Source organism: Pocillopora damicornis, chromosome 12 (assembly GCF_964200805.1).
Source record: "Pocillopora damicornis chromosome 12, jaPocDami1.2, whole genome shotgun sequence".
Taxonomy (NCBI): domain Eukaryota; kingdom Metazoa; phylum Cnidaria; class Anthozoa; order Scleractinia; family Pocilloporidae; genus Pocillopora; species Pocillopora damicornis.
In genome coordinates, this window is record NC_142681.1 from 14,997,655 (window position 1) to 15,060,491 (window position 62,837).

Below are 62,837 nucleotides of genomic sequence, written 5' to 3' on the forward strand. Positions count from 1 at the left end.
AAAACAGATTTGTGGTCATCTATTTCCGAGGTTTAAATAATTTGGGTCAACAACTACGGGAATGAATTAAGCTAGTTGTTGGAGCCTACTTCTGAATAGAAATTATAATTACCTTACCTTCTCACATTTTTTATCTTTCGTCCATATTCGCCCTCCCACGCATGCATTTTGACCGCGCGGATCCCGGAAACTACTTGATTCATTAGGGAGATTCGCTCATCGGATACTGTAGCTGTGCGCGAGTGCAACTTAGCATTAGCATAAGACAAGACGGCAAAGTATGGCATGAGAACACACATGAGGAACACACCCGTAACAGCCTGCCAACCAATCAAATTGTAGATAAGGAATATTGCCCCTGCATAAGCAGGGACTGTGAAAACGGCTGAGGAAAAAAACGTGACTGTCTCTTCTTCCATTTTTTTAACATCATTGGATATCAGATCGAATAAGCGTCCTGCAGTAAATCTATGTAACGTCTGCTTACTGAGTAGAAGCGTCTGAAAGAAAGTACAGGTTAGACATTAAAGACGAAGTAAGTTCCAAAAACCATCTAAGCTTAATCTCCTGCATATAGATATCCATGAATGCGTTTCGAAACGAGAGTAACCAAACCTCTACCAAATTATCTTTAAATGGGTAAAAAGAGGGACAACTCAGGCGCCATCTTGAGTCTTGTTCAGAAGCGCGGCCGTATACGTTATGGTATCTGTAGCCTACGTAACTGCAGGCTAAATAACTGTTTGTTTCTTCGATTCTTTTGTTGGTGAGCAGAATTGCTTGCTCTCGCAGAAGCAGCCACCAGTGACGATGTTTAATATCCCTCTCCTTCTAGGTCTCCATGGCATAAGCCAGTTGCAGTCGATCAGATTTCTAGAAAAAATCATTCTATATCGGATAGATACTTGTGTTCAAGTTTGTTCGGCTTAATTTGGGGTGTTCGTGCCTACCTTGTGGTACACCAGTCCCCTCAGGGCACTTCCTATTTTGATCCCCAATATTTCACATCTGTAGTCTCGCTGGTGCATACCAAGACCACAGATCAAACCATTGAGACACATAGCTAATGCGCAGGCGTAGGGCCGATGAGTATTCTCTACCTCAGTTGACATTAGCTCAGAAACAAGATACCCGAGAAACAGTGGAAAGAGAAGGCGAGTAGTTGTGCACAATATATTCCCCATCAAAATGATGATAACATCTTTGGCAGAAAGCATATCAAACACGCTTTTCCAAAGTTTGGGCCTTATCCCATTCATCTTGCAATGATGTTTCTCGCTCTCCCAGATCTTCTGAAGCTTTTCGGTGACAAAACGGCCAGAGTTCTCGTCTGACAAGGGTAAAAAGTCATTTTGATCCAAAGGTCTTTGACTGCCCTTTTTAAGGACTTCGTTCATCCAACGAAAAAAAAGTGAAGATACAAAACTGACTTTTTCATCTTTATCACCAGAGATTTTCATGTAACCGCTTTTTGGTGCCATCACTTGAGACCTACAAAATACATAGCCATTATTAGCATGTTAAACGCAATGCCCAAATGTCTGTGCATGTTGTTCCAGGATTTCAGAACCAACTTGCCCTCTAAGAGTTGTAAACTTACATAAAATCCAATAATAGCTTAAAACAAAATGGTAAATAACCGTCATTGAATTAGCTTTGTGCTCGAAGAGTGTCGAGTTTTCCTTTCTCTACTTTTTATGAACGTTTAATTTTCTTGGCATAGTTTGCGCGGCAGCGGTTGCTACTCTTGTTTTTGTTTAAAATTTTGCGCGGGATATTTGCGCGCGGCCGGCTAAAATTGATCCCCTTGCTTGGGTGAGCCTGTTGAGTTCCAGGCTCCCTCTAGATAGAAACCAAATAACAACAGAACATTATCTTGCAATTATTTGAAGAAGCGACGTGCAACCAACTTTTCATTTGGAATGGAGTTTCCACTATTTTTCGCTATTTCGCTTTCCTTCTTGTCTCCCATAAGCAAGAACTTGTCGCATACATGACAAACTATTACTCATAAAAATAAATCAAATTTTTTTTACTTTCATTTCACGTCTACTGAGGCGAAAAATAAAATTTCATAAGCGAGAAAACGTCATTTTTTTCTCAAGCTGAAAATCGCATAATATTGTAAAATTGGATACCTATCGAAGTCGATTGCGTGAGAGGTCTTGAATGAATTTGTCAGTGTCTCACGAAATGAAACAGTCGAAATTCTGGAGCCAACAAAGCGCGGTCTGCACGGTCTGGACAGTCTGTACGGTCTATACGGTCTGCACGGTCTGCGCGGTCCGCACAGTTTGCAGTCTGCAGTCTGCGTTTTGCGTAACATCTCCTGTGAGCTAGCCCACTCAATCAATGCTTTTAGCTAGACGATACATTTAAAAAATGTCAACACAGCGCTGTTATCGGCTTTGTAATTACAATCTATATGGATGGAATCGTACTGACAATTTCGTGTGAAAAGTATTACGTTTACAAGTGGTTGTGCGATAACAATATGAGGAAGCTGCAACTCTGTGTAGCTTACCTTGCAACTTTGTCTCATTATACGGGAATTCACCAAGACACCGCTAATATTGCCGTTCCTTGCTATTTGCAAGCCATATCTATTGCACGAGCGAATAGGTTTTGAGAGATTTCTAAATATACAAAAAATTTCACTAGTCGATGTTCCTGTATAATAAGACAGATGTCGTATTTTGAAACGAGAGGATCACAAAATTTCCCTAGAGCCCTCTCTTCACCACGCTGAGTGAAAGGGGACTTGTTTTGAAAGTTTTGAAATGCATTTTCAAATAGATTTCAAGACTCTGGGGACAGAAAACAAGTTGAAAACGGACTAACTTCCCTGCAGCCGGACACGGTCTCCAGAAACGTAAGTACTAAAATGGAATGACCTACCTAAAACCACTTACAACCGCATAAAACCACCTACAGCTAACTAAAACAACTTAAAAACCACCTACAATCAATGATTTTTGAAAATACTTGAGCCTGCGACCCTCTTGAGACATTGACTGGTCAGCATCCGCCTTCTATTAAGGAAAAGCGCCCCTTTCTAGAAGCTTTTTTCGCGCGTCAAAAAAAAGACTAACCGAAACCGGAAAACGCGCATGAAAAGCCTATCGCACCCAGAGTAAACCAAGAACTAAAATCGGAATAGTTATAGTAAAATAGTATTTGAAAGGTAGTTTTAGGTGGTTTCAGGTGCTTTTAGGTGGTGTTAGGTGTTGTAGGTGGTTTTGATGGATCTAGGTCTTTCCATGTTTTAATAACGACCTCTCAAGAAGACGAAATGCCCAGAAGTCCGAATTTTTCACAAAATTTCCACCGAAATATCAGATGATTGCTTAGAATTGTTAAGCGATTCAAAAAATTAACTTGCTCTTTTAGTGGACAAATTCCTCGAGCTTGTAATGTTGCTGGGTTGTCGACACTTCTGATCAGACTGCCGGGCACGGTCACGTAAACGCTAAATGCCCGGCAGTCAGAAATTTTCTCCACAGCGCCACTAAATGTTTTCTTGAAACCTCTAAAGAGAATCAGAGTGTTTGTTTATAAAAGCCATGCGATTTCAAAAATTCCCCGGGCTAATGAAAAAACTGACATCAATGCTCTTTCAATTTTTTGGCGGTTTAACGAAGCTTTTGGTGAAAACATGATCAAGGTCCGTTCAAATCTGTCTGCCGCCGTTGACGACCGTTGTAGTGTGAGCGTAAAACATTCGTTTCTCTTTTTACTTGGCTAGAAATAATTTGGAAAACGTTGTCTGGAAATTTCTTCCAATGAAGAATAGACCGCAGCATGACTTTAATTAATAGTTCATATCGAAATTTTCGACTTCAGTTGTTATCTGAATAGTCCCGCGCCATAGATTCTTTCGTTCTAATGAGTTTGACAAATCATTCGTTAAAAGTCTGAAGTCCTACTCAAAGTTTTCTAAGAGTATAGTAAACTGGACCTTAATTTCAATCGCACTAAACTTGACTTGCACTGATTCTGGACTCCCTCGCATAAAAATAATTTAAAACAAAAATGTTCCTCAAAAGTGACATAAGCCTCTAGACGTATCACTGCTTTCCGTGGGAGCGATTATAACTCACCCTCCGCCTTTCCTAAGGTTTCCCTGTCATACCGTAGATATCATTGTACTCCCTTTTGCTGGGATGCACTTTGAGAGTGAAGTTTGGACTTGACACCGTGCGGGCGTCCGTATAAATGAAACACCTCACCCCTGGTGTTATATTACGCAACCTCATCAAAATTTCCCACTATCTACTAGGTGTTCCGTTGACCTCTATCAGACGTTGAAAAAAGAAGACCTCGAAAACACTGACTTCGAAAACGTAGTCTATGTATTACTCGAAAAGCCCTAAGGCCCTTGGTGCTGCTCCTGTGCTAACAATTTTCTTTGTGTTTTTCCCTCTTTCTGTTTTTCCAATACTTTCATGCGAGCCGTTGGATGGGCAAATGTCGCAGACAGTGACTTAATTTTAAAGAGTGCTGGTTTTCGCTATTGATGGGAACCTGCAAAACAAGACAACAATTTCCCGTGCGTATTTGTCAACAAAATTGTCACAAAAATGCCTCAAAAGGATAAAAATGTTATTCTGAACGTGGTTTCAGGTGGTTTTAGGTGGTTTTAGATGGATGGAGGTTCCATGTTTTGATAACGACCTCTCAAGAAGACGTGATGTTCGGCAGTCAGAATTTCTCACAGAATTTCCACCGAAATTAAGGTTCTTTCAAACTTCGTAGGAATATCAGATGATTGCTTAGAATTGTTAAGCGATTCCAAAAATTATCTTGCTCTTTTGGTGGACAAATTCTTCGAGGTTGTAATATTGTTCGGTTGTCGACGCTTCTAAATGCCCGGCAGTCAGAAATCTTCTCCACAGTGCCACTTAATGGTTCCTTGAAACCTCTTAACAGTATCAGAGCGTTTTTTTAGAAATGTCATGCGATTCCAAAAATTTACTTGGTTTTTTAGTAGACAAATTCTCCGAGCTAGTGAAAAAACTAACATCAATGCTCTTTCAATTTTTTGGCGGTTTAACTAAGCTCTTGGTAATTACATGATCAAGGTCCATTCAAATCTGTCTGCCGCCGTTGACGACCGTTGTAGTGTGAGCGGTAAACATTCGTTCCTTTTTTTTTTTTGGCTAGAAATAATTTGGAAATGTCGTCTGGAAATTTCTTCCAATGAAGAATGGACCGCAGCAGGACTTTAATTAATAGTTCATATTCAAATTTTCGACTTTAGTTTTATATAAATAGTTCTTCGTCATAGATTCTTTTGTTTTAATAAGTTTGACAAATCATTCATTAAAAGTCTGAAGTCCTACTCAAAGTTCTCTGAGAGTATAGTAAACTGGACCTTAATTTCAATCGCACTAAACTTGACTTGCACTGATTCTGGACTCCCCCGCACAAAAATAATTTAAAACAAAAATGTTCCTCAAAAGTGACATAAGCCTCTAGACGTATCACTGCTTTCCGTGGGAGCGATTATAACTCACCCTCCGCTTTTCCTAAGGTTTCCCCGTCATACCGTAGATATCATTGTACTCCCTTTTGCTGGGATGCACTCTGTGAGTGAAGTGTATTCAATTTATAAGCACAGAAACCAAGCACTTTGAGACCCGTAACTTTAAGCGCTAATTCATCCCTTTGATAAATGAGTGCGACGATAATTTTCATCATGACGAGGGCTCTTCACTAAACCAAATGTTGATGATGATAAACTTATCATGTTATCTGTTCATGAAACAGGCATCAAAATGCAGCTTGTATACATCCGTAAAACCTTGGCGCAGTAAATTCGCAATTTAAGATACAGTGTTAATCCAGTATTTAGTGGTTACCCACGGGGAATAGCGGGTTTACCGCTCGAAACAGGTTTACCGCTTTAAAACGACAAAAAACGCCATGTTTTGTCATAATAGACCACTTTTTTTACAAAAACTCGCTCAAAAGTTCTACTAACATTGACTCTGGGAGATAAACGTGGATTTAAAAGTAGTATTCTGAAGGTGAAGGCGCTGTCGTCGACAAAATAACGCAAATTAATGGTGAAATGATCACTATAAATTATTTCGTGGTTCAACACTCAAGCATAGTTTGCTTGAGTGTTGGGAACTGTATGATACTTTAATTATTCTTAATTTGATTGACATTTATGAGTGATTTTCTTCGCTCTGACGAAGGGCTAAAACTCAAAACGTTACTTTAGAATCTCTTTCAGACAGCCAGTAAGTAAAAACATGGCTTACCGTTGATGAGGATACGTAAAGCTTTGCTCTTCAACCTTGCCTTTTACATAAAGGTTCGCTTGCCGGCCATTGCGGCGACATTGGTTTGAGGAAATGAAGAGGAACGATGCTACAGAAAACTCCGTTAGGAAAATAATGGATATCAAACTCTTACAGAATAAGCTTCAGATTCAACGTGCTCGTGCTCAGTTGTCAGGACAACTAAATGTGTGACACAAAGCTCGGGGTATAGCAGATAAGTTAGTGGAGTTTATATGAAATAATTCATATTTGTACTGCGGTTGTAGATGAAAGTGGAAATGAGATCATCGCAGTAAATTTTCCAATTTAAGCAATTGGAAAGAAGAAGCCCTGATTTTTTTTTCAGGCTTCTTCTTTCCAATTGCTTAAATTGGAAAATTTACTGCGATGATCTCATTTCCACTTTCATCTACAACCGCAGTACAAATATGAATTATTTTATATAAACTCCACATCATTTCACTGCAAGGGAAGATATGAACTCAATAAATTGACCTCGCTCCCAATGTGTGGCTTCATAGCTCAGTTGGTAGAGCATCGCACCGGTATCGCGGAGGTCACGGGTTCGAATCCCGTTGAAGCCCTGATTTTTTTCAGGCTTCTTCTTTCCAATTGCTTAAATTGGAAAATTTACTGCGATGATCTCATTTCCACTTTCATCTACAACCGCAGTACAAATATGAATTATTTCATATAAACTCCACATCATTTCACTGCAAGGGAAGATATGAACTCAATAAATTGACCTCGCTCCCAATGTGTGGCTTCATAGCTCAGTTGGTAGAGCATCGCACCGGTATCGCGGAGGTCACGGGTTCGAATCCCGTTGAAGCCCTGATTTTTTTTCAGGCTTCTTCTTTCCAATTGCTTAAATTGGAAAATTTACTGCGATGATCTCATTTCCACTTTCAGATAAGTTAGTGTTAACAACTGAGTTGAAAACGTATCGAGTCGCTTTGACGAAGGGCTAACGCTCGAAACGTCAGCTTTTTTACCCTTTACGGTGGCTAATTTACGTTTTCAACTCAGTTGTTAACACTAAATTACCTAATAGATGTGAGGCTGTGTAAGCAAATAATTAGCAACATGCGTTTTGAGCGGGAAATCAAAATAGTTGAGCTTGTATTTGAACAGTAATTCTCAGTATTTTGCAACTTTTAATTAGCTCGCAAAGCAACACACCGGCAGAACTAAAGCTTTATCAACCGCAGGAAATTGTTATAATTTAAGTTTGTGGAGAAAAGGTTTCCAGAAAACAGACTAAAAAGGGTTCATCAACAAAGAGAAGCGAACTACGAAGGATCCGAGAAAGAAGAGGAGGTAAGTCGTGTCTTATCTGGGTTTTCTCTTGCGCTAAGGCCCAGAAAAATTCAAACCTTGTTTTTCCCAATCTTCGTTTGATACTAGCTTCATTGTATAATTCAAATCCCGTTTCGGTAAAACAATGACTTTTACATCCACCGCTGTAAAACCCTCGCGTCGGTTCATCGCTCGAATAACAATTCAAAGTGTTTGCATTCTTTAAATTATTTCTTGTCCTACCTTTTGTAATGTTTAATACAGTCGTGGTCTTTAGGGAAGATAAGTTATCTTAAGGATAATTTCTTTCCTGGAAAGTTTTAAAATGATAGCGAACGGCGTGAGCAAGTTTCTATCGTTCTCTCTTCAGGTTTACATTATTCGTTTAAAGAATTCGCGCTCAGTCTGTTAAAAATTTTTTGTTTTACCCTAAGAACGAAGTAATAGTCTTTCCCAAAATTGAAATAATGAACGAGATTGAGTCAGCGATGTTCATGATTCTCATGTGAGAACCCGTCAAACATCTGAGAACTAAATTACCGAGCGCAAATATGTGGTGCAAACAAACTTACGATTAAAATGGAGTTAATCCTACTGCAGGAGGAGTGAATTTCATTGTTTGCTCATGGTACTTTTCAGTGCGATGTATTCATGCTTTCTACTCGATTTGTTCAAATTTCAAGAAATGGTTTGTCTCACAAAACATGGCGCCACTTTATCTTCGCGCAACATCTCAAGGCTTACTTAATGCTCGGGTTATGATGAACATGCTTGCGATACGATAATTTTTTCCTAATGCTGGAAACTGAAGAATCAATCTCTGAAATTGATAGTCATCACATTTTTCAAGAAGCGTCCGAGTTGTGATCATGTAATTAAACGGGGTCCTGGCAATTCGAACTCACAAGCACGCAGGTAAGCACATGGTTAGCGTAAATAATTGTTATTTACAGTTGTCGAATTCGAGTTTTTGAGATTCCGTTTCTGTAACCTTCATGGATATTTTCTGTTGAATTCCTTGAGGTACAATCTCCGAATTTCATACGTGATTATGAACGATAAGTTCGTATCGGCATCATAATTTTAGGGAGTTTTGTTCACACATTATCAGTTTACAATCCGTTAACCATTTCCAAACCTGCTTGGATATTTGCTTTTGAATTAATTGAGTCACACTCTCGGAATTTCATCAGTAATTAGGAAAGACAGATCCGTTTATGTAGCGCAAGTGAAGCGCATTTTTAAATTTCCATAAGATTTTGGCAAACTATATATGCTTAATTTCGTAAAAAAGGTTGCCGTTATTCATCGTGGTGAATAACAATAAAAGCTAATTTTTACCGTTTGTCTCACGATGTAGTCACGTGTGATGTAGATCGCGACGTTTCGACTGCTACTGATACTGCTAGTCTTCTTCAGGCGATGAGGTCGACTGGTCATGCGTGATCTTATAAAGCATGATGCTCTGCTGTGATTAGCTGTTTTTTTCAACTGCTCTGATTGGTGCATTTCGGACCTTGCTGTTTCACTCAATGATTTGCTCCCTCCGCGGTCCGCTGTCCCACGGCTCTCTTGTTGTTGTGTTTTTTGATCGTGGGCATCCACGCTTCTGGAATTTCTATTCCACTATCCCTGTTGATGCTGTCAGGATGAAGTCTTACATCAATTACCTCTTTGACCCTGCGCATGTAGTAATAAGGGTCACGATCCAGAAACTTTATTTCGTTCTAGAGTGGCTTGTGTCCGGTGTTGTGGGCATGCTCTGAAACGGCGGAGGTCTCGGTACGGGCGAGTCGGATGTCTCGATCGTGCTCCTTAATTCTGTCTTGCAAACTACGCCATCTGTGTTAGCCGGGTCTACAGCGTCTTTTGGTCGTACTAGCTGAGATCTTAGCGTAGTCTCCGACTTGAAAACAGCGCGTACGCCTTGTTGTTGTAAGCAACGGCGAAGCTGTTCGGACAGACCTTTGACATAAGGTAAAACCGCAGTAGCTTTGAACTCGTTGGCTTGTTCGGCACTGTTGTTTGGTTTCCCTGTTTTGGTAAGTTTCTGCAAGAAAGAAAAAAGGATAATCATTAGAAACCAGAACAGATGACAGATGTTTTTTTCTCCTGGGAGATGACAAGACGTTTGGCGCGCTCGTAAAGGCACTTAACAATACCGCGTTTTACTGATTGAGGGTGGTGTGAATCATACGCTAAGTATTGATCGGTGTGCGTGGCCTTCCTGTGTACGCTGGCGGTGAGGCGGCCGTCACGTTCTCTTAGAACTTCGGTGTCTGGGAAGGCGAGTTTTTTGTCATTCTCTGTCTCCATGGTGAAGCGGACGGAAGGCTGCTGGTTGTTTAGATGCTGTAAGAAGTCATACACGTTTCCGCGATTCAAGATGGTAAAGGTATCGTCCACGTAGCCTGGCTACACGTGGATACAGGCGGCTGTGTCACCGGTTGATACACCGTATATTGACGAAACTAACTGGGTTATTAATTTATCTTCTAGGTCCCTTAGCGATGCCGAGAAAGCCCTACTGAAGAAAGGACTGAACTTCGCCGTAACTCCTGCGAATATTCCTGCCACAGAGATCATCGCCAAGGTCGAAGCAGCCGTAAGACAACTCGACGCCGAACAAGCAGATACTGTCAGAAGAGCTGTTAACGGAACTCTTCAACAGGCAGAACCACCAGGGCTAACATCACGAAAGAGATGCGAGATGCACTTAAAAGCCTGAAAGAAGACGAGTCCATCATGGTTCTCCTAGTAGACAAAGGGCGCGCTAGCGTAGTCATGGATACCGACACCTACCGAGCTAAGATGTCTACGCTTATTGAGAACGGACCGTACCAGCTCCTCAATAAAGATCCGACAGACTGTCTGACCTGCAAGTTGTCAGAAAAGCTGCTTACCTTGAAGCGAAGCGGGTATCTATCAGACGCCGTTTGCAACAAGATCAGACCCCTACACAAACAGCCACCTAGAATCAACGGTTTACTGAAGATTCATAAGGCTGATGTACCGCTAAGACCTATTGTGTCGTGCCTAAACACCTTTGCATATGATTTATCCTCTTGCCTAGCCAACATCTTGTCTTCTTTAACAGGAAACTCAGAGCATACGGTAACCAATTCAGCTCGCTTCGTATCCATCTTCAGCAATGAGACGACCCTAGACAACGAGATCATGGTATCTTTCGACGTAGAGTCGCTGTTTACCAACGTTCCTATCGACGCCGCTGTACAAGCTGCACTGCAGAAACTCGAGAATGGCCCTTGCCTTGCAGACCGCACCACGCTAACGCCTGCACCGATCGCTGACCTTTTGACCCTCGTACTGAGATCCAACTACTTCCAGTATAACGGATTGATTTACGAGCAAAAAGAAGGCGCCATCATGGGGAGTCCGGTTTCCGCTGTTTTCATCCTTGTAAAGAGATATTACACATTTCTTAAACTAAAATCTGAATCATGACGGCAACTTAATTTTAATGAGTTTGAAACTTCATTGTACATAAAAACACTTTACTAGAGGGTGTTACATTTATTTGCTGTCTTCCTGGTACATATGATTACAGAACCCTTTAACTTTCAAGATTTCATGAATAATTCTCTTTACTGTCTGCCATACAATTTATGTGATTAAGAAAGATTTTTTTTCGTCTTGTCACGAGCGTGGGACAAAGAAGAAATTCTGAGTCCCCATGAGGAATCGAACCTCAGACTTTCGGATCTGCGCTCCCGTGCCCTACCACTGAGCCACAGAGACTCTACGGTGAGAAAGGTCTATTACGAAGTTCATATGGCACGCGTCCTGCATACTGCTAGGATCAGCAATGCCCATAGCATACTGTTTTTAGATAGAAATAGTAGAGACGGTAAGTTATGAGCTCAGTAAAGAATTAAGAAAGATGTTTTTTCGTCTTGTCACAAGCGTGGGACAAAGAAACAATTCTGAGTCCCCATGAGGAAATTGGGGGTGCGGCTTATCTGATCTAATGCCTGGTTACTAAGCTTCGACTGTTGCGCCCATGTTCTTGTTGTAATGCAAAATTCTATGGAAAAACTGTGTTGAATGAAGAAATTCTTATCAACAAATACCAGAAAAAGATCAATCATATGTCAAAGTTGGTAGAAACGACGTTCATTATATTGAATTGCTAAAATTGTGGGTAAAACTTGAAGTGTTTTCCGTTGCAATGTTGAAAGTGAGTTCACGTTCGATGAACAGTGGATGAAGAAGACTTCTTAAGACTCGACTTTGGATTTCTTTTGACTTCTTCTAAAATACTTTTTTTCCAAAATTTGAGCAGCTAAATTCAGGGTGCGGCTTATCTGCGGGTGCGGCTTATCTGCGGGGCTTTACGGTAATTAGATTTTGGATTCTACATTCAAACTGGGTGAGATTATGTCATGCTTCATTATGGTTTGTTTACATGGAAAGGTAATTGTTATTATGGCTTCACAGATGTTTTGATTTCCGTCGCAATTAACATTCGTAACAAAGTTTTATTTAACATAGAATGTTTTAAGAACTTCTTCCTATCTCTTCAATACCATTTATTATTTCTGGAGCACAATTCAAGGAAGCAGATTATTCAAAAATATATAACTGTTAATTCAGGTAATTATTTGATTATGTCAGTAACATTTGATGTTTCCACATGTAACAGGATGATCAAGCTGACGATAGGCTCCAAAAGGAGTGAACTCCATTGTGACAATTAGGTGACTAATTTGGAAACTTGAGCACTTGATAAACACGTCCTTGGCTTGCAATTCTGATGATTACAGTTTGCTGAGGTAATTGAAATGTCAGTCCCCACGCAGGAACTTTCTTGACCTGTACAGTCATATGCTATGAGATAACTTTAGAAAAATGCATTTGTGTCAGTAGACACAAATTAACGATTTCCAGTAAGCATGAACATTTGAGAGAAGTTATGGTGGTAATCGACCCTTTCTTTGCTATGATGCATAGGGCGTGATGATTGTAAAGTATATCTTTTAGCTTTCAAACTTTCAACTTTGTATTAATTGTAACTGTTTGCCATATATATTTCTCTGTTCCTTAAGCCCTCGAAGTTGAAGCAAGTGATAACCTGACTTCTTTTGTTTGGAATTGTATGATTACATAATTTTGCTGTGTAAGTTACCACTTTGTAACATGTAATATTATTATTTAGATTGCATTAAATACTCTTGCTCAAGCTTTTATTAATGCATTCTGTTTCTTTCCAATGCTCATACCCAAACTAAACACTAATATAAGGAATTGGTCACACGATATGTGAGTTTTAAATGGTGGAAATCTGGAGAAGCAAGGATCCTCCTTTAATTAGGACTGAAATTAATGGGGGCCCTGTTATTTTGATTCATGTTTTTACTTTGACCTGCCTCCTCCCCTGTAATGTTTAGGGCACATAGATAAAGAGAACATTTTTTGTATTTTAATGCATGGAAGTTAAATTAATTGGCGTCCACATAATGCACAAAGCAAGAATATGTACGCCTCAGCTTTATAGGTTAAAAAATAAAAACAAAAGGGCTGTGCACACCCTATCTTACTTTTTAGCCCCCTCTGGATATTTATTCAAATAACATAGTCACTATCGGTTTCATTCACTCTCACTTTCCACTGAGCTTGTGGAAAGATGATAACCTCAGTATTTCTTTGAATGAAAGAAGGAAAGCCTGCCCTCTTATTACAGATAGTTCTTTTGTGCATTATCAGTACAAACCCGGTCTAATTTGTACACGAAGGTGATTGTTCTAGGTAGGTTAACCTTATCAATTGGTTGTGAAAATTTCTTGAACCTGTCGTCCTATTACTTTTTTTTTATTCAATTTTACCTCACTAACCTAACCTAAATAAATAGAAACTTGAAATTTATTTGTTATGCTTTTGAGGTGTGCATCAAAATTTCGAAGGCTCAAACACGAGTTGAAAATTACTTCTCTTTTCAATTTTCTACGCTGAACAGAGGAGGCTGAAACGTTAGGGAAAAACGATGGGGTAAGCAGTCATACCTGGCAACTTCAAGAGAAGATATAAGAGAAGCCCGTACGATTCAGCCGTGGTGTTTTACTGACTCACTGTCCTCACTCTTCAATCGACCAATCGTCTTAACGCAAAGCAGTTTACCGTCGTTTCTTTCGATTTTGGCTCAATTTCCCAAACCGAAGTTTTAAGTCACGCTCAATAGAATATAATTTCGACTGATGGTGACATCATACACTTCATCTGAAGAAGAAAACATTCCCTAATCTTCGAAAATTTGCTCAAAACATCAGGAATGACAACGAAGGTCCTAAGCTGTTTGAAGATACCGCTGACTAGCATGCGTGTTGATCGCCTTGCAAGTTGTGAGAACATCATCCCCATGTTCCAGACGTCGTCAATGGTTCCCCCGTCCCCAACCCCCGGACTGGTCCCTATTTTCCCTGGAAGAAACTCTTCTACAGCCAGTGCTAAGGAGTTTTATTACAGTTTTTACTCAGAATAATGAAGGGCTGGAAAATAAATTGACGAGAGCTCCGCTTTTAGGCTTGGCTAAATCTATATATTAGAATTATTATTTATCTTATATGGACTTTAAAAAATCTGTGCCGCATCACGTAGACCTGCATCTCCTCTCATTCTTTCCACTTGTCCGATAAGATCTTAATTTTTCCCTAACGTGAATGCTGACATGCTCATCCGAGGAGATCTAAATTTATACCCAAAGTGAATGTTAACATGACAACCTGTTACTCTCTGATATCGGACCCTAAATCTGGACATAGCTAGGCTGCTAAACAGTTTCCTATTTCTGAATATACTGTTATCTTGTTTCTTGTGCGCATTGTGTTGGGTGGTAAGTGGCGCTCGTAAGTCGTTCCCGGGCATCTCCATTGGTCTTTTAATTATGATCAGTTGGGGACAGACGGATAAGTGACGTCCACATGAAAAAAAAAATTAGCTTTTTCTATTACATAAAACAAATGTAATCTATGCTATGGTGGGTCTGTTCATTAATATATCAAAGAGGACGTCATAGAGCAGTTGGAACATCAGTGACACGCCTGCGCCCAGTGTGCCGTTTTGCTGTTCTTACCACATTATGACTTCGTCTGGGATCTATTACTGAACAGAACCAGGGCATATTGGACGTTGCGTGACACCGCGAAACATGACAGCGAGAGAGATTTTAAAGATGCATAAGAGTATAAAGGAGCCAAAGCCGAACAATAACATCAAATGCCAGCTCTAGAAAAGATTATAAACTATAAATTTTTTTAGCTCTGCAGGATCAGACCTGCGTGACATTCGAGGTATTTCAACCTAAGATCGCATCTCACTTAATGTTCATTATTGAGTCAAAATTGTCAAACCCTTTAACTTTTCCATCTTTCAAGACCAACATCTTCTCGCAGTCTTTTATCGTGTTCAAACGGTGAGCTATAGTGATGACAGTCGACTCCTTCAGTTTGTCCCGCACTACATTCCAAATCGTCTGCTCTGTGTCTGGGTCAACATGCGCAGTTGGCTCGTCCAAGACGACGATTTTACTTCGCTGTAGCAGCACACGAGCCAAGCAAATTAACTGCCGCTCTCCAACACTGACATTAGCACCATGTTCCAGCAGTTCGTGATCCAGCTGGGCCTCAAGCCTCCCGACAAAATCTTTCAGTTGCACATCCTCTAAAGCCTGCCATAATTCAGCGTCTCGAAACTTGTCTAAAATATCGAGATTTTTCCTCAAAGATCCGCTAAAAAGAACAGGACTTTGGCCAAGAACTGAGATACCTCGTCGAGCTTGTTGGAGGCCTATCTCTTTAATTGGAACGTTGTCGATGACTATCTCTCCATCAGCATCAGGCATGCGCATGAGAGCTGCTACAAAAGATGACTTCCCAGCTCCCGTACGGCCGGCAACTCCAATCTTTGCTCCTCCTTTGATGCTAAGATTGATGTTCTTAAGCACTTGAGGTCCCATCGGATAGTACGTCAATGATACATCTCTCAACACAATACTTCCTCTCCGAGGCCAGTCTTTTGGCGGTGTTCGTTCTTCTTCGTATCCAGGCTCCTGATCGAGTTGGGTGTAGGTCATAACTCGCTCAACTGACGTCATGTAGTTTTCAACTTCAGACGTTTTTCTAACAGCGTATTGAGTCGCGTTCAGAGTTTGGATGACGTAAACAAGAGCGAGACCAGCGTAAGCTGAAAAGAAAATTAGAACTTAAGTCTATAAATTCCGGTCCTGTTTTTTCTCGATAACTCAAAACATATAACGAAAGCTTTACAAGGCTAGGTTACCTAGCCTTGTCCAGGCAGTCACTTAATGGGAAGTACCAAATAAGGCATCTTTTTTACGTCGTTGTTTTGACTCCAAGCTAAGTAGGTGCAGAGGAGTTATCAGCACAAGTTTCCTGTTTTGAATCATAGAAGACACTTGAAAGTTTGCTCTGCACTTAAGCCACCCGAGCTGACTCTCACGTTTCTGTCGTGTTTAGAAACCACCCGTTCATGAGAGAGCACGTATAGTCACACTTATTTTATTATTCAGTTTTTCATGCTGTGTTAATACACGACTATACAGATTCTTACTTTACATAAAAAGACTCAAAAATGTTACTAAGAATCTTGAGCTTACCGGCATCTTGAGATACCAAGATTGCAGCCACAGCAAATGCACCGACTAACAAGGAAGCGAGACAATCCAGACGTGTACCGAGCCACCTACCGCTGGCCATCACCATAACATACGCCTGATTATGAACATCTTGATATCTGAGGGGACAAGTTTTTATCACAATAAGTTTTAATAATGGAGTTATTTTTTAGTTGACTGTCGAAAATAAACCGAGTAGTATCGGCTTGATAATTACTTTGATTGGTGATTGGTCCGGCAAACTTGCGCAAAACCAACCGCCTATTGGTCGAACGCGTTTGTCAGCGTTTAGTGCCGTTTCCTTGTTTTTGAGTTAAGTCCTCTGTCACTACTTGTGATCTTTTCTTCTGTTTTGATTGGCTTGTTATTGTAAAATAAAATTTTCGTTACGACAATCACTCCAAAAAAATTTCAAAGACATTACATCGGGTCTGTACACTGAAGTGAGACCAGTGTCTCCTTTGGCCTGACAATGTAACGGAGCCCTTCAATAAATTTCGCCCGACACCCCTGCCCCTCAAAAAGATGTTACTCTCCAAGGAACATCCGTAAGCTTCTTGCTAAGTATCCGTAAGATCATTTCCGTAACCACATCTCATTCTTTGGTATGCTCCATTCGTCCAGATGAAGTGAGAGCCGCTAGAGCCGAGTTTCTTGACGATATGGATACTTTTCCATTAAAAATAGTAAATTCGCCAAAAACAGACCAGTTCTTAATTGTTCACTATCACAACTCCATCTTGTATGCTAAGTATAACATTTATCAGATGGAGAAGACGAGTGCCACTCGTCTGTATCTCCTGTTAATTAAACTCATAATGGGGACTGAGTAGAGTTCAATTCGGCCAGTAATCATACGAGTGATTAACAAAAGGGGACGACTGCGAGGCGGGAGTCTGACTTTTTTAATCACGAGTATTATTAAAGGCAGAATTGCACGACATGACGTTCTCTTACCAACTGATCAAAACTGTGGCAAAATTAGAGAAAGAAACTAACATCGCTTATACGTTTCATACATTTGTTATAGTTTCGACTAATTGTGAAATTTCTACGTCACGCGATCTTGTTGATTGACGGTTCATATTATGCGACTGTTGAAATCCTATCAGAAGGATGAAAACCGCACAGAACAATTACTGTAGTCTCACAACTGGTAGTAAACCCTCGTGCCTCTTTCGGATAGCTTCGTTTCGCCACCGTGCCTCGTACCGAAAGGTCCACTTGCTGACCAGTGTCTCAGCACGTACCGGATAGGATTACAAAAGACACGTGATACCATTTCGCGTATTGCCGGCAAATTTAAAAAAATAGCTCACAGAAAACGAGCGACTATAAGTCACTATTGACCTGTGCATTTATCGGCTCTGACACCACAAACTTAATCAATGTCTTTGACATACCTGTAGAGTGCATCCACAAAATCTGTCTGTCTTCCTCTCGTACGAATCGTGTCCAGTCCTATCAGGGTCTCCGAAAAATGAGCGAACACTGGGCTTCGGGATATCGACTCTAACCTCTTTAGTTCTCTGGCAGTCTTCAAGTAATAATTGGATAGAAAAACGACCAACATGGAAATTGGAACAACAAGAAACATCAGCCAAACATTTGTGACAACTGTTACCAGAATTTGGCCAAATATCACCAAGAGCATCTGCATTGCCGCCAGGAATGTTTTGGGCAACATCTCATCTACGCAGCCAATATCATTGGAGAAACGATTTAGGATTCTTCCCACTGGATTAGAATCAAAGAACAGGACAGGTGCTTGTAAAATGGCCACAACCATTTTATCGTGAAGATGCTCGGCGCACTTCAGACAAACAAGGAAGAATCCGTAAGCCCGAACAATAGTTAATATAAAACACGCGCCAACCAGACAGGCGAAGACAGATAGATAAGTCTTGTTCTTCTGATCCTCTGGGTTTAGCCTTGCAAGAAACGAAAGCCACAAGTCGGGAGCAATTATGATGGCTGAAAGAAATACCATTAAAATGCAGTGGTTGAAATGCACTTTTGTATGATCGCTCAGTTGAACATTGTAAGATTTATTGGGCCTAGACACAACTCGCCTGGATTACCTTCTACCGTTAACGTCTTGGAGATGTTTATGCAAGCACCACAACATCACAGAATATATGAGGCAGTCAACCATGTCACACATAAATATTATTAAAAAACTGCTTTTGGTCTCAGAAAGTTAGTCTGTAGAGCGAGTGGTTATTCGACCTTTTCATGCGAGTGGAGGCAAGTGTAAGGCAAACGCGAGGAGAAAAACACCAGCTCTTCATTTCGCGCGTAACTCGCCATTCACTCGCGCTTGCCTCGCGCTTGTACGAGCAAGTGAGATATCGGGAACATGGTCAGAAGTTTGCGCAGTGTCTCTCAATGCTACCTGCTAATCTAAAAAGAACTTTTATTCTTGGTTAAAAGCATAGCCATTGTGAAACGATTTGCACGAAACAGAATAAAAGAATAGAAGAAACGAAATATAGAAACAAGGTCTGACCCAAGGTTTGTAGCTCAGTCTAACAATAAGTTTACCTTGAGTAATGAGACTTAAACCAACCATTCCAGTTAGCGTCAAAGGATGTGCTCCACTTCTGAAATAGTCCCAATAAAGCTTGGATGTCACAACTCCGATTGAACGATCCTCCCTTGCTATCTCCAAACTCTTCGCTTCATTGGGCAGAGAATGTATTTTCTGGCACTTTTCAGCATCATTGTCTTCTTCTTTATCTTCCCAGCAGAATGGCTCAGATGAGTCCGTTTTGTCCTTCAGAGCTGCTTTATAGAACGGGTCAACAGTTGAATTGATTACACCTTTTTCTTGCAGCTCAGTAAAGCGTCCCTTGTCGAGGACACGTCCTTTGTACAACACAATCACTTCATCAGCGTTTTCCATGTGCTGTTGCTGATGAGAGGCAAACAGAACGATTTTATCGCCCAGTAGATCTTTGATGCACTTGTTAAAGATGTGTTGGCCAACTTTAACATCGACAGCACTCAGTGGATCATCCAATAGATAAATATCTCCGTCAGAATAAACTGCACGAGCTAAACTTACTCTCGCCTGTTGTCCTCCACTCAGAACCTCTCCGCGTTCTCCAACGACTGTTTGGTCACCATCAGGTAACCGCTGAAAGTCTTCTTTCAGAGCGCAGACGTCGATTATTCTTTCGTACTTGGACTCCTTGTAGGGTTGACCAAACAGAATGTTTTCTTTTATCGTTCCCGAGAACACCCAAGCAGTCTGAGGCAAGTAAATGACAGACCCTTGATAATCAATCGTCCCACTGGCGTTCCAAATTTCACCAGCGATCGCTGAGAGCAGAGTAGACTTACCACTTCCAACCGGTCCGGTGATGACTGTTAAACTCTTTGAAGGTGCAAATAAGTTGATATCCTCAAGAATAAATTCCTCTTCATGATGCGTTTTTGCGTAGCTTAAATTTGACACACATAATATAGTAGGCCCTAATTCTCTTGACTCACGAGAGAGGGAAACTTTCTCCGTATTTTCCTCTTCTTTTTTCAAGTAACTGCGACTTAGGTAAGTTGCGGTACTTTTCGCTTTTTGTTGAGGCTCGTTGCTTAAATCACTCTCCGAGGCTTGCAACAGATTTTCCAGAAGAAGGAATTCTTCGATTCTTCCGAGCGAAACGTAGGCGTCATACGTTACCATTAAACCTGATGTCATATTCAACATACCACTAAATTTTAGAACACCCATAAACGACAGCAGCATGAAAACATTGGCGGGCGTGAGGGTCTGGCCTGTAAGCACCATAATAATTACTGACACCAGAGTGGCCAGTGGCGTTGCACTGTATAACAAGGCATCAATACTTGACTGAATGGCTGTCCTCTTCGAAATGACGCTGATTTCATTTCTGCAGATAAAAGTTGTTTGTGAGTTATGTGGGCATTCTGTCGAACCAATTCGTCCTCTGTGACCTCTCTAATTTGAAATATAAAGGAAGTGAGTGGGCAGCAAGCGCACCCTTCCTCATCGTTCACTTCTTTGTGAAAGTGCGTCTTTTGCGAACCCACGACAGCGTATGAAAAATAATACCAAATGAAGTCAAGTTAGACTCAATGAGATGTTCTACCTATGATAATGAACGATTATGCTCCTAAGTGGAGGTGATATTACAATATTTTCGGATGCAAATCCCGAACGAGTCGCTCGAAGATGAATTGCAAAGGATATTCGGAGTTTGAGAAGCCAATCAGAGTGTACTTTTAACACTTTTTACTCAGTAGATACTGATATTTATTGACTAACCGGCCAGTCCTATGGTAATGAAATGGGTTACATGAGACATTTTTTTTTTGTTTGAACTGCTTAGCTAATAAAGCTCTCAGTGGAGACAAAACATATTTGTGGATTTTGAATAATTTAGGTCAACCATCAAGGGGATGAATAAAGATAGTTGTTTTAGCCTACTACTGATGAAAACTGACAATTTACCTTACCTTCTTACATGTTTTATCTTTCGTCTATATTCGTCCTCCCACGCATGCGTTTTGACCGCGCGGATCCCGGAAACTACTTGATTCATTTGGGAGATTCGCTGATCGGACACTGTAGCTGTGCGCAAGCGCAGCTTAGCATTAACATAGGACAAAACGGCAAAGTACGGCATAAGAACACACAGAAGGAACACACCCATAACAGCCTGCCAGCCAATCAAATTGTAGATAAGGAATATTGTCCCTACATAAGCAGGGACTGCGAAAACGGCTGAGACAAAAAACTTGACTGTCTCTTCTTCCATTCTTTTAACATCATTGGATATCAGGTCGAGTAAACGTCCTGCAGTGAATTTCAGTAACGTCTGCTTGCTGAGTAGAAGTTTCTGAAAGAGAGCACAGATTAGACATTAGAGAAGTATGTTCCATAAACCATATGATTTTAATCTACGGCATAAAGACATCCGTTCCTGCGTTTCGAGACGAGAGTAAACAAACCTTCACCAAATTATCTTTAAATGTGAAAAAGAGCCACAACTAAGGCGCAATTTTGAATCTCGCTAAGAAGCGTGGCCTTATGCGTTAAGGTTTCTTTCTACTTCCCCGTTAACTGCAGGCTACATAATTGTTTGTTTCTTCGATTTTTTTTTTTGGTAAGCGGGATTGCTTGCTCTCGCAGAAGCACCAGCAATGATGTTCAATTACCCTCTCCTTCAGGGTCTCCATATGGCATAAGCTGATTACAATCGATCAGATTTCTGGAAAAATTATTTCTGGGTCGGATAGATAAAGGTGTTTTTTCGGCTTAGTTTGGGGTGTTTAGGGTATTATATGAGCCTATCACAAGTGCATAGAATACTCTTTAGGATCGTGCCTACCTTTTGGTACACCAGTCCCCTCAGGGCGCTTCCTATTTTGATCCCCAATATTTCACATCTGTAGCTATCCTGGTGCATACCAAGACCACCGATCAAACCATTGAGACACATAGCTAATGCGCAGGCGTAGAGCCGATAAGTATTCTCTGCCTCAGTTGACATAAGCTTAGAAACAAGATACCCGAGGAACAGTGGAAAGAGAAGGCGAGAAGTTGTGCACAATATATTCCCCATCAAAATGATGATAACATCCTTGGCAGAAAGCATATAAAACACGCTTTTCCAAAGTTTGGGCCTTTTCCCATTCATCTTGCAATGATGTTTCTCGCTTTCCCAGCTTTTTCGAAGCTTGTCGGTGACAAAACGGCCAGAGTTCTCGTCTGACAAGGGTAAAAAGTCATTTTGATCCAAAGGTCTTTGACTGCCCTTTTTAAGGACTTCGTTCATCCAACGAAAAAAAAGTGAAGATACAAAACTGACTTTTTCATCTTTATCACCAGAGATTTTCATGTAACCGCTTTTTGGTGCCATCACTTGAGACATACAAAATACATAGCCATTATTAGCATGTTAAACGCAATGCCCAAATGTCTGTGCATGTTGTTCTAGGATTTCAGAATCAACTGGCCCCCTAAGAGTTGTAAACTTACATAAAATCCAATAATAGCTTAAAACAAAATGGTAAATAAACGTCATTGAATAAGCTTTGTGCTCGAAGAGTGTCGAGTTTCCTTTCTCTACTTTTTATGAACGTTTAATTTTCTTGGCATAGTTAGCGTAACAGCGGTTGCTACTCTTGTGAGCCTGTTGAGTTCCAGGCTCCCTCTAGATAGAAACCAAATAACAGGAAAACATTATCTTACAATTATTTGAGGAAGCAGCGTGCAACCAACTTTTCATTTGGAATGGAGTTTCCACAATTTTTCACTATTCCGCTTTCCTTCTTGTCTCCCATAAGCAAGAACTTGGTGCACACATGACAAACTATTACTCATAAAAATAAATCAAATTTTTTTACTTTCATTTCACGTCCACTGAGGCGTAAAATAAAATTTCATAAGCGAGAAAACGTCATTTTTTTCTCAAGCTGAAAATAACCGCATAATACTGTAAAATTGGATACTTATCGAAGTCGATTGCGTGATAGGTCATGAATGAATTTGTCAGTGTCTCGCGAAATGATACAGTCGAAATTCTGGAGCCAACAAAGCGCGGTCTGCACGGTCTGTACGGTCTGTACGGTCTGCGCGGTCCGCACAGTTTGCCCGGTCCGCACAGTTTGCAGTCTGCAGTCTGCGTTTTAGCAAAACATCTCCTGTGAGCTGGCCCACTCAATCAAAGCTTTTAGCTAGACGATACATATAAAAAAGTCAACACAGCGCTGTTATCGGCTTTGTAATTACAATCTATATGGATGGAATCGTACTGACAATTTCGTGTGAAAAGTATTACGTTTACAAGTGGTTGTGCGATAACAATTTGAGGAAGCTGCAACTCTGTGTAGCTTACCTTGCAACTTTGTCTCATTATACGGGAATTCACCAAGACACCGCTAATATTGCCGTTCCTTGCTATTTGCAAGCCATATCTATTGCACGAGCGAATAGGTTTTGAGAGATTTCTAAATATACAAAAAAATTCACTAGTCGATGTTCCTGTATAATAAGACAGATGTCGTATTTTGAAACGAGAGGATCACAAAATTTCCCGAGAGCCCTCTCTTCACCACGCTGAGTGGAAGGGGACTTCTTTTGAAAGTTTTGAAATGCATTTTCAAGTAGATTTTAAGACCCTGGGGACAGAAAACAAGTTGAACTAGGACTAACTTCCCTGCAGCCGGACACGGTCTCCAGAAACGTAAGTACTAAAACATGGAATGACCTACCTAAAACCAATTACAACCGCATAAAACCACCTACAGCTTACTAAAACAACTTAAAAACCACCTACAATCAATGATTTTTGAAAATACTTGAGCCTGCGACCCTCTTGAGACATTGACTGGTCAGCAGCCGCCTTCTATTAAAGGAACAGCGCTCCTTTCCAGAAGCTTTTTTCGCGCGTCAAAAAAAAAGACTAACCAAAACCGGAAAACGCGCATGAAAAGCCTATGGCACCTAGGGTAAACAAAGAACAAAAATCGGAATAGTAATAGTAAAATAGTATTTGATAGGTGGTTGTAGGTGGTTTCAGGTGCTTTTAGGTGATGTTAGGTGTTGTGGGTGGTTTTGATGGATCTAGGTCATTCCATGTTTCAATAACGACCTTTCAAGAAGACAAAATGCTCAGAAGTCAGAATTTTTCACAAAATTTCCACCGAAATATCAGATGATTGCTTAGAACTGTTAAGCGATTCAAAAAATTAACTTGCTCTTTTAGTGGACAAATTCTTCGAGCTTGTAATGTTGCTGGGTTGTCGACGCTTCTGATCAGACTGCCGGGCACGGTCACGTAAACGCTAAATGCCCGGCAGTCAGAAATTTTCTTCCAAGTGCCACAAAATGATTCCTTGAAACCTCTAAAGAGAATCAGAGTGTTTGTTTAGAAATGTCATGCGATTTCAAAAATTCTCCGAGCCAGTGGAAAAGCTAACATCAATGCTCTTTCAATTTGTTGGCGGTTTAACGAAGCTCTTGGTAAAAACATGATCAAGGTCCGTTCAAATCTGTCTGCCGCCGTTGACGACCGTTATAGTGTGAGCGGAAAACATTCGTTCCTCTTTTCTCTTGGCCAGAAATAATTTGGAAACGTTGTCTGGAAATTTTTTCCATTGAAGAATGGACCGCAGCATGACTTAAATTAATAGTTCATATCGAAATTTTCGACTTCAGTTGTTATCTGAATAGTGCCGCGCCATAGATTCTTTCGTTCTAATAAGTTTGACAAATCATTCGTTAAAAGTCTGAAGTCCTGTTCAAATTTTTCTAAGAGTATAGTAAACTGGACCTTAATTTCAACCGCACTAAACTTGACTTGCACTGATTCTGGACTCCCTCGCATAAAAATAATTTAAAACAAAAATATTCCTCAAAAGTGACATAAGCCTCTAGACGTATCACTGCTTTCCATGGGAGCGATTATAACTCACCCTCCGCTTTTCCTAAGGTTTCCCTGTCATACCGTAGATATCATTGTACTCCCTTTTGCTGGGATGCACTTTGAGAGTGAAGTTTGGACTTGACACCGTGCGGGCGTCCGTATAAATGAAACACCTCCTCCCTGGCGTTATATTACGCAACCTCATCAAAATTTCCCACTATCTACTAGGTGTTCCGTTGACCTCTATCAGACGTTGAAAAAAGCAGACCTCGAAAACACTGACTTCGAAAACGTAGTCTATGTATTACTCGAAAAGCCCTAAGGCTCTTGGTGCCTCTCCTGTGCTAACAATTTTCTTTGTGTTTTTCCCTCCTTGTGTTTTTCCAATACTTTCATGCGAGCCGTTGGATGGGCAAATGTCGCAGACAGTGACTTAATTTTAAAGAGTGCTGGTTTTCGCTATTGATGGGAACCTGCAAAACAAGACAACAATTTCCCGTGTGTATTTGTCAACAAAATTGTCACAAAAATGCCTCAAAAGGATAAAAATAGTATTCTGAACGTGGTTTCAGGTGGTTTTAGGTGGTTTTAGATGGATGGAGATTCCATGTTTTGATAACGACCTCTCAAGAAGACGAAATACCCGGCAGTCAGAATTTCTCACAGAATTTCCACCGAAATTAAGGTTCTTTCAAACTTCGTGGGAATATCAGATGATTGCTTAGAATTGTTAAGCGACTCCAAAAATTATCTTGTTCTTTTGGTGGACAAACTCTTCGAGGTTGTAATATTGTTCGGTTGTCGACGCTTCTAAATGCCCGGCAGTCAGAAATTTTCTCCAGAGTGCCACTTAATGGTTCCTTGAAACCTCTTAACAGTATCAGAGCGTTTGTTTAGAAATATCATGCGATTCCAAATATTTACTTGGATTTTTAGTAGACAAATTCTCCGAGCTAGTGAAAAAACTAACATCAATACTCTTTCAATTTTTTGGCGGTTTAACTAAGCTCTTGGTAATTACATGATCAAGGTCCATTCAAATCTGTCTGCCGCCGTTGATGACCGTTGTAGTGTGGGCGGAAAACATTCGTTCCTTTTTTTTTGGCTAGAAATAATTTGGAAAACGTTGTCTGGAAATTTCTTCCAATGAAGAATGGATCGCAGCATGACTTTAATTAATAGTTCATATTCAAATTTCCGACTTTAGTTTTATATAAATAGTTCCTCGCCATAGATTCTTTTGTTCTAATAAGTTTGACAAATCATTCATTAAAAGTCTGAAGTCCTACTCAAAGTTCTCTGAGAGTATAGTAAACTGGACCTTAATTTCAATCGCACTAAACTTGACTTGCACTGATTCTGGACTCCCCCGCATAAAGATAATTTAAAACAAAAATGTTCCTCAAAAGTGACATCAGCCTCTAGAGGTATCACTGCTTTCCGTGGGAGCGATTATAACTCACCCTCCGCTTTTCCTAAGGTTTCCCCGTCATACCGTAGATATCATTGTACTCCCTTTTGTTGGGATGCACTTTGGGAGTGAAGTGTATTCAATTTATAAGCACAGAAAGCAAGCACTTTGAGACCCGTAACTTTAAGCGCTAATTCATCCCTTTGATAAATGAGTGCGACGATAATTTTCATCATGACGAGGGCTCTTCACTAAACCAAATGTTGATGATGATAAACTTATCATGTTATCTGTTCATGAAACAGGCATCAAAATGCAGCTTGTATACATCCGTAAAACCTTGGCGCAGTAAATTCGCAATTTAAGATACCGTGTTAATCCAGTATTTAGTGGTTACCCACGGGGAATAGCGGGTTTACCGCTCGAAACAGGTTTACCGCTTTAAAACGACAAAAAACGCCATGTTTTGTCATAATAGACCACTTTTTTTACAAAAACTCGCTCAAAAGTTCTACTAACATTGACTCTGGGAGATAAACGTGGATTTAAAAGTAGTATTCTGAAGGTGAAGGCGCTGTCGTCGACAAAATAACGCAAATTAATGGTGAAATGATCACTATAAATTATTTCGTGGTTCAACACTCAAGCATAGTTTGCTTGAGTGTTGGGAACTGTATGATACTTTAATTATTCTTAATTTGATTGACATTTATAAGTGATTTTCTTCGCTCTGACGAAGGGCTAAAACTCAAAACGTTACTTTAGAATCTCTTTCAGACGGCCAGTAAGTAAAAACATGGCTTACCGTTGATGAGGATACGTAAAGCTTTGCTCTTCAACCTTGCCTTTTACATAAAGGTTCGCTTGCCGACCATTGCGGCGACATTGGTTTGAGGAAATGAAGAGGAACGATGCTACAGAAAACTCCGTTAGGAAAATAATGGATATCAAACTCTTACAGAATAAGCTTCAGATTCAACGTGCTCGTGCTCAGTTGTCAGGACAACTAAATGTGTGACACAAAGCTCGGGGTATAGCAGATAAGTTAGTGTTAACAACTGAGTTGAAAACGTATCGAGTCGCTTTGACCAAGGGCTAACGCTCGAAACGTCAGCTTTTTTACCCTTTACGGTGGCTAATTTACGTTTTCAACTCAGTTGTTAACACTAAATTACCTAATAGATGTGAGGCTGTGTAAGCAAATAATTAGCAACATGCGTTTTGAGCGGGAAATCAAAATAGTTGAGCTTGTATTTGAACAGCAATTCTCAGTATTTTTCAACTTTTAATTAGCTCGCAAAGCAACACACCGGCAGAACTAAAGCTTTATCAACCGCAGGAAATTGTTATAATTTAAGTTTGTGGAGAAAAGGTTTCCAGAAAACAGACTAAAAAGGGTTCATCAACAAAGAGAAGCGAACTACGAAGGATCCGAGAAAAAGAGGAGGTAAGTCGTGTCTTATCTGGGTTTTCTCTTGCGCTAAGGCCCAGAAAAATTCAAACCTTGTTTTTCCCAATCTTCGTTTGATACTAGCTTCATTGTATAATTCAAATCCCGTTTCGGTAAAACAATGACTTTTACATCCACCGCTGTAAAACCCTCGCGTCGGTTCATCGCTCGAATAACAATTCAAAGTGTTTGCATTCTTTAAATTATTTCTTGTCCTACCTTTTGTAATGTTTAATACAGTCGTGGTCTTTAGGGAAGATAAGTTATCTTAGGGATAATTTCTTTCCTGGAAAGTTTTAAAATGATAGCGAACGGCGTGAGCAAGTTTCTATCGTTCTCTCTTCAGGTTTACATTATTCGTTTAAAGAAATCGCGCTCTGTTAAAAATTTTTTGTTTTACCCTAAAAACGAAGTAATAGTCTTTCCCAAAATTGAAATAATGAACGAGGTTGAGTCAGCGATGTTCATGATTCTCATGTGAGAACCCGTCAAACATCTGAGAACTAAATTACCGAGCGCAAATATGTGGTGCAAACAAACTCACGATTAAAATGGAGTTAATCCTACTGCAGGAGGAGTGAATTTCATTGTTTGCTCATGGTACTTTTCAGTGCGATGTATTCATGCTTTCTTCTCGATTTGTTCAAGAAATGGTTTGTCTCACAAAACATGGCGCCACTTTATCTTCGCGCAACATCTCAAGGCTTACTTAATGCTCGGGTTATGATGAACATGCTTGCGATACAATAATTTTTTCCTAATGCTGGAAACTGAAGAATCAATCTCTGAAATTGATAGTCATCACATTTTTCAAGAAGCGTCCGAGTTGTGATCATGTAATTAAACGGGGTCCTGGCAATTCGAACTCACAAGCACGCAGGTAAGCACATGGTTAGCGTAAATAATTGTTATTTACAGTTGTCGAATTCGAGTTTTTGAGATTCCGTTTCTGTAACCTTCATGGATATTTTCTGTTGAATTCCTTGAGGTACAATCTCCGAATTTCATACGTGATTATGAACGATAAGTTCGTATCGGCATCATAATTTAAGGGAGTTTTGTTCACACATTATCAGTTTACAATCCGTTAACCATTTCCAAACCTGCTTGGATATTTGCTTTTGAATTAATTGAGTCACACTCTCGGAATTTCATCAGTAATTAAGAAAGACAGATCCGTATATGTAGCGCAAGTGAAGCGCATTTTTAAATTTCCATAAGATTTTGGCAAACTATATATGCTTAATTTCGTAAAAAAGGCTGCCGTTATTCATCGTGGTGAATAACAATAAAAGCTAAGTTTTCCGTTGGTCTCACGATGTAGTCACGTGTGATGTAGATCGTGACGTTTCGACTGCTACTGATACTGCTAGTCTTCTTCAGGCGATGAGGTCGACTGGTCATGCGTGATCTTATAAAGCATGATGCTCTGCTGTGAATAGCTGTTTTTTTCAACTGCTCTGATTGGTGCATTTCGGACCTTGCTGTTTCACTCAGTGATTTGCTCCCTCGGCGGTCCGCTGTCCCACGGCTCTCTTGTTGTTGTGTTTTTTGATCGTGGGCATCCACGCTTCTGGAATTTCTATTCCACTATCCCTGTTGATGCTGTCAGGGTGAAGTCTTACATCAATTACCTCTTTGACTCTGCGCATGTAGTAATAAGGGTCACGATCCAGAAACTTTATTTCGTTCTAGAGTGGCTTGTGTCCGGTGTTGTGGGCATGCTCTGAAACGGCAGAGGTCTCGGTATGGACGAGTCGGATGTCTCGATCGTGCTCCTTAATTCTGTCTTGCAAACTACGCCATCTGTGTTAGCCGGGTCTACAGCGTCTTTTGGTCGTACTAGCTGAGATCTTAGCGTAGTCTCCGACTTGAAAACAGCGCGTACGCCTTGTTGTTGTAAGCAACGGCGAAGCTGTTCGGACAGACCTTTGACATAAGGTAAAACCGCAGTAGCTTTGAACTCGTTGGCTTGTTCGGCACTGTTGTTTGGTTTCCCTGTCTTAGTAAGTTTCTGCAAGAAAGAAAAAAGGATATTCATTAGAAACCAGAACAGATGACAGATGTTTTTTTCTCCTTGGAGATGACAAGACGTTTGGCGCGCTCGTAAAGGCACTTAACAATACCGCGTTTTACTGATTGAGGGTGGTGTGAATCATACGCTAAGTATTGATCGGTGTGCGTGGCCTTCCTGTATACGCTGGCGGTGAGGCGGCCGTCACGTTCTCTTAGAACTTCGGTGTCTAGGAAGGCGAGTTTTTTGTCATTCTCTGTCTCCATGGTGAAGCGGATGGAAGGCTGCTGGTTGTTTAGATGCTGTAAGAAGTCATACACGTTTCCGCGATTCAAGATGGTAAAGGTATCGTCCACGTAGCCTGGCTACACGTGGATACAGGCGGCTGTGTCACCGGTTGATACACCGTATGTTGACGAAACTAACTGGGTTATTAATTTATCTTCTAGGTCCCTTAGCGATGCCGAGAAAGCCCTACTGAAGAAAGGACTGAACTTCGCCGTAACTCCTGCGAATATTCCTGCCACAGAGATCATCGCCAAGGTCGAAGCAGCCGTAAGACAACTCGACGCCGAACAAGCAGATACTGTCAGAAGAGCTGTTAACGGAACTCTTCAACAGGCAGAACCACCAGGGCTAACATCACGAAAGAGATGCGAGATGCACTTAAAAGCCTGAAAGAAGACGAGTCCATCATGGTTCTCCTAGTAGACAAAGGGCGCGCTAGCGTAGTCATGGATACCGACACCTACCGAGCTAAGATGTCTACGCTTATTGAGAACGGACCGTACCAGCTCCTCAATAAAGATCCGACAGACTGTCTGACCTGAAAGTTGTCAGAAAAGACAACTTGCAGGTCAGACGCCGTTTGCAACAAGATCAGACCCCTACACAAACAGCCACCTAGAATCAACGGTTTACTGAAGATTCATAAGGCTGATGTACCGCTAAGACCTATTGTGTCGTGCCTAAACACCTTTGCATATGATTTATCCTCTTGCCTAGCCAACATCTTGTCTTCTTTAACAGGAAACTCAGAGCATACGGTAACCAATTCAGCTCGCTTCGTATCCATCGTCAGCAATGAGACGACCCTAGACAACGAGATCATGGTATCTTTCGACGTAGAGTCGCTGTTTACCAACGTTCCTATCGACGCCGCTGTACAAGCCGCACTGCAGAAACTCAAGAATGGCCCTTGCCTTGCAGATCGCACCACGCTAACGCCTGCACCGATCGCTGACTTTTTGACCCTCGTACTGAGATCCACCTACTTCCAGTATAACGGATTGATTTACGAGCAAAAAGACGGCGCCACCATGGAGAGTCCGGTTTCCGCTGTTTTCATCCTTGTAAAGAGATATTACACATTTCTTAAACTAAAATCTGAATCATGACGTCAACTTAATTTCAATAAGTTTGAAACTTCATTGTACATAAAAACACTTTACTAGAGGGTGTTACATTTATTTGCTGTCTTCCTGGTACATATGATTACAGAACCCTTTAACTTTCAAGATTTCATGAGTAATTCTCTTTACTGTCTGCCATACAATTTATGTGATTAAGAAAGATGTTTTTTCGTCTTGTCACGAGCGTGGGACAAAGAAGAAATTCTGAGTCCCCATGAGGAATCGAACCTCAGACTTTCGGATTTGCGCAGCGATGCTCTACCACTGTGCCACAGAGATTCTACGGTGGGCGAGGTCTATTACGAAGTTCATATGGCACGCGTCCTGCATACTGCTAGGATCAGCAATGTCCATAGCGTACTATTTTTGGATAGAAATAGTAGAGAAGGTAAGTTATGAGCTCGGTAATGAATTAAGAAAGATGTTTTTTCGTCTTGTCACGAGCGTGGGACAAAGAAACAATTCTGAGTCCCCAGGAGGAAATTGGGGGTGCGGCTTATCTGCGGGAACATTTGAAAAAGGTGTCCGATGTTCGCGTCCGATCTAATACCTGGTTACTAAGCTTCGACTGTTGCGCCCATGTTCTTGTTGTAATGCAAAATTCTATGGAAAAACTGTGTTGAATGAAAAAATTCCTATCAACAAATACCAGAAAAAGATCAATCATATGTCAAAGTTGGTAGAAACGACGTTCATTATATTAAATTTCAAAAATTGTGGACTTGAAGACTTGACTTGACTAAGACTTGAAGTGTTTTCCGTTGCAATGTTGATGGTGAGTTCACGTTCGATGAACAGTGGATGAAGAAGACTTCTTAAGACTCGACTTTGGATTTCTTTTGATTTCTTTTAAAAGACTTTTTTCCAAAATTTGAGCTGCTAAATTCAGGGTGCGGCTTATCTGCGGGGTTTTACGGAAATTAGATTTTTGATTCTACATTCCAACTGGGTGAGATTATGTCATGCTTCATTATGGTTTGTTTACATGGAAAGGTAATTGTTATTATGGCTTCACAGATGTTTTGATTGCCGTCGCAATTAACATTCGTAACAAAGTTCTATTTAACATAGAATATTTTAAGAACTTTCTTCCTTTCTGTTCAAAACCATTTACTATTTCTGGAGCACAATTCAAGGAAGCAGGTTATTCAAAATATATAACTGTTAATTCAGGTAATTATTTTATTATGTCAGTAACATTTGATGTTTCACATGTAACAGGATGATCAAGCTGACGATAGCCTCCAAAAGGAGTGAACTCCACTGTGACAATTAGGTGACTAATTTGGAAACTTGAGCACTTGATAAATACGTCTTTGGCTTGCAATTCTGATAATTACAGTTTGCTGAGGTAATTGAAATGTCAGTCCCCACGCAGGAACTTTCTTGACCTCAGTACTATGAGATAACTTTAGAAAAATTCATTCGTGTCAGTAGAACTATTGTAAGTATAGTACTACCTACTGACAAAAATTAACCATTTCCTGTGAGCATGAACATTTGAGAGAAGTTATGGTGGTAATTGACCCTTTCTTTGCTAGGATGCATAGGGCGTGATGATTGTAAAGGATATCTTTTAGCTTTCAAACTTTCAACTTTGTATAAATTGTAACTGTTTGCCATATATATTTCTCTGTTCCTTAAGCCCTCGAAGTTGGAGCAAGTGATAACCTGACTTCTTTTGTTTGGAATTGTGTGATTACATAATTTTGCTGTGTAATTTACCACTTTGTAACATGTAATATTATTATTTAGATTGCATTAAATACTGTCGCTCAAGCTTTTATTAATACATTATGTTTCTTTCCAATGCTCATACCCAAACTAAACACTAATATAAGGAATAAGTCACAAGATATGTGAGTTTTAAAGGGTGGTAATCTGGAGAAGCAAGGATCCTCCTTTAATTAGGACTGAAATTAATGGGGGCCCTGTTATTATGATTCATGTTTTTACTTTGACCTGCCTCCTCCCCCGTAATGTTTAGGGCACATAGATGAAGAGAACATTTTTTGTATTTTAACGCATGAAAGTTAAATTAATTGGCGTCCACATAATGCACAAAGCAAGAATATGTACGCCTCAGCTTTATAGGTTAAAAAATAAAAACAAGAAGGCTGTGCAGACCATATCTTACTTTTTAGCCCCGTTTGGATATTTATTCAAATAACATAGTCACTATCGGTTTCATTCACTCTCACTTTCCACTGAGCTTGTGGAAAGATGATAACCTCAGTATATCTTTGAATGAAAGAAGGAAAGCCTGCCCTCTTACCACAGATAGTTCTTTTGCGCATTATCAGTACAAACCTGGTCTAATTTGTACACGAAGGTGATTGTTCTAGGTAGGTTAACCTTATAAATTGGTTGTGAAAATTTCTTGAACCTGTCGTCCTATTACTTTTTTTTTATTCAATTTTACCTCACTAACCTAAACTGAATAAATAGAAACTTAAAATTTATTTGTTATGCTTTTGAGGTGTGCATCAAAATTTCGAAGGCTCAAACACGAGTTGAAAATTACTTCTCTTTTCAATTTTCTACGCTGAACAGAGGAGGCTGAAACGTTAAGGAAAAACGATGGGGTAAGCAGTCATACCTGGCAACTTCAAGAGAAGATATGAGAGAAGCCCGTACGATTCAGCCGTGGTGTTTTACTGACTCACTGTCCTCACTCTTCAATCGACCAATCGTCTTAACGCAAAGCAGTTTACCGTCGTTTCTTTCGATTTTGGCTCAATTTCCCAAACCGAAGTTATAAGTCACGCTCAATAGAATATAATTTCGACTGATGGTGACATCATAAACTTCATCTGAAGAAGAAAACATTCCCTAATCTTCGAAAATTTGCTCAAAACATCAGGAATGACAACGAAGGTCCTAAGCTGTTTGAAGATATCGCTGACTAGCATGCGTGTTGATCGCCTTGCAAGTTGTGAGAACATCATCCCCATGTTCCAGACCTCGTCAATGGTTCCCCCGTCCCCAACCCCCGGACTGGTCCCTATTTTCCCTGGAAGAAACTCTTCTACAGCCAGTGCTAAGGAGTTTTATTACAGTTTTTACTCAGAATAATGAAGGGCTGGAAAATAAATTGACGAGAGCTCCGCTTTTAGGCTTGGCTAAATCTATATATTAGAGTTATTATTTATCTTATATGGACTTTAAAAAATCTGTGCCGCATCACGTAGACCTGCATCTCCTCTCATTCTTTCCACTTGTCCGATAAGATCTTAATTTTTCCCTAACGTGAATGCTGACATGCTCATGCGAGGAGATCTAAATTTATACCCAAAGTGAATGTTAACATGACAACCTGTTACTCTCTGATATCGGACCCTAAATCTGGACATAGCTAGGCTGCTAAACAGTTTCCTATTTCTGAATAAACTGTTATCTTGTTTCTTGTGCGCATTGTGTTGGGTGGTAAGTGGCGCTCGTAAGTCGTTCCCGGGCATCTCCATTGGTCTTTTAATTATGATCAGTTGGGGGACAGACGGATAAGTGACGTCCACATGAAAAAAAAATTAGCTTTGTCTATTACATAAAACAAATGTAATCTATGCTACGGTGGGTCTGTTCATTAATATATCAAAGAGGACGTCATAAAGCAGTTGGAACATCAGTGACACGCCTGTGCCTAGTGTACCGTTTTGCTGTTCTTACCACATTATGACTTCGTCTGTGATCTAATACTAAACAGAACCAGGGCAAATTGGACGTTGCGTGACACCGCGAAACATGACAGCGAGAGAGATTTTAAAGATGCATAAGAGTATAAAGGAGCCAAAGCCGAACAATAACATCAAATGCCAGCTCTAGAAAAGATTATAAACTATAAATTTTTTTAGCTCTGCAGGATCAGACCTGCGTGACACTCGAGGTATTTCAACCTAAGATCGCATCTCACTTAATGTTCATTATTGAGTCAAAATTGTCAAACCCTTTAACTTTTCCATCTTTCAAGACCAAAATCTTCTCGCAGTCTTTTATCGTGTTCAAACGGTGAGCTATAGTGATGACAGTCGACTCCTTCAGTTTGTCCCGCACTACATTCCAAATCGTCTGCTCTGTGTCTGGGTCAACATGCGCAGTTGGCTCGTCCAAGACGACGATTTTACTTCGCTGTAGCAGCACACGAGCCAAGCAAATTAACTGCCGCTCTCCAACACTGACATTAGCACCATGTTCCAGCAGTTCGTGATCCAGCTTGGCCTCAAGCCTCCCGACAAAATCTTTCAGTTGCACATCCTCTAAAGCCTGCCATAATTCAGCGTCTCGAAACTTGTCTAAAATATCGAGATTTTTCCTCAAAGATCCGCTAAAAAGAACAGGACTTTGGCCAAGAACTGAGATACCTCGTCGAGCTTGTTGGAGGCCTATCTCTTTAATTGGAACGTCGTCGATGACTATCTCTCCATCAGCATCAGGCATACGCATGAGAGCTGCTACAAAAGATGACTTCCCAGCTCCCGTACGGCCCGCAACTCCAATCTTTGCTCCTCCTTTGATGCTAAGATTGATGTTCTTCAGCACTTGAGGTCCCCCCGGATAGTACGTCAATGATACATCTCTCAACACAATACTTCCTCTCCGAGGCCAGTCTTTTGGCGGTGTTCGTTCTTCTTCGTATCCAGGCTCCTGATCGAGTTGGGTGTAGGTCATAACTCGCTCAACTGACGTCATGTAGTTTTCAACTTCAGACGTTTTTCTAACAGCGTATTGAGTCGCGTTCAGAGTTTGGATGACGTAAACAAGAGCGAGACCAGCGTAAGCTGAAAAGAAAAATTAGAACTTAAGTCTATAAATTCCGGACCTGTTTTTTCTCGATAACTCAAAACATATAACGAAAGCTTTACAAGGCTAGGTTACCTAGCCTTGTCCAGGCAGTCACTTAATGGGAAGTACCGAATAAGGCATCTTTTTTACGTCGTTGTTTTGACTCCAAGCTAAGTAGGTGCAGAGGAGTTATCAGCACAAGTTTCCTGTTTTGAATCATAGAAGACACTTGAAAGTTTGCTCTGCACTTAAGCCACCCGAGTTGACTCTCACGTTTCTGTCGTGTTTAGAAACCACCCGTTCATGAGAGAGCACGTATAGTCACACTTATTTTATTATTCAGTTTTTCATGCTGTGTTAATACACGACTATACAGATTCTTACTTTACATAAAAAGACTCAAAAATGTTACTAAGAATCTTGAGCTTACCGGCATCTTGAGATACCAAGATTGCAGCCACAGCAAATGCACCGACTAACAAGGAAGCGAGACAATCCAGACGTGTACCGAGCCACCTACCGCTGGCCATCACCATAACATACGCCTGATTATGAACATCTTGATATCTGAGGGGACAAGTTTTTATCACAATAAGTTTTAATAATGGAGTTATTTTTTAGTTGACTGTCAAAAATAAACCGAGTAGTATCGACTTGATAATTACTTTGATTGGTGATTGGTCCGGCAAACTTGCGCAAAACCAACCACCTATTGGTCGAACGCGTTTGTCAGCGTTTAGTGCCGTTTCCTTGTTTTTGATTCAAGTCCTCTGTCACTACTTGTGATCTTTTCTTTTGTTTTGATTGGCTTGTTATGGTAAAATAATATTTTCGTTACGACAATCACTCCAAAAAAATCTCAAAGACATTACATCGGGTCTCTACACTGAAGTGAGACCAGTGTCTCCTTTGGCCTGACAATGTAACGGAGCCCTTCAATAAATTTCGCCCGACACCCCTGCCCCTCAAAAAGATGTTACTCTTCAAGGAACATCCGTAAGCTTCTTGCTAAGTATCCGAAAGATCATTTCCGTAACCACATCTCATTCTTTGGTATGCTCCATTCGTCCAGATGAAGTGAGAGCCGCTAGAGCCGAGTTTCTTGACGATATGGATACTTTTCCATTGAAAATAGTAAATTCGCCAAAAACAGACCAGTTCTTAATTGTTCACTATCACAACTCCATTTTGTATGCTAAGTATAATATTTATCAGAAGGAGAAGACGAGTGCCACTCGTCTGTATCTCCTGTTAATTAAACTCATAATGGTAATAGGACTGAGTGGAGTTCAATTCGGCCAGTAATCATACGAGTGATTAACAAAAGGGGACGACTGCGAGGCGGGAGTCTGACTTTTTTAATCACGAGTATTATTAAAGGCAGAATTGCACGACATGACGTTGTCTTACCAATTGATCAAAACTGTGACAAAATTAGAGAAAGAAACTAACATCGCTTATACGTTTCATACATTTGTTATAGTTTCGACTAATTGTGAAATTTCTACGTCACGCGATCTTGTTGATTGACGGTTCATATTATGCGACTGTTGAAATCCTATCAGAAGGATGAAAACCGCACAGAGCAATTACTGTAGTCTCACAACTGGTAGTAAACCCTCGTGCCTCTTTCGGATAGCTTCGTTTCGCCACCGTGCCTCGTACCGAAAGGTCCACTTGCTGACCAGTGTCTCAGCACGTACCAGATAGGATTACAAAAGACACGTGATGCCATTTCGCGTATTGCCGGCAAATTTAAAAAAATAGCTCACAGAAAACGAGCGACTATAAGTCACTATTGACCTGTGCATTTATCGGCTCTGACACCACAAACTTAATCAATGTCTTTGACTTACCTGTAGAGTGCATCCACAAAATCTGTCTGTCTTCCTCTCGTACGAATCGTGTCCAGTCCTATCAGGGTCTCCGAAAAATGAGCGAACACTGGGCTTCGGGATATCGACTCTAACCTCTTTAGTTCTCTGGCAGTCTTCAAGTAATAATTGGATAGAAAAACGACCAACATGGAAATTGGAACAACAAGAAACATCAGCCAAACATTTGTGACAACTGTTACCAGAATTTGGCCAAATATCACCAAGAGCATCTGCATTGCCGCCAGGAATGTTTTGGGCAACATCTCATCTACGCAGCCAATATCATTGGAGAAACGATTTAGGATTCTTCCCACTGGATTAGAATCAAAGAACAGGACAGGTGCTTGTAAAATGGCCACAACCATTTTATCGTGAAGATGCTCGGCGCACTTCAGACAAACAAGGAAGAATCCGTAAGCCCGAACAATAGTAAATATAAAACACGCGCCAACCAGACAGGCGAAGACAGATAGATAAGTCTTGTTCTTCTGATCCTCTGGGTTTAGCCTTGCAAGAAACGAAAGCCACAAGTCGGGAGCAACTATGATGGCTGAAAGAAATACCATTAAAATGCAGTGGTTGAAATGTACTTTTGTATGATCGCTCAGTTGAACATTGTAAGATTTATTGGGCCTAGACACAACTCGCCTGGATTACCTACTACCTTTAACGTCTTGGAGATGTTTATGCAAGCACCACAACGTCACAGAATATATGAGGCAGTCAACCATGTCACACATAAATATTATTAAAAAACTGCTTTTGGTCTCAGAAAGTTAGTCTGTAGAGCGAGTGGTTATTCGACCTTTTCATGCGAGTGGAGGCAAGTGTAAGGCAAACGCGAGGAGAAAAACACCAGCTCTTCATTTCGCGCGTAACTCGCCATTCACTCGCGCTTGCCTCGCGCTTGTACGAGCAAGTGAGATATCGGGAACATGGTCAGAAGTTTGTGTAGTGTCTCTCAACGCTACCTACTAATCTAAAAAGAACTTTTATTCTTGGTTAAAAGCATAGCCATTGTGAAACGATTTGCACGAAACAGAATAAAAGAATAGAAGAAACGAAATATAGAAACAAGGTCTGACCCAAGGTTTGTAGCTCAGTCTAACAATAAGTTTACCTTGAGTAACGAGACTTAAACCAACCATTCCAGTTAGCATCAAAGGATGTGCTCCACTTCTGAAATAGTCCCAATAAAGCTTGGATGTCACAACTCCGATTGAACGATCCTCCCTTGCTATCTCCAAACTCTTCGCTTCATTGGGCAGAGAATGTATTTTCTGGCACTTTTCAGCATCATTGTCTTCCTCTTTATCTTCCCAGCAGAACGGCTCAGATGAGTCCGTTTTGTCCTTCAGAGCTGCTTTATAGAGCGGGTCAACAGTTGAATTGATTACACCTTTTTCTTGCAGCTCAGTAAAGCGTCCCTTGTCGAGGACACGTCCTTTGTACAACACAATCACTTCATCAGCGTTTTCCATGTGCTGTTGCTGATGAGAGGCAAACAGAACGATTTTATCGCCCAGTAGATCTTTGATGCACTTGTTAAAGATGTGTTGGCCAACTTTAACATCGACAGCACTCAGTGGATCATCCAATAGATAAATATCTCCGTCAGAATAAACTGCACGAGCTAAACTTACTCTCGCCTGTTGTCCTCCACTCAGAACCTCTCCGCGTTCTCCAACAACTGTTTGGTCACCATCAGGTAACCGCTGAAAGTCTTCTTTCAGAGCACAGACGTCGATTATTCTTTCGTACTTGGACTCCTTGTAGGGTTGACCAAACAGAATATTTTCTTTTATCGTTCCCGAAAACACCCAAGCAGTCTGAGGCAAGTAAATGACAGAACCTTGATAATCAATCGTCCCAATGGTGTTCCAAATTTCACCAGCGATCGCTGAGAGCAGAGTAGACTTACCACTTCCAACCGGTCCGGTGATGACTGTTAAACTCTTTGAAGGTGCAAACAAGTTGATATCCTCAAGAATAAATTCCTCTTCATGATGCGTTTTTGCGTAGCTTAAATTTGACACACATAATATAGTAGGCCCTAATTCTCTTGATTCACGAGAGAGGGAAACTTTCTCCGTATTTTCCTCTTCTTTTTTCAAGTAACTGCGACTTAGGTAAGTTGCGGTACTTTTCGCTTTTTGTTGAGGCTCGTTGCTTAAATCACTCTCCGAGGCTTGCAACAGATTTTCCAGAAGAAGGAATTCTTCGATTCTTCCGAGCGAAACGTAGGCGTCATACGTTACCATTAAACCTGATGTCATATTCAACATACCACTAAATTTTAGAACACCCATAAACGACAGCAGCATGAAAACATTGGCGGGCGTGAGGGTCTGGCCTGTAAGCACCATAATAATTACTGACACCAGAGTGGCCAGTGGCGTTGCACTGTATAACAAGGCATCAATACTTGACTGAATGGCTGTCCTCTTCGAAATGACGCTGATTTCATTTCTGCAGATAAAAGTTGTTTGTGAGTTATGTGGGCATTCTGTCGAACCAATTCGTCCTCTGTGTTCTCTCTAATTTGAAATATAAAGGAGGTGAGCGGGCAGCAAGCGCACCCTTCCTCATCGTTCACTTCTTTGTGAAAGTGCGTCTTTTGCGAACCCACGACAGCGTACGAAAAATAATACCAAATGAAGTCAAGTTAGACTCAATGAGATGTTCTACCTATGATAATGAACGATTATGCTCCGAAGTGGAGGTGATAACCACCCTTTTTCACCGACACTGAAGTAAAAACGATTACAATATTTTCGGATCCAAATCCCGAACGAGTCGCTCGAAGATGAATTGCAAAGGATATTCGGAGTTTGAGTAGCCAATCAGAGTGCACTTTTAACACTTTCTACTCAGTAGATACTGATATTTATTGACTAACCGGCCAGTCCTATGGTTATGAAATGGGTTACATGAGACATTTTTTTTTTGTTTGAACTGCTTAGCTAATAAAGCTCTCAGTGGAGACAAAACATATTTGTGGATTTTGAATAATTTAGGTCAACAATCAAGGGGATGAATTAAGATAGTTGTTTTAGCCTACTACTGATGAAAACTGACAATTTACCTTACCTTCTTACATGTTTTATCTTTCGTCTATATTCGTCCTCCCACGCATGCGTTTTGACCGCGCGGATCCCGGAAACTACTTGATTCATTTGGGAGATTCGCTGATCGGACACTGTAGCTGTGCGCAAGCGCAGCTTAGCATTAACATAGGACAAAACGGCAAAGTACGGCATAAGAACACACAGAAGGAACACCCCCATAACAGCCTGCCAGCCAATCAAATTGTAGATAAGGAATATTGTCCCTACATAAGCAGGGACTGCAAAAACGGCTGAGACAAAAAACTTGACTGTCTCTTCTTCCATTCTTTTAACATCATTGGATATCAGGTCGAGTAAACGTCCTGCAGTGAATTTCAGTAACGTCTGCTTGCTGAGTAGAAGTTTCTGAAAGAGAGCACAGATTAGACATTAGAGAAGTATGTTCCATAAACCATATGATTTTAATCTACGGCATAAAGACATCCGTTCCTGCATTTCGAGACGAGAGTAAACAAACCTTCACCAAATTATCTTTAAATGTGAAAAAGAGCCACAACTAAGGCGCCATTTTGAATCTCGCTAAGAAGCGTGGCCTTATGCGTTAAGGTTTCTGTAGCCTACTTCCCCGTTAACTGCAGGCTACATAACTGTTTGTTTCTTCGATTCTTTTTTTTGGTAAGCGGGATTGCTTGCTCTCGCAGAAGCACCAGCAATGATGTTCAATTACCCTCTCCTTCAGGGTCTCCATATGGCATAACCTGATTACAATCGATCAGATTTCTGGAAAAATTATTTCTGGGTCGGATAGATAAAGGTGTTTTTTCGGCTTAGTTTGGGGTGTTTAGGGTATTATATGAGCCTATCACAAGTGCATAGAATACTCTTTAGGATCGTGCCTACCTTTTGGTACACCAGTCCCCTCAGGGCGCTTCCTATTTTGATCCCCAATATTTCACATCTGTAGCTATCCTGGTGCATACCAAGACCACCGATCAAACCATTGAGACACATAGCTAATGCGCAGGCGTAGAGCCGATAAGTATTCTCTGCCTCAGTTGACATAAGCTTAGAAACAAGATACCCGAGGAACAGTGGAAAGAGAAGGCGAGAAGTTGTGCACAATATATTCCCCATCAAAATGATGATAACATCTTTGGCAGAAAGCATATAAAACACGCTTTTCCAAAGTTTGGGCCTTTTCCCATTCATCTTGCAATGATGTTTCTCGCTTTCCCAGCTTTTTCGAAGCTTGTCGGTGACAAAACGGCCAGAGTTCTCGTCTGACAAGGGTAAAAAGTCATTTTGATCCAAAGGTCTTTGACTGCCCTTTTTAAGGACTTCGTTCATCCAACGAAAAAAAAGTGAAGATACAAAACTGACTTTTTCATCTTTATCACCAGAGATTTTCATGTAACCGCTTTTTGGTGCCATCCCTTGAGACATACAAAATACATAGCCATTATTAGCATGTTAAACGCAATGCCCAAATGTCTGTGCATGTTGTTCCAGGATTTCAGAACCAACTTGCCCTCTAAGAGTTGTAAACTTACATAAAATCCAATAATAGCTTAAAACAAAATGGTAAATAACCGTCATTGAATAAGCTTTGTGCTCGAAGAGTGTCGAGTTTCCTTTCTCTACTTTTTATGAACGTTTAATTTTCTTGGCATAGTTTCCGTGACATTGGTTGCTACCTTTGTTTTTGTTTAAAATTTTGCGCGGGATATTTGCGCGCGGCCGGCCAAAATTGATCCCCTTGCTTGAGGGTGCCTGTTGAGTTCCCGGCTCCCTCTTAATAGAAACCAAATAACAAGAGAACATTATCTTGCAATTATTTGAGGAAGCGGCGTGCAACCAACTTTTCATTTCGAATGGAGTTTCCACAATTTTTCGCTATTCCGCTTTCCTTCTTGTCTCCCATAAGCAAGAACTTGTCGCATACATGACAAACTATTACTCATAAAAATAAATCAATTTTTTTTTTACTTTCATTTCACGTCCACTGAGGCGTAAAATAAAATTTCATAAGCGAGAAAACGTCATTTCTTCTAAAGCTGAAAATAACCGCATAATACCGTAAAATTGGATACCTATCGAAGTCGATTGCGTGATAGGTCAGGAATGAATTTGTCAGTGTCTCGCATAATGAAACAGTTGAAATTCTGGAGCCAACAAATCGCGGTCTGCACAGTTTGTAGTCTGCAGCATAACATCTCCTGTGATCTAGCCCACTCAATCAAAGCTTTTAGCCAAACGATACATATATAAAATGTCAACACAGCGCTGTTATAGGCCTTGTAATTACAATCTATATGGATGGAATCGTACTGACAATTTGGTGTGAAAAATTTACGTTTGCACCTGGCTGTGCGATAACAATTTGAGGAAGCTGCAACTCTATATAGCTTACTTTGCAACTTTGTCTCATTATACAGGAATTCACCAAGACACCGCTAATATTGCCGTTCCTTACTATTTGCAAGCCATATCTTTTGCACGGGCGAATAGGTTTTGAGAGATTTCTAAATATACAAAAAAAAAAATCGACTAGACGATGTTCCTGTATAATAAAACAGATGTCGTGATTTGAAACGAGAGGATCACAAAATTTCCCGAGAGCCCTCTCTTCACCACGCTGAGTGAAAGGGGACTTGTTTTGAAAGTTTTGAAATGCAGTTTCAAAATAAATTTTAAAACTCTGGGGACAGAAAACAAGTTGAAAACGGACTAACTCCCTGGCGGCCGGACACAGTCCCCACAAACGTAAGTACTGAAACATGGAATGACCTACAACCACCTAGAACCACTTACAACCACCTAAAACCACCTACAGCTACCTAAAACAACTTAAAATCACCTACAATAAATGATGTTTGAAAATATTTGAGCCTGCGACCCTCTCGAGACATTGACTGGTCAGAAGTCGCCTTCTTTTCAAGGAACAGCGCTTCTTTCCAGAGACTTTTCGCGCGCAACAAAATGAAGACTAACCGAGGCACCCAGGGTAAGCCGAGAACTAAAAAGGGAACAAATTTATGCCAGCATGTCGTAAGTTCTGATAGCTGATTGACTCGATCTATTTCGCGTTTGGGACTCGTAAGGATACTGCTTGTACATGCACCTCGCGAGATTTGCAACTTCTGTTTATCACACATCGTTTCAAATGTCACTGTTTTTTTCGTGGTATCCTGTTCTCAGTCATTTTCATTTTTTTTCTCTGAACAATATCAACTTATTATAAAACTGTTTTGTTTTCTTTGTTGTACGCTCGCTCCACTGCCCGATTTGAAGCAATTTCAGATGGTTAGGGTCGCTCGGATTTCCCTGAAACACGTTACCCCTGATGTTATATTACACAACCTTATCAGATTTCCCACTACCTGCTTGGTGTCCCGTTGACCTCTGTCAGACGTTGAAAAAAGCAGACCTCGAAAACACTGACCTTGAAAACGTAGTCTATGTATTACTCGAAAAGCCTTGAGGTTCTCAGTGCTGCTCCTGTGTGAACAATTTTCCTTGCGTTTTTCCTTCTTTGTATTTTTCCAATGGTTCATGTGAGCCATTGGATGGGCAAATGTCGCAGACAGTGACTTAATCTCAGGGGTATTAGTTTTCGCTACCGCTGGGAACTCAAAAAACAATACAACATTTCCCGTGTGTATTTACATTTGTCAACCAAATTGTCTGTATTTAATTTTTCGATAGGGAAAATACCTTGACTGAATTTTGAACGGTATGTTACGCCATAGTTTTAGGTGGTTGTATATGGCGTAACATATGGCGTAACATACTGTTCAAAATTCAGTCAGGGTATTTTCCCTATCGAAAAATTAATTTTCGTGTCGGAAATCAATTAACAGGGCCCGTTATTGTTTGCCTCTTTCAGACCTCCTCATTGTCTGCTATTTTCCGTGTCTAATATTATTTCCCATGTCTGTATTTACTTAATGGATTTCGACTTATCGCCAAGCCTAACATTATTAATCGAGGCCTATAATAACCTACATCACTAATCGAGTGTCTGATCGAGTTTGATTAATTCCTCAATTCCAAGTCATATTATCCAGGGTTGACTCCGTCCCAGACCTCCCACGGTACACCGTTGGCTAGGGGTAGTTGTTCACTTAGTTTACAAAAAAGATATGCGCCACTTCTTCGCAAGTATTGAAGCAAACTCTGATTTGGAGGTTATGACTGTTGAGGTAGGGTTATGACATCTCTACTCGTATATACGTAGTACCCATACGTAGTATGGGTAAAATTTCCGCCCAGCCCCATACTACATAATGCATTCAGTTCTTGGATAGAGAAAACAATAACAAAAACAATACATTGCCATTGGGAATACAGATTTGTTTTACAATAGCATGGGGCTGTGCGGAAATTTTACCGTAGTATGCACATAGAATCTAGCCACTAGTTATGTTATACCTTTGTTTAGCAAACTCTTGAACTTTGTGTACCTGGCACACGCGGTTACACAAGCTGATAATTGAAAGCCGAAACACATAAAATGTACGAATATTGTATGCTTGTGCACTTGTTTTAAACCAGAAAAATTTTCGTATTTTCACAAATCTAGCCTTCCACGGCTCAATGAACGTCAAACTAAATATTATGCATTTTCTGTTGCTCAGTAAATGCGTAATTTGACAGCACTATCTCAAGCACGGTCCACGACAATGCTACATTTCGGTCATCATTACCTGACCAGCTCAAACTAAGCAAGGGATCAGTAACCACTCCAACAGAATTCAAAGTATAAAGCCCATCTTTTATTTTAAAACAACAAGGTTATTAATGACATGTTATGGTCTCTCTGTCTTTTGTATTAATGGTTGCATATTTAAAGCAAAAAGTTGTCTTGCAAACAAAGTACAATTCAGCAGACATCAGGTAAAAATCTTGAATTAAAAGAATGACATTAAATATCATCATCAGTGAAAAAATCTTAATTTACAACTGTTGCTTTGAAATCAAACTAAACAAATTATGCAATGACATTCAGTATTTTATAGAGGTGATGATAAATTAATTCCCTTCAAATGAGATATGAAAACAATGAATGGACCCTTTAAGTGATTCACATAAGACTTCTCCCTGCAATATCCACATGGAGAAAAGATATATTTAGGTGTCCTTAAACATGGATTAATCCTGTCTTAAACTTAGGTTTAATAAGTTTAAGTTGATGTTTAAGTCACTTATACCTAGATTTAAGTTGGACTTAAACCTGGCTTATACTATCTTAAGGCTAAAACTTAATGCAGGTTTAAGTGCACATTAAATGTGTCCAAAACATTCCTGTATGTTTAAGTACTGTTTAATTGAAGTAAACAGAGCTCAAACATTTAATGTTGTCAAAGTACCATTTAATGCAAATTAATCTGCTCAAAATTTGTTGCTTATTTTAGTTTTGAATCAAATTTGTGAAATCAGTGAAATATTATTGTTTTGTTGTTTCATTACTAAACTGCCACCCACCAGGTCACATATCACACTAAACAATATATGTTTCAAATTTCTTTTACTTTAAATTCACTGGTACACATTCTTAAAGCTACTGCCTATTTGTAATTAACCCTTTAACTCCCAGGAGTGATTAACAAGTAACTTCTCCCTAAAATATCTTTACCTTATCCAGCAAAGAGATAATGAGAATTCTCAAACTTATCAGGTATAGGTCTTTGTCTTGATATCACAACAGATTCTCATAACTAAGTTACAGGGAAATATGTAGCAGCTAGAGAGGATAGTTACCAATCAGATCTTGGGAGTTAAAGGGTTAAAATGTCACACATACCTAGCTTATTTATGCTTGACAGGAACAAATTTTCCCCATCATAAGTCAATAAATTTAACAATACTTGGAAGAAACTATCCCTGTGATCTAGATGACAATAATTTGTTCTAACAAAACAATTACTTCAGTTTGCCATTAAATACATGATAAATAAATGAATAAAAAGTAGAAAAGGTGTTAAGTATTTTTTCAATCACGACTCTTTGTTTATCTGCCTGACAGCCCAAAGTGGGCCAGCAGGTGCAGGCCTCTCCGACATGCCACCAACACTCCTTGGCTTAGCCATTGCCCTGGCATGGGGGGTCAAATTATTTTTGTAGGTTCTGTCTAGCCTGGCTTTTGCATTTGTCAAGCTTGTTCTTTCCCATGATAGCTTCTTGGTTACATATCTTGCCAGTTTCTTTTCTTTTTCACCAGTAATGAAATTTTCTTGCTCCTCATAATCTGATTCTTCACTACTCATATAATCAATGTAAAGGATTTCACTATAATACTGTTTTTCTTTTGGTGTCATAGAAGCTTGTAGCATCTCATAGGATGACTGACGCCTTTCCAGTTTCTAATGGAACAAAAAGCAACAATTCAGTCATTATTTAGTTAATAACCAGACCAAATTATATCTATGAAACATATAATTTATTGTCAAATAGAAATACTTTTCTAACTCAAAATTATATCCCACAAAAGATATAAAATATTAAAATAACAATCAACAATAAATAGAACTCCCAGAAAAAAATCATGCTACAAAACAGTACTAAATTAAAGCAAACCCATATTATTTGGTTAACTACCAGCAAGGTTGACTTTCCTAATTAATGTGTATTTGTACACCAGTTGTAAACATACCAGTCCAACCTACAGTGTATGACAAATTTGTGCATGGCATTGTTTCATTTTTTGTTGCTGTATATTATCCCACATTGTAAATTGTGTTTTCAAACTATTATTATGTTGGTACAATGCCATGCACAAATTTGCCACAGTATTAAACAACACTTGTTGTCAAACTGAATTGAAACGTTTGATTCAGAAGCCATGCTTCAGCCACACTATCTTGAAAATTTATTCTTGAATATAGGTTTAGCATGGCAAAAGCAAGACAACTTAGCTAGTCCTTACATTTAGCAAACGCCTGCTCCTTTTGCACTTTTCTTTATGCTCTTCATTTTTCCCTTTTCTTATCCTCTGCTCTCTTTATTTAGTTGTTTTGAAGTACCGATAAAACTGAGCTGTTGAGTTAAAAACAATAATTATTATCGCTGCATGATATCCTAAAATTACCATACAATGACAAGTCTATGTGTATATGTAACATCAGCTTATGGATATAAATTAATTAAAAGAATTAATGCTGGTAATATTGTGTTTTCCCTCTCAGTTGTTAAGTTTTCTGTCCAACATATACTAAAATTATATGGTTTTGAAGAAATGTACCTTATTTGCTCAGGTTAGTCAAATTCCCTGTGCAACCACCTTCCTTTAGTGAAACAGTTTCCAATACAAGAAATCAAGTCTCTTGTTCACAATCAACAAACACAGTTTCATTACCCAAAGAATTGAAAAAGCAATAAAATCAGTAGCGTGAAATATTGTGGCTTTACTAAATACATAATATTAATATTAATCTATGATTAATTCATTGAAGGTTGCTGGAGGCTGCTCTCGTATGGTTTCTGGTTCTGGTGAGAGATTATGTCAATAAAGTAGACTTGGTGTACACCAAAAGATTTGATGTGTTTTTAAGGTCCTTAAACACGGCATAATTATTATGATAAATTTAATGTTGTATTTGAGGCTCCTTTAACTAGACCTTAAATCTCCCCCAATAGATTTAACGTTAGATTTAAGGTGGTTTAAAGTAACCCTAAATCTTTCAAAGGATTTAAGTACGGTTAAAATGACTTAAACATAGCTTAAATCTCAAAGTCGATTTAATTTGCATTTAAGAATGCTTAAACCTCGCCTAAACAAAGATACATTTTTAAGTCATGTTTAAGTTTAGTAAACATGGCTTAAATTTGTCTTTGGGTTTAATAGTTGTTTAATTTTACTTAAATGACACTAAAATTTGGCATTTTACCCAGTGATCCATACATTATTCAGCAAACAGATAATGAGAACATTTAATCTTATCAGTTAGAAGCCACTATCTTGATCTAGCAGCAAGTTCTCATAACTAATTAACGAGGAAATGAGTAGCGGCTAGAAGGGAGAATTAACTATAAGATCGTTTTTTATTGGTTTCCACTTGGCTTTGCTTTGTAATAATCAAGGTATCTACAGATAAAAAGCACAGGTACCAAGATGACTTATTAATAATATGTAAAAGCAATCAAACAAGTGAACTTACAATCAAACCCTGAAGACAGTAGAGACCCAACTAGTTTTTAAATAGTATTTATCACGCATTTTAAACATTAATAGAAGCTACTTGTAGATTTTATTTTATTAATTCATAGTTAGTAGATTAATTGTAGTATTTTAAGTTTTCTAGGTAAATGTATTAATGCCTTATCTAGTTAATATTATTAGATTATTATGGTATTGTTTTTGTAATTATTGTATTATTGTTTTTTCTGATGAAAAATTGTTATATTCTTTAAAAAAAAGCGTAGTATGCAACGAGAGAGAGCTTGATGCGTAATCATGCATAGAAGGAGGCTGTCTAATTAGTTGGTTGGTATTGACACTTGGCGCCGGTGTTCTATGGGATCAAATATCACCTAAACCTCAAGTGAATGGAAGATCAAATTAATTAAAAAAAGAAACACAGAAGACGAAATTTTGTAGTCCATTGATCATCAAAAACCGCGGTCTAAATTGGACTGCACTTGAATGACCCTTCGGGTCAGCTTTTTACACTTTATTTTGCCCTCTTGACACTGCCAGTCACAAAAATTAAGCCTACTTCACATTGATCTCTCGACTTAAGAAATCTCGATTTAATCCTCAACTTTGTGTGATTGTGAATAACGGGGATAGGTTTCTATAGAAATTTTGGTTTTGCGTCGTTAGGAGAGTATAACAGGGTAATTTAGTATCATCAACTGAGATGCAAATCAGTTTATAATACTGAATTACAATTTTGTGTGGTTATGTTAGGATGATTGTCTGGAAATTGTTGAATTTTTTGCCGGCGTGTTTGATTAATGACTGTTTTGTTCCTAGTGTTTTAAGTTAACCATCAGGTTATCTTAAAATAAGGGTGTAAGTCTTGTCAAATGAAGTTATCGTAGAATAAGGGTTTTAAGTTTTGTCAAATGAAATAAATGAGTTTGAAATAGACTTTATCTTACTCGCACAACCCTCTCATTGATTTGCGGTGGAATCCCTGAGGAATTCACAACATAAAAACATGCGATTAGCGCTGCTCCAGAAACATCAGTCCAGAACAACCAACTGATATTTTTTTTCCCACATTTATGGAAAACTGTCTTACTCACCTGGTCGCCTTGATTTCGGGAATTTCCCGTTTTAGGTGCGCCACCATAGCGTCTCCGCAAAGCCTCTGGTCGAACTTGACCTTTTTGCCAGCTGGGGCAAGAGTTGGGTTTTGACTTACTTGCGCAATGTCGTCCACCCAAACGAATGTTCGGTAGAGCTTCGCGCCCGGTAGCCAGCCTGCAATTTGTGAGTCCTGTGAACCAACTTGTGCATTGGGGCCAAAATTGGCCCGATGGCTCCTACGCTGTGATCACCAGACATTTGAAGATTTGTTTGCACCGATGAAACAAGCTGCTGCAAGGAACGAAAAGAACTTCCCTCGTTCATCTGAAAAGTAGTGTCACTTAGAGAGACGCCCCTATGCTGGTATCAAATGTAACATCAACGTCATATCCGAAATGATGATTACTGGTGGTGTGACATTTCTAATTTTTCTTTTTTCATAATAAGGTGAGTTTAGGATCTAAGGCTTTGCACGAGCTGGTTAACATTCTTGAGATTTTATAAAATTACACGTCAGTCATTTCAGATTCGATGAATGGATTTTATGAATATAATTTGCTTCCGTTCTCCAAGTCAGAGTTACGAGTTTGTAACTCCAGGAAATCGTTATGTCACTTGTAGTTAATTTCTTACAAAGAGCCTAGGCACAACAGAGAAAAATCTTTTGTTTTAATTTAATTTCACTGCGGGACTTGTGCCATGAATCATTCACAAGGTCCCTGTTTGTGTTAAAATTATAGAAAACTCGAAGTACAATTGGCGATAAATTGTGGAAAAATGAAAGGGAACTATAACTGCCCGTCTCGTGGAAGGAAAACCTCTCTTTCAACGCTACGATGCATGGTGTCTTGTAATTGGCATCCTTCAACCCGCATCAGGTAGGTAATTTACATTGCATGCTTGACTGTTCACTAGTTTATCAGGCTTCTTTCCAAGAACACTTAATCAAACACCATTGTGGTCATTATGTGAAAAGTATTCGTATTCCACTGCTTCTTCTGCGATCTACAGGGGCGCAAATTATTTTGATCGAGAAAACCAGGGACAAAATGTATTGAGCGGCCCGCCAACTTCATGCAACCCAAGCTTCTTTTTGAAGGGAGAAAAAGAGGCGCAAGGTCATTTTTATTAATCGTAGACGATCAGATGCACACAAGCTTAAAACCGGGTAGGCTATCTGGGTAGGCTGCCTATGACTTAGCTGCAGTTGTTAGTTTCGGGCAAATGAAGTTGCTAGGGGCTTTGTTTTCCACAAATACACTAACTTAGGGCCTGTTTACATGGAGGTGGGGGACCACAGGTAGGTGAGGTAACCCGCCTGTCCGTATAAATTCTTATTTTATTTTGATCACGTTTACATGATAGGTGGGCGGGCTGCCCAGTATGCCAGGTAGGGTAACCCGGTCAGCCGGGCTGACAGTTTGCCATTTCAACTAGCTTGTTAAGGTGGGGTAACCCGCTTAGCCGGGGTCGCGCTCATGGCAAAAAGCTCAAAAGCGAAACATGTATGTTTTAAAACTTTGTACATAAAATATTCACATTTCAGAATATTTAGCGTTGTAAATCGACCATATTTGGTTTCCCAAACTATTCCGTATAACGTATTAAGTCAATGGTTCCTCGCGAAACCAAACACCGCGTAACACAACGCGTGACGCATTCATGAATAAATACATATGTGTCCGAGAATTAATCCTTTGTCATTTTCGAGATGTGAGCTAAGGACGCCTCTGCTCAAACTCCTTAATTGCAAGCGCAGCAACAACCTCAAGAAACCTCACCCCAGCACCCCGGGGTTGTAAGATTGCATGTAAACGCGTTTTATTTTTCGACCATGGCTAAGCGGGTTACCTCACCTACCTGGGGTCCCCCACCTCTATGTAAACAGCCCACACCTTCAAAGTCTATGGTTTCCAACTATTTAACCTATGGTTACTACAACTATTACATTGTAGAAAATTTTTCTAAGAAAAGTTAGTTTGGACGCGTCTCAAGTCCGCGCGAAAGCAGATAATGCTATGTCACGCATAAGTGATTATTCATCTTTGAGGTAATATGTTTAGGAGAGACTGTAATAAGTTATTTATCATACATGGAATTTAACTAATCTGTGCCGCTATCTCGTAGACCTGCATCTCCTCTCATTCTATCCGCTTGTCCGAGAAGATCTAAATTTCTACCCAACGTGAATTGATGTTTATATGCTCATCCGAGGAGATCTAAATTTACACCCAAGGTGAATGTTGACATGACAACCTGTAACTCTGATCTACGGCCCTAAATCTGGACATAGCTAGGCTGCTGAACAGTTTCCTATTTCTGAATAAACTGTTATCTTGTTTCTTGTGTGCACTGCGTTGGGTAGTAAGTGGCGCACGTAAGTCGTTCCCAGGGCATCTACATTGGTTTTTTACATATGATCAGTTGGGGGACAGACGGATAAGTGACGTCCACATGAGAAAAAATTTTGCTTTGTTTATTACATAAAACAGATGTAATCTACGTTATGGTGGGTCTGTTCATTAATATATCACAGAGGACGACATAGAGCAGTTGGAACGTCAGTGACACATTCGCCTGCGCCTAGTGTGCAGGTTTTGCTGTTCTTACCACATTATGACTTCATCTGTGGTCTATCACTGAACAGACCCATGGCAAAGTGGACGTTGTGTGACACCCCGAAACATGACAGCGAAAGAGATTTTAAAGATGCTTAGGAGTCAAAACCGAGAAAAACATCGCAGGTCATTCTTTTCCATGATGTGCAGAATTAGAGCTCTGGAGAAGATTATCAACTGTAAAACATCTAATGCTCTGCAGGACTTGCGTGACAATCGAAGTATTTCAACCTTAGACGGCATCTCACTTACTGTTCATTATTGAATCAAAATTGTCAAATCCTTCTACTTTTCCATCTTTCAAGACCAAAATCTTCTCGCAGTCTTTTATCGTGTTCAAACGGTGGGCTATAGTGATGACTGTGGACTCCTTCAGTTTCTGCCGTACTACATTCCAGATCGTCTGCTCTGTGTCTGGGTCAACATGCGCAGTTGGCTCGTCCAAGACGACGATTTTACTTCGCTGTAGCAGCACACGAGCTAAGCAAATTAACTGCCGCTCTCCGACACTCACATTAGCGCCATGTTCCAGCAGTTCGTAATCCAGCTTGGCCTCAAGCCTCCCGACAAAATCTTTCAGATGTACATCCTCTAAAGCCTGCCATAATTCAGCGTCTTGAAACTTGTCTAAAAAATCGAGATTTTTCCTCAATGATCCACTACAAAGAACAGGACTTTGGCCAAGAACCGAGATACCTCGTGAGCTTGTTGGAGGCCTATCTCCTTAACTGGAACATGGTCGATGATTATCTCTCCATCAGCATCAGGTATGCGCATAAGAGCTGCTACAAAAGATGACTTCCCAGCTCCCGTACGGCCGGCCACTCCGATCTTTGCTCCTGCTTTGATGCTAAGATTAATGTTCTTCAGTACTTGAGGCCCCCCCGGATAGTGCTTCAATGACACATTTCTCAAAACAATACTTCCTCTCCGAGGCCAGTCTTGTGGGGATGTTCGTTCTTCCTCGTATCCAGGCTCCCGGTCAAGTTTAGTGTAGGTCATAACTCGCTCAACTGACGTCATGTACTTTTCCACTTCAGAGGTTTTTCTAACAGCGTATTGAGTCATGGTCAGAGTTTGGATGACGTAAACAAGAGCGAGACCAGCGTATGCTGAAAAGCAAAATGCGAACTTAAGTCCATAAATTCCGGACTTGTTAGTTGTTTTCTCTCCATAGCTCAAAACATATAACGAAAACTTTACAGGGCTAGGTTACCTAACCTGGACACTTGAAAGTTTTTTCAGCACCCGAGTGACTCTCATGTTTCTGTTGTGTTTAAAAACCACCCGTTAATGACAGAGCACGTAGAGTCATATTTATTTTATCATTCAGCTGTTCATGCTGTGTTAATACACGACTATATAGATTCTTACTTTACATAGAAAGACTCAAAATCGTAACTAAGAATCTTAAGCTTACCAGGATCTTGAGATACCAGGATTGCAGCCAGAGCAACTGCACCGACTAACAAGGAAGCGAGACAATCTAAACGTGCACCGAGCCACCTACCGCTGGCCATCACCATAATGTACGCCTGATTATGAACATCTTGATATCTGAGAGGACGAGTTTTTATCACAAGGTTTAATAATGGGATGACTTTTTTAGTTGACTGTTGAAAATAAACCGAATTGTATCAGCTTTGTATTACTTTACAAAGTGATTTGTCCAATAAACTTGCGCAAAACCAACGGCCTATTAGTCGAACGCGTTTTTCTGCGCTCGATGCCGTTTCCTTGTTAAAAAGTTAAGTCCTCTTTCACTACTTGTGATCTTTTCTTTTGTTTTGATTAGCTTGTTATTATCAAATTGTATTTTTTTTGAGACAATCACTCCAAAAAACCTCAGAGAGATTACATCGGGACTGCACACTGAAGTGAGAGCAGAGTCTCTTTCGGCCTGACAATGTAACGGAGCCCTTCAACAAATTCTGCCCGACACCCCACTCCATTAAAAAGATGTTGCTCTCCAAGAAACATCCGTAAGCTACCAGCTAACTGTCCGAAAGATCATTTCTGTAACCACATCTCATTCTTAGGTATCTCCATTCGCCCAGATAAAGTAAGCCGCTGGAGCCGAATTTGTAAACGATATGGATACTTTTCCATTGAAAATGGTAAATTCTCCAAAAATAGCCAATTCTTAATTGTTCACTATCACAACTACATCTTGTATATTTAGTATAGCATTTATCAGAAGGACAAGACGAGTGGCACTTGACTGTATTTCCTGTTAAACTCATAGTGGAGTCCAATTCGGTCAATAATCACACGAGTGTATTAACAAAATTGGAAGACTGCTAAGCAGGAGTCTGATATGTTAACCACGAGTACTTTTAAAGACAGAATTGAGCGACATGACGTTGTCTTTATAATTAATCAAAACTATGACAAAATTAGAGAAAGAAACTAGACAACAGTTATACGTTTTCATAAAAAAAAACTCAGCGAAATTCGCGCCAACAGCGCGCGCATACACTTACACGCAGGCATGTCTTGTCAACTGTCCTATTACAATAATTACGAGCATGACACTTACACTGTCGGACCGGTGATAACCAACCACATTCGATAAATTTGTTAAAGTTTTGATTAATCGTGAAATTTCTGCGTTGCGCGATCCTAGTGATTGACCTCCATATTATGCGTCTGTTGAAATCCTATCAGAAGGACGAAAACCACACATAGCAATTACTGTAGTCTTACCACTGGTAATGCCCTTCACGCTCCTTTCGGATAGCTTCGCTCCGCGACCGTGCCTCGTATACGGAAAGGTCCACTTGCTGATCAGTGTCTCAGCACATACCAGATAGGATCACAAGAGACACGTGATACAATTTCGTGTATAGGCGGTAGATAAAAAATAAATACCTCATACAAAATGAGCAATTATAAGTCATTTGTGCTCTGTGCATTTATCGGCTCTCACACCACACGCTGAATCAATGTCTCACACATACCTGTACAGTGCATCCACAAAATCTCTCTGTCTTCCTCTCGTACGAATCGTGTCCAGTCCTATCAGGGTCTCCGAAAAATGAGCGAACACTGGGCTTCGGGTTATCGACTCTAACCTCTTTAGTTCTCTGGCAGTCTTCAAGTAATAATTGGATAGAAAACCGACCAACATGGAAATTGGAACAACAAGAAACATGAGCCAAACATTTGTGGCAACTGTTACCAGAATTTGGGAAAATATCACCAAGAGCATCTGCACTGTCGTCAGGAATGTTTTGGGTAACATCTCATCTACGCAGCCAATATCATTGGAGAAGCGATTTAGGATTCTTCCCACTGGATTTGAATCAAAGAACAGGACAGGTGCTTGTAAAATGGCCACAACCATTTTATCGTGAAGACGCTAGGCGCACTTTAAACAAACATTCAAGTGTCCATAAGCCCAAACGATAGTAACTGTGAAACACGTGCCAACCAGACAGGCGAAGACAGATAGATATGTCTTGTTCTTCTGATCCTCTGGGTCTAGCCTTGCAAGAAACGAGAGCCACAAGTCCGGAGCAGCTACGAAGGCTGAAAGAAACAGCATTGATACGTAGTGGTTGAAATGTATTTCTATATGATCATTCGGCTGAACAATGTAAGATTTATTGGGCCCAGAAACAACTCGCCTGGATTAGTTACTACCGTTAGTGTTCTGGGAATGTTTTTGTAAACACCACAACGTCACAGAAAAAATGAAGCAGTCAACCATGTTACATATAAATATTGCCAGAAAACGGCATTTGGTCTCTAAAGTTAGTTTGTAGAGCGAGTATTTTTTTTTTTTTTTTAACTTTTTCAGGCGAGTGGAGACAAGTGCAAGGCAAACGCGAGGAGATAAAACACCGGCTCTTCCTTTCGCGCGTGACTCGCCATTCACTCGCGCCTTGTCGCACTTGTACGAGCAAGTGAGATATCAAGAACATGGTCAGAAATTTCTGCAGTGTCTCTTAACTCTACCGTCTAATCTCAAAAACAACGCGTATTCTTGGTCAAAACCATAGTCATTGTGAAATGATTTGCACGAAATAGAATAAAAGAAATTAGGGCTTAACCCAAGGTTTGTAACTCACTCTAACAATAAGTTTACCTTGAGTAATGAGACTTAAACCAACCATTCCAGTTATCATCAAAGGATGTGCTCCACTTCTGAAATAGTCCCAATAAAGCCTGGATGTCACAACTCCGATTGCCCGATCCTCTTTTGCTATCTCCAAACTCTTCGCCTCATTGGTCAGGGGATGTGTTATCTGGCACTTTTCAGCATCATCATGTTCCTCCTTATATTCCCAGCAGAACGGCTTAGATGAGTCTGTTTTGTCCTTCAGAGCTGCTTTATAAAGCGGGTCAACGGTTGAATTGATAACACCTTTTTTGTGCAGCTCAGTAAAGCGTCCCTTGTCGAGGATACGCCCTTTGTACAACACAATCACTTCATCAGCATTTTCCATGTGCTGTTGCTGATGAGAGGCGAACAGAACAATTTTATCCCCTAGTAAATCTTTGATGCACTTGTTAAAGATATGTTGGCCAACTTTAAAATCGACAGCACTCAGCGGATCATCCAATAGATAAATATTTCCTTCAGCATAAACTGCACGAGCTAAACTTACTCTCGCCTGTTGTCCTCCACTCAGAACCTCGCCGCGTTCTCCAACAACTGTTTGATCACCATCAGGTAACCGCTCAAAGTCCTCTTTCAGAGCACAGACGTCGATTATTCTTTCATACTTGGACTCCTCGAAAGGTTGACCAAACAGAATGTTTTCTTTTATCGTTCCCGAGAACACCCAAGCAGTCTGAGGCAAGTAAATGACAGAGCCTTGATAATCAATCGTCCCACCGACGTTCGAAGTTTCACCAGCGATCGCTGAGAGCAGAGTAGACTTACCACTTCCAACCGGGCCGGTGATGACTGTTAAACTCTTTGAAGGTGCAAAGAAGTTGATATCCTCAAGAATAAATTCATCTTCACGATGCGTTTTTGCGTAGCTTAAATTTGACACACGTAGAATAGTAGGTCCTATTTCTGTTGCTTCACGAGACGGCGAAACTTTCTCCATGTTTTCCTCTTCTTTTTTCAAGTAACTGGGACTTTGGTTAGTTAAGGTCATTTTCGTTTTTTGTTGGGGCTCGTTGCTTTCATCACTCTCCGAGGCTTTTAACAGATTTTCCAAAAGAAGGAATTCTTCGATTCTTCCGAGCGAAACGTAGGCGTCATACGTTACCATTAAACCATATGTCATATTCAACGTGCCACGCAATTTTATAACACTCATAAACGACAGAAGCATAAAAACATTGGCGGGCGTGAGGGTCTGACCAGTAAGTACCATAGTAATTACTGACACCAGAGTGGCCAGTGGCGTTACACTGTATAACAAGGCATCGATACTTGACTGAATGGTCGTCCTCTTCGAAATGACCCTGATTTCATTTCTGAAGATAGAAGGTTATCATAAGTTATGTGGGCATTCTGTCGAACCAGCTCGTCGTCAGTGTTCTCTTTAACTTGAAATATTAACGAGGTGAGCGAGCGGCAAGTGCACCCTTATAACAGCGTATAAAAAATAATACTAACTTGAAGACAAGTTAGACTCGACGAGATGTTCTACCTATAATAATGATCGATTATTCTCTGAAGTGGAGGTGATATCCTGAGGTAAAAACGATTACAATATTTTTGGCGCAACTCCCGCGCGAGTCGTTCGAAGGTGAATTGCAATGGCTATTCGGAGTTTGAGTAGCCAATCATGTCAGAGTGCACTTTTAACACTATCTACTCAGTATATACTGGTATTTTCTTAACTGACCGGCCAGTTTTTCGGTTATGATATGGGTTACAAGAGACAATTAATATTCTTCAAAAGAGGCATTCTGCTTGGCTCATACAGCGGTCCAAAGAGGGGGGGGCATGTTTAAACTGCCTAGCTATTGAAGCTTTCAGTGGAGACAAACAGATTTGTGGTTATCTATTTCCGAGGTTTGAATAATTTGGGTCAACAATTACGGGAATGAATTACAATTACGGGAATGAATTAAGCTAGTTGTTGGAGCCTACTTCTGAATAAAAATGATAATTACCTTACCTTCTCACATTTTTTATCTTCCGTCCATATTCGTCTTCCCACGCATGCATTTTGACCGCGCGGATCCCGGAAACTACTTGATTCATTAGGGAGATTCGCTCATCGGATACTGCAGCTGTGCGCAAGCGCAGCTTAGCATTAGCATAGGACAAGACGGCAAAGTATGGCATGAGAATACACAGGAGGAACACACCTGTAACAGCCTGCCAACCAATCAAATTGTAAATAAGGAATGTGGCCCCTGCATAAACAGGGACTGCGAAAACGGTTGAGAAAAAAATATTGACTGTCTCTTCTTCCATTCTTTTAACATCATTGGATATCAGATCGAATAAGCGTCCAGCAGTGAACCTCAGTAACGTCTGCTTACTGAGTAGAAGCGTCTGAAAGAAAGTACAGGTTAGACATTAAAGACGAAATAAGTTCCAAAAACTATCTAAGCTTAATCTCCTGCATAAAGATATTCGTGACTGCGTTTCGAGACGAGAGTAACCAAACCTCTACCAAATTATCTTTAAATGTGTAAAAAGAGCGACAACTCAGGCGCCATTTTGAGTCTCGTTAAGAAGCGCGGCCGTATACGTTATGGTTTCTGTAGCCTGCTTAACTGCAGTCTAAATAACTGTTTGTTTCTTTGATTCTTTTGTTGGCGGGCAGGATTGCCTGCTCCCGCAGAAGCAGCAACCAGCGATGATGTTTAATAACCCTCTCCTTCTAGGTCTCCATGGCATAAGCCGATTGCAGTCGATCAGATTTCTAGAAAAATCATTCTATATCGGATAGATACTTGTGTTCAAGTTTGTTCGGCTTAATTTGGGGTGTTTAGGATATTAGAATCGTGCCTACCTTGTGGTACACCAGTCCCCTTAGGGCGCTTCCTATTTTGATCCCCAATATCTCACATCTGTAGTCTCGCTGGTGCATACCAAAACCACTAATCAAACCATTGAGACACATAGCTAATGCGCAGGTGTAGAGCCGATGAGTCATCTCTACCTCAGTTGACATTAGCTCAGAAACAAGATACCCGAGAAACAGTGGAAAGAGAAGGCGAGAAGTTGTACACAATATATACCCCGTCAAAATGATGATAACATCTTTGGCAGAAAGCATATCAAATACGCTTTTCCAAAGTTTAGGCCTTTTCCCATTCATCTTGCAATGATGTTTCTCGCTTTCCCAGCTTTTTCGAAGCTTGTCGGTGACAAAACGGCCAGAGTTCTCGTCTGACAAGGGTAAAAAGTCATTTTGATCCAAAGGCCTTTGACTGCCCTTTTCAAGGACTTCGTTCATCCAACAAAAAAAAAGTGAAGATACAAAACTGACTTTTTTATCTTCATCACCAGAGATTTTCATGTAACCGCTTTTTGCTGCCATCACTTGAGACCTACAAAATACATAGCCATTATTAGCATGTTCAACGCAATGACCAAATGTCTTTGCATGTTGTTCCAGGATTTCAGAACCAACTTGCCCTCTAAGAGTTGTAAACTTACATAAAATCCAATAAGTCACGTTGTTTTGTAGAACCTCATGACTTTTATATAGCCTAAAATGATGTAGCCTAAAACAAAATGGTAAATAATCAGGATACTCGTCATTGAATAAGTTTTGTGCTCGAAGAGTGTCGAGTTTTGCTTTCTCTACTTTTTATGAACGTTTAATTTTCTTGGCATAGTTTCCGTGACATTGGTTGCTACCTTTGTTTTTGTTTAAAATTTTGCGCGGGATATTTGCGCGCGGCCGGCCAAAATTGATCCCCTTGCTTGAGGGAGCCTGTTGAGTTCCCGGCTCCCTCTTAATAGAAACCAAATAACAAGAGAACATTATCTTGCAATTATTTGAGGAAGCGGCGTGCAACCAACTTTTCATTTCGAATGGAGTTTCCACAATTTTTCGCTATTCCGCTTTCCTTCTTGTCTCCCATAAGCAAGAACTTGTCGCATACATGACAAACTATTACTCATAAAAATAAATCAATTTTTTTTTTACTTTCATTTCACGTCCACTAAGGCGTAAAATAAAATTTCATAAGCGAGAAAACGTCATTTCTTCTAAAGCTGAAAATAACCGCATAATACCGTAAAATTGGATACTTATCGAAGTCGATTGCGTGATAGGTCATGAATGAATTTGTCAGTGTCTCGCATAATGAAACAGTTGAAATTCTGGAGCCAACAAATCGCGGTCTGCACTGTCTTCGCGGTCTGCACTGTCTTCGCGGTCTGCACAGTTTGTAGTCTGCAGCATAACATCTCCTGTGATCTTGCCCACTCAATCAAAGCTTTTAGCCAAACGATACATATATAAAATGTCAACACAGCGCTGTTATAGGCCTTGTAATTACAATCTATATGGATGGAATCGTACTGACAATTTGGTGTGAAAAATTTTACGTTTGCAACTGGCTGTGCGATAACAATTTGAGGAAGCTGCAACTTTGTGTAGCTTACTTTGCAACTTTGTCTCATTATACAAGAATTCACCAAGACACCGCTAATATTGCCGTTCCTTACTATTTGCAAGCCATATCTTTTGCACGGGCGAATAGGTTTTGAGAGATTTCTAAATATACCAAAAAAAAATCGGTTGTGTCCTCGTGTACCGGCACACAAAAGAAGTAAACATTAACGAACTGCGTCATAACTCCATGTATGGTTATGAAAACAAAAGGAATTCCCTCGTGTACCGGTACACCAGGACAGCCCCAAAAATCGACTAGACTGTATAATAAATCGACTCCTGTATAATAAGACAGATGTCGTAATTTGAAACGAGAGGATCACAAAATTTCCCGAGTACCCTCTCTTCACCACGCTGAGTGAAAGGGGACTTGTTTTGAAAGTTTTGAAATGCAGTTTCAAAATAAATTTTAAAACTCTGGGGACAGAAAACAAGTTGAAAACGGACTAACTGCCCGGCGGCCGGACACATTCTCCAGAAACGTAAGTACTAAAATATGGAATGACCTACAACCACCTAGAACCGCCTAAAACCACCTACAGCTACCTAAAACAACTTAAAATCACCTACAATAAATGATATTTGAAAATATTTGAGCCTGCGACCCTCTCGAGACATTGACTGGTCAGAAGTCGCCTTCTATTAAAGGAACAGCGCTCCTTTCCAGAGACTTTTCGCGCGCCTCAAAATGAAGACTAACCGAGGCAGCCAGGGTAAGCCGAGAACTAAAAAGGGAACAAATTTATGCCAGCATGTCGTAAGTTCTGATAGCTGATTGACTCGATCTATTTCGCGTTTGGGACTCGTAAGGATACTGCTTGTACATGCACCTCGCGAGATTTGCAAGTTCTGTTTATCACACATCGTTGCAAATGTCACTGTTCTTTTCGTGGTATCCTGTTCTCAGTCAATTTCCTTTTTTTTCTCTGAATAATATCAACTTATTATAAAATGTAATTTCTGACGGTTGAGTGACTAGGAACGAATTAGTCAGAAATTACTATTCTGATGGCACGATTGAGAGGTTTTAGTATTCTCAGGGGAGAGTTTTGAGTATTTAATGTTTTAGCGGGGAATATTAATCATTCTAGCTCAGTCAGTCTTTCTGTTTGCTGTTGTCAATTTAGTTAAATTTTTTCTATAGAGTTATGGGTTTGTTTGTACCTCTTCCCCGAGGTTCCATGCCACTGCATTAGATGGGGAATACGTTTCCACATATTTTTTGGCCACATCTAAAGAGTGGTTTTTTAGTGGTTTTTCGTATCTGGCGTGGTACACTTAATTTTTCAAGCTTTTCAAGTTAGACTTGCTAGCATATTCTATGTTGTAATAAGTATATGTTACGACACATTGTTGTTGTCGGATGACTGACTGACCATTCCTCAATAAACTATTTCACATTGAATGTTTCGTGATAGTGTAGTCAGAATACTGTTTTGTTTTCTTTGTTGTACGCTCGCTCCACTACCCGATTTGAAGCAATTTCAGATGGTTAGGGTCGCTCTGATTTCCCTGAAACACGTTACCCCTGATGTTATATTACACAACCTTATCAGATTTCCCACTACCTGCTTGGTGTCCCGTTGACCTCTGTCAGACGCTGAAAAAAGCAGACCTCAAAAACACTGACCTTAAAAACGTAGTCTATGTATTACTCGAAAAGCCTTGAGGTTCTCAGTGCTGCTCCTGTGTGAACAATTTTCCTTGTGTTTTTCCTTCTTTGTATTTTTCCAATGGTTCATGTGAGCCATTGGATGGGCAAATGTCGCAGACA

General features: G+C 40.1%; 4 protein-coding genes and 2 pseudogenes across 4 annotated transcripts in view; 2 read left to right on the forward strand and 4 right to left on the reverse strand.

The window, feature by feature from the left end:
• Window positions 1–1,481, reverse strand: part of LOC113674070 (ATP-binding cassette sub-family C member 4-like) — a 7,382-nt gene extending 5,901 nt beyond the window's left edge. The window contains exons 1-2 of the mRNA XM_089189085.1: window positions 951–1,481; window positions 118–500 (exon numbers count right to left, since the gene is read on the reverse strand). Of these exons, the coding sequence (XP_089045211.1) occupies window positions 118–500; window positions 951–1,481 (914 nt within the window). The remainder of the gene's footprint in view (window positions 1–117; window positions 501–950) is intronic.
• Window positions 1,482–10,319: 8,838 nt separating this feature from the next.
• LOC149036676 (uncharacterized) lies at window positions 10,320–11,054 on the forward strand. The gene has a single exon (XM_089188606.1). The coding sequence runs from the start codon at window positions 10,335–10,337 to the stop codon at window positions 11,052–11,054; it is 720 nt and encodes a 239-aa protein (XP_089044732.1). The 5' UTR covers window positions 10,320–10,334.
• Window positions 11,055–14,046: 2,992 nt separating this feature from the next.
• LOC149036677 (ATP-binding cassette sub-family C member 4-like) lies at window positions 14,047–26,933 on the reverse strand. The gene is made up of 7 exons (XM_089188656.1): window positions 26,846–26,933; window positions 21,591–22,123; window positions 20,716–21,098; window positions 18,781–20,129; window positions 17,640–18,210; window positions 16,219–16,355; window positions 14,047–15,785 (listed from the first exon to the last, which is right to left on the reverse strand). Exons 2-7 carry the CDS (start codon window positions 22,119–22,121, stop codon window positions 14,917–14,919), a joined length of 3,840 nt encoding a protein of 1,279 aa, XP_089044782.1. The 5' UTR covers window positions 22,122–22,123; window positions 26,846–26,933; the 3' UTR covers window positions 14,047–14,916.
• Window positions 26,934–28,159: 1,226 nt separating this feature from the next.
• Window positions 28,160–30,901, forward strand: LOC149036678 (uncharacterized; annotated as a pseudogene).
• A 1,788-nt stretch (window positions 30,902–32,689) lies between these two features.
• Window positions 32,690–42,071, reverse strand: LOC149036679 (ATP-binding cassette sub-family C member 4-like). Its single transcript, XM_089188658.1, has 6 exons — window positions 41,541–42,071; window positions 40,663–41,045; window positions 38,693–40,041; window positions 37,552–38,122; window positions 36,126–36,262; window positions 32,690–35,691 (listed from the first exon to the last, which is right to left on the reverse strand). The coding sequence occupies exons 1-6, from the start codon at window positions 42,069–42,071 to the stop codon at window positions 34,823–34,825; spliced, it is 3,840 nt and encodes a 1,279-aa protein (XP_089044784.1). The 3' UTR covers window positions 32,690–34,822.
• A 10,432-nt stretch (window positions 42,072–52,503) lies between these two features.
• LOC113674066 (ATP-binding cassette subfamily C member 4-like) lies at window positions 52,504–59,965 on the reverse strand (annotated as a pseudogene).
• Window positions 59,966–62,837: the final 2,872 nt, after the last annotated feature.

Coding starts and splice junctions, on each gene's coding strand:
- LOC149036676 (XM_089188606.1), top strand. CDS start 10,335: ATGGTTCTCCTAGTAGACAAAGGGCGCGCTAGCGTAGTCATGGATACC.
- LOC149036677 (XM_089188656.1), bottom strand. CDS start 22,121: ATGGCACCAAAAAGCGGTTACATGAAAATCTCTGGTGATAAAGATGAA. Junction 21,099..21,590: donor GGGGACTGGTGTACCAAAAG/GTAGGCACGATC, acceptor GCTCTCTTTCAG/AAACTTCTACTCAGCAAGCA. Junction 16,356..17,639: donor TTTGTGGATGCACTCTACAG/GTATGTCAAAGA, acceptor TTGTCCCCTCAG/ATATCAAGATGTTCATAATC.
- LOC149036679 (XM_089188658.1), bottom strand. CDS start 42,071: ATGGCACCAAAAAGCGGTTACATGAAAATCTCTGGTGATAAAGATGAA. Junction 41,046..41,540: donor GGGGACTGGTGTACCAAAAG/GTAGGCACGATC, acceptor GCTCTCTTTCAG/AAACTTCTACTCAGCAAGCA. Junction 36,263..37,551: donor TTTGTGGATGCACTCTACAG/GTAAGTCAAAGA, acceptor TTGTCCCCTCAG/ATATCAAGATGTTCATAATC.